General features: G+C 39.9%; 1 protein-coding gene across 1 annotated transcript; it reads right to left on the reverse strand.

Annotated features, from left to right (window-relative positions):
- Nucleotides 1-25918: 25918 nt before the first annotated feature.
- Nucleotides 25919-60355, reverse strand: SLC17A6 (solute carrier family 17 member 6). The gene is made up of 12 exons (XM_075094964.1): nucleotides 59729-60355; nucleotides 56565-56817; nucleotides 55360-55478; nucleotides 38657-38771; nucleotides 36720-36807; nucleotides 36532-36618; nucleotides 35505-35647; nucleotides 32926-33075; nucleotides 30785-30917; nucleotides 29955-30065; nucleotides 28388-28515; nucleotides 25919-28038 (listed from the first exon to the last, which is right to left on the reverse strand). The coding sequence occupies exons 1-12, from the start codon at nucleotides 59812-59814 to the stop codon at nucleotides 27706-27708; spliced, it is 1746 nt and encodes a 581-aa protein (XP_074951065.1). The 5' UTR covers nucleotides 59815-60355; the 3' UTR covers nucleotides 25919-27705.
- Between the last annotated feature and the right edge of the window lie 593 nt (nucleotides 60356-60948).

Below are 60948 nucleotides of genomic sequence, written 5' to 3' on the forward strand. Positions count from 1 at the left end.
GGACTCTGCTATTGGAAGCAAGCTGAAAAACCTTTGGCTCTGACTCCACAGAAAGGCTCCATGGAAGGTGTCTTCAATGGACAGCATTAATTTCTCTGTATTGTTTCTGCTTCCCAGCATACACAGAGCTGTAGTCCTGAAGCATCTGTGTATAACTCTTTGCAAATAGTGAGCTTTTCCTTTGTAAAAATATTTTACCAGTCCTAGCATTTTGGCAGATTACAGCATATCAGACATCCACACCGGTGGCAGACTTGATAGTACATTACAGGCTTTAGACTCAGCTCTATGAACAGCTGGGCTGGATGGGGTTCAGTTCTGTTCTCAGGGTAGCTAAAGAGGTGGAACCGTAATGTATGTAGTCAGTATGGCCTGAGCACGCCCTCCTTGGGAAACTGTAAAAGACACCACTGAGGTAACTACCTTTAACTGGGCTGTCAGCATTTTAGCAAAGGTGTAACCATGCTTGGCAGTTTTGCTCAAAAACTAGCCGCCTCATTCAGACAGTTCAGTGAGGATCACTTTCATTTGAAAAAAAAAGTCCAATTTCAAGTCCTCATACATATGGAAGAAAGCTGGTCAGCATAATGTAATGACACTGTTACAATCCAGAAAGGTAAAGGCAAAAAAAACCACAGCACAGGCGAACAGCTGATTAAACTAAAGTTTAACTCATGAAAATTATGATTTTTTTTTCCCCCTAAACCCTTAGGTTTTAAGGCCTGACTAATGCTTTGTGAATGTTAAAGACTAGATACTAAATTCTGGATCCTCAGACTACATATGCTCAAATGTTGCTCAAAAAGAGTGATCCTTAATTTGGTGAGGGTGCTCAAATGTAGTATTCCCTCATTTAGTAGAACTGCCCTGGTTTACTGCCAGGAGGCCTCTCCACCTTTGGAGCCAGAGGTAGACTTGGCCCATGTGAAAACTCTGCTGTGTTGCACAGAATATGCTAATACTATACATGTCATTACAGTAAAGTATGTTATAGCCTAAAAATTTTTACAATAGCTTTCTTTCTGTTTTGAACAATTTAAATAATGTTAAAATCAATGGGGACACATAGAAGGGCAGATTTTGGCCCCGTGTTACGGCGTGTACACAATGAATTGTACAATTCTGTAATATAAAATAATACTGTGAGCGATCAGGGCACTGTTTTCTTTTTATAATGCACATCAGATTTCTGTACTGCAGAAACATACTTAAAAGCTCCAGAACCCCCTAAAGAATTGATTACTTTTAGGTCTTTGGAGGGTTGGTGCCTTTTAAATCCAGCCATATTTCTTTAACTAAACCTGGTTGTGTGTAACTGTTAGCAATAATAAACTATTTTGCATACCCAAGAAAAGCTTTTAGCTTGAATTACAGCTTAGCACAGAATGCACAGCGTGTAGCTGAGCAAAAGTAGTTTTGCCACTAATGAAAACAATACTAAAAACTATAATCGGTAGATGTACCAATACAGGTAAATATGGAGATTAATCATGTATATTATTGCTGGGGAAAGAATTTCCTTTTTAGCTTTTTAGAGATTGTCATAAACCTTAAGATACAGTTTTCAGAGTTGCACGGAGTATTTGACTGTTTCCTTTTTATTTCAATGAGGAATGAATATATAAATCCCATAGACCTGGATTTTCAAAGCACCTTGAGGGACTGCTGCTTTTGTTCAGGTTTCTTCTTCACATTTAGGAAAGAAAATATTTGAAGTGAGTATGCCAGCAGTGGTGTCCACAAATACCACCATTTTGAGAGTATTTTTCTCTCTGTGAGAGAGAAAGGCATCATAAAAGTAGATAGTGGTGTTTAAGACGGCTCATATATAAATGAGACAGGTGGTGACTACATTACTGAAGTTACTCTAGGCCATAACTGTGATTAGGACCCCACTACATTAGGTACTCTACGTACAGTATAAAATAATCCGTATCCCCCAAAAAGTGTAAAATCCACATGGAAGTGAATCATGAATGAGAGCATTACCGTACTAACCTTACATGTGGGAAGCTGAATGAACTGATGTGGAGGCTCTTAAAGTGCTGTGTATTAAAGATACCTTATTATGGCTTCTTCCTTTGTTTCAATATCTTCTTCATTTGGGACTTTAAGTGTCATGTTAAAAAAATTATTTACTCCAAGATCTTAAAAAATAATTAGCCCTTTTATTTCTATTTAATAGGAGGCTAACAACTTTGAAGATCAGACTTCAGACTCTGATGAACCTAAATCCATTTGATTTTCAGCTAGACTTAGAGACTACAGTGGCAAGGGGACTTTGGGTCTCATAATGCCACACCTGGCAGATCCTAACTCATTTGCTTTGCCACTGCATGGAAACCACAGCCAAAGTCCCCTGGGCCCGGTGCAACCCAAGAGAAGTCAGGCTTAGTGATAATGCGCTGTGCAAAGGCTAGAGTACTGACCAAGGAACTGTAAAATGCCAAGAGGAAATCACAATGAGAAAGACATAGCTTGAACTCATCTCCTTTCCAGGAATTAGAAGTCTGTCAGGCACACTCATCAGCTGCTTTTCGCAGCTCAGTCCTGAGCTCTCTTCTGGGCTACAGACTTGAATTCACTACCCTCTCTTGTCTCACAAATGTTAACCTTTTCCCTCCTTCCTTCTCCCTCTCCCTTCTCTCTCTTTTCCCTCTCTCCCCACTTCCCCCTCCTTTTCCCCACTCTTCCTCCCATTTCTCTCTCCCTCCCTTCCTTCCGCTTTTAGTCATCAGCCAGTAATATACTATAGAATAATACGTTGTCAGTCCCTCCCGGCCGAAGCTGTCCCACACTGACTTCAACAATTAAATATTTATGGACGTCTGCAAGAGAGGGAAAGCATGTCTGAGACAAGGGAGAGGGCCTATAGCCTAGCGATGGGATTAAGTTAGGAAGGGTGAGATATGCTTCTTATTTCCAATCAATAAGTAATATAAAAATTAAATTATTTAGTGGAGTAGGTATTAGGAATCTGACCTCTCTTTTCCATGTGCCACTGACTGTGTTACTATTTCTGGTTCTCATCTCTGGAATAAATTATTTATATATAAACTATGTATGAGAACTGGGGTTTATTTATGAGCAAAGGGTTGCACATTGTGCAGGGAGAAGCACAAATGTTTGTGAAAAATAAACAACAAACAAACAAAAAACCAACAAAAAAGACCAAGAGCAAAGGGGAAGATTGTCCTACCTTCATATGTAATCCGATGGGCTCTGAGATGACCATTACTACTTAGGAACAAGGGATTGGAATCCTAGTATAGAGACGCATGCTATGCCCAGTGCTCAGCAAAGGTCAAAAAGAAAAGAAAACATTAGGAATTACTAGAACAGGAAAAGCTAATGAAAAGAAGCTGCATTAAACCATTGAATACATCCACGGTTTGCTGACACCAGAAATAGCATGGACAGTTATGGTCCTCTCACCTCACAAAATATATACTAGAACCAGAAGAGTTTCCGAGAAAAAGAATTCAAAAGAATGGAAAGACTTCCGCTCGGGGGATGACTGCAGGCTAGCGTAGGCTAGCAATCTTCAACGTGGAAAGACAACTTAGTCAAGACAGAAATCTTCAAACTCATGAGTAGCATGGTGAGCTGTCATTTGTCTTTTCCAGCACAAGAAATTAGGACCATCAAATTAGGGCAGTAGGGGCTAAAAATAAGAAAAAGAAAAAGAAAAACAAACAAAAAGAACAAAACCAAACCAGACAAAAAAAATTACCCCCAAAACAAGAAGCAACTTGTGTTAGACCTGTGAAAGCCTTTGCTTTAGGACATTTTGGATGACAAAATATATTCTGTCAAGAGGGGACTATTAAGTATTTGCAAGAGAAATTCATTGAGGATAACTTAGTAGACAAATACCAGCAGGCTTTGGGAATTTTCCACGCTGAAAATTTTTGGAGGCTGGGAGAGTTTAAACAGGGGAAATATTACATATGCCTGCCTTGTTTGTACTCTTCTGTAGGTGCTCGCTTTTGGTTATTGGTGGGGTCAAAGCAACAAGCTGTGGTCTGAAGAAGTATGGCTATCCTTGTGTTCTTCAGTAATCCTTCCTTGCATGTGTAACTGCTTCAGTGGTAAAGATGGCTTAAAAGATTGTGCCCAAACCAAACCTTGTTCCCTGCTGACCAGACAACTCTTCTGAGAGAACTGGAAACACGTCCCCTCACACAGAGGAGAAAGCATAGATTTTCTGCATCATGTTTCAATGACCTTAGTAACATGCGCGAGATCACACAGGAAGCCTGTATCCTAACACGGGGCTCAATTTAAATCTTCCAAATCTCAGAATAATTCTTTAGTCATCACCTGGCAGATTTTGTTAGTGAAGATTCTGTGGAATCAATGACATAATTTTGATACCTGATAATTTGGTAGCCTGAAAATTAACAGCAGTAAGGGTAAAACATTCTGGCATCCGCCCACATGTTCATTGAAATACGTGTGTGTCAAATGATTCATCTTGCTCCTCACAGACTTTCTGATATTCTTGAAAGTTAGAAGATGCATTTGGTTATTTAGAGAATAGAAACTTTTTTTCATGACCAGAAAACATATGGGGGGGGGGAGCGGAAAGAACAGATAATGTTGTATGGGAAACTGCCTGGTATTGCCGTACCTGATCTACACCCAACAGCCAGCTAGAGATGTATGTGTTAGCTCCAAAGCACTAGCAGGCCCAGTTACTGGCATTAATAATCACTAGTTCAGTAACATTTGGAGTAACCCTTATCCAGCCTAATGATCAGTTCTTAACAATTCTGCCTCAGGAATTCACTGAAAAAGAAAACCAAAGACTATTATCTCTATAACAGAATCCAGCTTGCTAAAAAAAAATTATGATAGCATCATGTTGTGGATGTGAGGTGACGTTGAGGGGCCTGAGTTAAGAATATTTCCCATAGGTACTTTCTGGTCCTTTAAAAACAATCCTACATGTTGCAAGAACTAGAGATAAACTTGTGAATCCTTGTATGTCCTCTGCTGCTATTCAGACAACCACACTGCATAAACACTTCCATAAAATGATCAAGCGTCATCTCAACAGTATTACGTTTTCTTCTCCTCAACATCTGTGAGAAAGGTGTTCCAGGATCTCCTTGGTCGGGTGGTTAGACAACTGGTATTCTAACTTCTATAAATTATAAATGAGTTTGTACTTTATCCCTTATCTTACACTGTTCCAGGCTTCAGCCACTCCCCAGATTCCTGTTACCACTGAAGGATAGTGAGCTAAGTCAGGTTTGCAGATTTCTACAACTATGGAATATATTCAAAGACATCATTAAACGATGAATGGAGTGTCCCATTTACCCTCGTTCTTAACAGAGATATTTCATCACCTTCTCCCCACAGCCATTCGTACCTTAATATTTGCTGTGGCTCATTTTAAAGACTCAGTAGGATAGTTATAATCTAAAGTGTCTTTGGAATCTCTGTGGAGATTCTTAGATATATCTAAGAATATCTATATCTAGTGAGACCACATTTGGAGTGCTGTGTCCAGTTTCAGGCCCCACAGTTCAAGAAGGACAGGGAACTGCTTGAGCAAGTCCAGCAGAGAGGTGCCAAGATGGTCAGGGGACTGGAGCATCTCCCTTATGAGGAAAGGCTGAGAGACCTGGGTTTGTTCAGCCTGGAGAAGACTGAGGGGGGATCTTGTCAATGCTTATAAATATCTAAAGGGTGGGTGTCAAGAGGATGGGACTGGACTCTTTTTGATAGTGCCCAACGACAGGCTGAGGGTCAACGGGCACAAGCTGGAACACAGGAAGTTCCACTTTAAATATCAGGAAAAAAGCCCTTCCCTGTGCGGGTGCCAGAGCAGGGGCACAGGCTGCCCAGGGAGGCTGTGGGGTCCCTTCCCTGGGGACATTCACACCCCGCCTGGACGCGGCCCTGTGCCCCCTGCTCTGGGTGTGCCTGCTCACGCAGGGGGGTTGGACGGGACGATCTCCAGAGGTACCTTCCAACCCCCACCATTCTGTGGTTCTGTGATCTGTGTAGGGGTCTGGCTGATAGGTGATTTTTTCCATTCTTCTAATAATTAATTTTGCTTTAGATGTAAACCAATTGCTGTCAATACACAGAATCAACAGGAAATTTAACAAAAAATATTTTAAACTTTCTGACATGCCTTCTGTTATTTTTTGTCACTTGCCCACTAGCTCCTAGTTTAATCATCACCTTAATTTTTGTTCTGGTAAGTTGTGGCTCTCTATCTTCCCAAGAGCTAGAACAAAGTCCATTGTACTGATTACATCTAACTGACAAATCAGAGGCATTTCCTCTTTCTTCAGGGTTCTCAGTGTTGGAGTTCATATTAGAAGACCTCAAAACCTTCTTTCCTAGACTCTACTCAGGTTTGGATCCATCATAAATTCTAATACTCTCAAAATTATCCTCGGACATCACATTATGATAATAAGTAGTTTATTTTTTCTTCATCGGCACCATTATACTCTGCTTCATTGTAAAGAAAGAAAAGGGAGAAACTCCAGTGGTTCATTTCTGGTGTTTTTCAAGAGTAAAGCTGTTTTTCCACCTTGTCAAGCAGCATTGACATTATGCAATGCTTTAGGAGGTGTTCTTTTTATGGACAATACCCTGGTGACCCAAACCAGAGCAGCAATGGCAGCAGCAGAAGCAGCTGAGGTGGTAGCATGTTTTTTAGTGGATGAAACAGAAGAACTTGCCGAACCTGTGAGAATGTGACCCATAGGAGAACTTGTTGCCAACTTTCTCTCTTTTATAAATTTTCCTCTTTCTTTTTCATTATATTTGACATTTTCCTGAGACTAAGTTTTGCTAACTGTAAGTAGCTTATGGCAATGAACAGGAGAAGTAGGGTCTGCTCTGATATGGAAAGTAGACAAAGAAAATATGAAAAAAACCCCAACCTTTCAGAAGTTGGAAAAAGCATTTGTGAAGTGCTTAGGACCCCTCCTTTTCTACAGATGTTAGTAGAAGCTGAAGTTCTCCATTCCTTGCACAGCTGCTTATAGGCAGAATTAAATGTAATTCATTTCTGTCCCTAATTAAAGCTGGTTCATTTTTCTCTCTCTGCCTTCACTTGACAAAGAGTACCAGTCTTAGCTTTCGAGGTAGAAACTATCCACGCTCTCTCAGCTGGACTCCCCTTCTATCTCTACAACCCATTTTGTATGTTTTTTCCTTAAAATTAACTAAAAATTGAGGAAAAGTGAAAAAATTAGTTACTCAGCACTGCTTTCACACTAAACCTATTACACCTGTGTTCACACTCGTGCTGGCTTAAATCCAGGTGCTAACCTTCATTTATGTGGCTTTGAAGACTTGAAAGCAGGGTGTCTAACAGTCTACTTATGTGATATTGGTTCCACTTAGGGAGAAAACTAAACTTTTCCTGGGCTTTTATGGTGATGGGATCTTATGGCTATTCTTCTTAAGCACATGATGTGGGGTAAGTACTGACAATAGCAGTAAATCCAGGTGGAATGCAGAAATGTAGTGTATAGGATTGTGATGGACTGTGTAAGATTTTTAGTAGCTTTTTGAACAATTTTCCTTTTTAAAATGCATTCAAAACTTTGTAGAGATGCTACTAGACCTTGAGAGGTCTAGGATGCAGATTTCAGGTGTGGAAACATGAGGTAAATTTTGGTTAATTTGGCTGAGGAGACAATGTCTTTGGGATTAAAAGGCAACCATGGCATCATCAGGAGAAATCTACTAGATTTCCATTTTCAGTACTTTTAAATTTGTGATAAATCCTGGTGGTAGATAGTAGCAGTCATATCACCTTAGCTTTTTTGTATTGAATGTGTCTGTATGGTTGGTAAGGGAGAAGAGGCCAGGCTTTTGTACCAAGCCCATCTTTCTGCTCTTTATCATATGTCTGGCCCAATGTGCAGAAAGATTCTGTGAAAAGTCACTGTCACAGGTTGTAATTGGTGTGAAATAGAAAGAGAAGCAGCCCTGTTTGCCTCTATTGTGCAGAGAACAGCAACAAAGCTGCCTAATGGGCTTCGCTGGTACGTGTCGTGAGCCACACAAAAACTCAGTGGTTGCATCAGTGAAACAGGAAAAGCGATGAGATGGATGGATACACTGCCTCCCCCACCTCTTCTCCTTGCTACCCCCATGTATGTAAGCAAACGCCTTTTAATGAAGCATTTTATATTTCGTCCATCCTTTCATGTCCTTCCCTAGCTGCATGCCAGGCGTTGCTTTAGAGCAACCTAAATGAGAACTTTAAAGAGAGAGTTTTCTGATAAGAGAGGGATTGCTTCACAGTTAAAGACAAGCTACTTCCAAAGCAGAGCGCTCTGTTCTCAGACATAGAAGCTAAGGCAAGGGCATACTCCTAAGCCTGAAATGTTTTTTTCTGTTTGAGGAACCGGGATATTTTCTTCAGGCACTGGTGTTTAGGTTGTGACCAAAGACTAAAACACATGCTTAACTAACGGGAGTTTTTTCTTCCATATTTGAAAAAAAACCTTAGAATTTCAAAATCAGATTTGTTCTGCTGTTTCTGTGTGTCAACATGAGTTTCATTTAACGCATACAGATGCCCTCTCAGCTTATCTATCAAGTGCTTTCAGGACTTTTACAAAGGGAAATAATCAGTTATTTTTGTCATGATTATTGATGAAGCGTATGCAATACTGTTTGCACTCCACAAGAAAGTAATGCAACTTCTGTCCTAAGGTTCTAAAATCTTATCACTCACTTGTGCCCACTGAGCGAGTTACAAGCAAAGGTGTCTTCACTGTTACAGTTGTCTAGCTTGGGATGTCCTGACACGATTTTTTTCTGCCTAATGTTTTCACACCTGAGGTAATTTAAGATGTACTCAACAAGGAAGTTGGTCTAAAATTTATTATCTGTTATCTATGTGCATCTATGCATACTTCTTTAAGAAGATGCTCTATATCTCTGCAACAGCTTATGATTATCACGTGATGCAAGAATTACCATGGTAACTACCTGTATGCATTTTTTTACGGAACGGCACAATGAGAGGGTAAGAAAAGCTGCATAAGTTGTTGGCAACACAAGTTACAGCTGCCCTTGGTTTGTGCAGCTCAGTCACTCTCTGTGATAAAAGCATTGTCATTGTCTTAGGATAGAATGCTTATATCTTGTATGCTACATCCAAAGGAGGCATGTTTTCTGGGAAAATTGGTTGGGCTTCTTGTATGGTTGTGATTTATGGCACAGAGGAATATACTTGCTTATGCTGAGGAATGAGAAAGAAAAGAGCTCTTCTGCTCATTTATCTCAATGATAAACTATTAGGCATTCTGCAGTCTCTGCAACATTTGTGAAGAAATGAATGTATTTCCCAAAGACAAGAATTCACAGACTGATATTCCTTGAGCGGAAAAAAATATAAGCAGTGTTTAAAGCTTTTCCCAAAATACGAAGGGAGAAAATTCAGTGAAATTGAATTTCCTCACATGGGATTACTGTTCTAGCTCATGCATTTTTCTTTGAAATGCTACATTTTGAAAGGTGTAGAACCTGAATTGCAGCTGTTGGTTTTTAGGAGATAATAGTTGTGTTCAGAAATGTATATACCCCTAGTAATACAATTCTAATATCTTCCTCTGGAGTTCCTATGTGCGAGTGCTGCCAGGACAGGCAGCAGCAGGATGTGGCATGTCATCTCATTCACTGGCAATTGCTCTGATCCTTCAAGGAGCATTTATTACTCATTCATTGCATGTCTGAAAAGCCAAGAAACTCCAAGTGGTTTATTGAAGTGCCCAGTAAAATTTTGTTTCGTCCAATTCACTGCATAAAGGAGAACAATAGAATTTTTATAAGTGGAAAATCAAATCTGTGCCCTTGAAGGGAGCCTCCAAATGGAGATAGAGAAATATTTTTTCCACTGAATTACTTAGAGCTCAACGTGATAGCTTAGTCTGAAATTCTGAGAGCTGCTGAACGTCTTCAGTGCCCCCAGCCTGATGTTACAGAAGTCAGAGTAAAGAATTTTTAAGTGTCATTCCCAGACTCTAATGCTCTGTTAGAATCAAGAATTAAATTGTGCTGAAATTAATTGAAGTCCAAGCCAAATAACCCAAGTATATCTGTATGTTTCTATCATTTTCTTCTTCCCCCCAAAAATTGGCGTAGTTCAATAGCGCTTTAGAGCTGAAAACTGGGTTCTGTTCCTAGCTCTGCCAGTAACCTACTGGGTAAACAGATCCTGGTCTTTGTTTGCTGTAGTTGGATTTTCCTACTTGTAGGAGAGCATAATGCTTTCTTTTCCCTGTGAAGATCTCCTTGTGATCACTCAGGTAGCATATAAACCATCAGTAGCTTTGCTGTCATTGCTGAGAAACAAAATATTAGATCAGTTGTAGCCACATCTTTCTCCTTTGCTGTCTGCTCTTCTTCCCACCATCATGGACCCAGACAAGCGAATCAGCCGTTCTGCATAGTCACAGAAATGAGGTCACTGGGCCAATACCTGTGCTGCTGCTCTCAGCCTGGCACATTCCATGCCCTGTCTCCAAAATGCGTGCCAAGTGACCGGCCATTTCACATAACAGAGCAACTTGCATAATGGAAAAAATGATGCCCAAGGAACACTTTCCAAAAGCAGTATAAAGAAATAAGGACTACTTACATTTTTTTTCAAATATTCCTTTGAGGAAAAACATTATGATAAATGCTGCATTCACAGTGATTTGTACTTGTATTAGTGTTTTGTGTCAAGAATATCACAATTTCGCATCTGCAGCTTGAAAGAAATTATAATAATAAAATCTAAATTGCCTGGGTTCCAGAGTTGCCACACCTGGAACCTAGAGCAATTGCCTCATGTAAATTCCAAACTGGCAGAAGGAAAAGAAAAAGAAAAAATATTAGATCTCACCCAGCTTTGAACAGAGAATTCTGATTTTTAAGAATAACATCGCTCTTGCTTCTAGTCTTTCTCCCTGTCAACGTCACAGTCTGCCAGCTGCCAGATTTGAAAGCCCCACAAGGCTGCGTTATTTTCCAGCACTGAGACATGGACTGACGTCACTCCTTATATAAGACCACAATTAACTGAGTTTTTATTTGAGTTCGTTCCAGTCTTTAAATTAGTTACGTTGACAGTGCCTGCAGTACACAGTAACTGGCTCTGCTCGAGTCTCTCTCATGCTTACCAATGTATATTTCTTTTTCCAAATTTGCCCTGAATTTTATTTGGAGAAAAATAAATTACTATTAATGTACTAATATTTATCTTCTCCTCCCACTCAAGTAGCCTTTCATATAGATTTTGAAAATTGCCAGATATGACACTGACTTGTCCGGGGTCATGACATTATGGGAAGTCTTTGAGCATCGGGTTACACATTCTACATGCTAACGCTTTCAGGAGAAAAAGGAAGTGGATGTGTCTGATATTTTCTACAGTATTGATCATTCTCAGAGTGCTGCAAGGACCTCTTGGCAGGTTCAGAGTGATAAAAGGATGTTTATCTGGGCATAAAAGCTTTTAGTCAATACAAATACAAAACACTGCAAAAACTCATGCAAAAAATGTATTTAAAAGATGCCATTTAAGTAACAGATATGTTAGAACTTCAAATATTTGAAAAAGCAAAATTTAAATTAGCTTCAGAGCTCATAGTGATGTTGTCCTTGTGTACACCATGTGTGCAAAATAAGTGCAAAATGTGTCAAATGATCCTTGAAAAATGTTATCTAACATCTTCATGAAGATGCACAAATTGAAATTTCAGAAGCATCTGTAACTGATGTATTTCCCTAATGTCGAGTGCTTTATTAAAATATTCTTTTAGTAATAATTTTGTATATTTTACTTAGTATCAGGTATCTTTAAAAGGAAAAAGAAAAACTGAATTATATTGTGTGAGATCTTAGCAGAGCTCTCCTTGTATGGTGCCAGTGGCGTGTAAATCCTTAGACAGTGTGTAGCTGCCACTAAAAATTATATGGTAGCATATAATAAATTTTGTCCTCCTAAAAGGGACTTGGCCCAAACAAAGAGGTGCTCAGCTTTCCTTTTCTCTTAGAAAAGGAACTGTGTTCTGCTAGGCTAGGTAAGAAATGGATTGCTTTGCATGTGTGCTACATCAGATGATGAAACAATAGAAATGTTTCTCGATGATCTCATATAGCATATCCTATTTCCCAGTCTTGATAGAACCTGTGGAAACTGTTGGGAGCAGCTACGTACAATATCTGATGCTGCTGGGATGATAATGCGGATCTATTCCCAGCTGTCCATGTAGTAAAATCAGTTGGCTCATTATTACTGGTAGTTGTCGGTATTCGTTCCTGAATAGCAAACGCTACAGCTGAAAAATTAAGATTGGGTAACTGTGCATGCTTTGACTAAATATGAAAATAATTCATGAACGAAAGAAAAAAAAATTGGTCCAAAGACTTTCCTCTTCATGTAATTAATGCACTGCCTAATTACAAATACATAATATGAATAAAGATTTCCTTATGATTATGATTCATAATATCTTCTAAAGATTGCTAAATGGTATTTCAGGCATATCATGTGTATAATGACTATGTAATCTATATTTTTATATGTATGGTATTTTACAGAACACCCAACGAAAGCAAAACAAGATGTAAATATAACAGCAAAGCTATGTGGTAAATGTCTGTAAGATAGGTTTTGGAGACACATGTCTCAAGCTAATAACCTTTCACCTCTCCCCATTTTATCTGCACTTTGGCCTCTAATCTGCCTCCACTGGGAGTAGCATTCATATTCCAAACCACGGAGCAGCTGTCAGAGAGGTCCCGTTAGTATAATTTTTATTTTTAAAAAGGCAACTTGCCATAAAACATGCCAAGTATTTTTGAATTCTCACGTGAAGGGAGTGATGAGTAGCAGACACATGGTTTGAAGGCACTTCTTTTGTAAGGAATCCTTAGTTCTCCCTTGCTGCTCCAGTGACTAATCCCTTCCCCTCCAAATGCTGAATTTGTCAGCAAAGCATATGACCGGGGGAGGGGGGGGAAGGCACGCGTGCGCACTTATTTTTGGTGGTGCAGATTAAAAATTAGGTTGCTATGGATTTGCAAGATCTTTTTATGCCAGAGCCCTGACAGTAAGATTTTGAAATGGAAAAAAGGGAGAAAGGTTTGGGCTAAAAATTTTTTAGGATAAAGGGGGAACATGTGCTTGTGAGAGAATACAAGTAAACCTCAACGCATTTGCCATATTTGATGTTGAATTGTGTTTAAAATTTTAGGTCAGGAAATTATTTCTCTTCATACCAACATAGTCTATTAGAAAATCTTGAAAGGAATTCAGCTTCCTGAAAGGAAAATCATGATAGTTGTCATACCAAGCTCCTGTCTTTAGAGTATATGATTCTATATCTCAATAGCTTGACATGGAGCAGGTAGACCGGCAGCTTCCAGGAATAAGAAGTGAAGGATGTGAGAGACACATGTCAGAAGTATGCAGAAGTAGGAGTAGCTAGAAGTATACAACTACGCTTTGAGAGTTTGACCTTTGGCACATCATGTTGCCAGCTCTTATTTGCTGTGATTTAATACAGTAGCCACACTGCTGGCTTTTGTATACTCAAAAAATGTAGCTAGTGGCAAATTTTTCTCTTTAAAAATAGCTGTTAAGAAACAGATTTTACTAACTAAAAGACAGGGAGGCAACTCAGAAATACCAGAGACAGATAGATGACATAACTGATGCCTCTAGCATTTCATTCTGTATGTAAATAAAGGACAACATCTTCAAACGATATAATTCACAATAAGATTGGCAGCTTTGAGATAGAAAAATGTTTTCATATTGTCAGTTGCTATTTATTTTATATTCAGTCTTTTTCTCAGTATTTGGATGCCAAGGTGTTCTTTGTCAGTTGTACAGCATGTACAGTTTTCTGCATTTGCTCAGACCCATTCATAATTCATTGTCTGTATTTGACTAACTATATTTCTCATGAATTTACAAATAAGTGAAATTTCTTATACTCTAGTGGCTCCTTGTGGAGTTGCCTTTTTCAGACTGAACCCTTGCACATGATTCACTGTTGAAGGGGTTTTTTTCTACATCTGCTTTAATGTACATACAGGTTTTGATTCTTGAGCAAATAACTATGAAAAGTAAGCTGGATATTTGAAGACAGAATTCCTTTATAAAGTAGTTCAGGGGTTTAATTATATTCACTTTCAAACATTTGGTTCTTGGAATTTTGCCTCTTTTTTTTGTTTAGTGTGTGTTAACTCATAAGTAAATGAATATACTGAAGTCCTCCAAAATTCAAATGGCAGATGTGTGTGGGGTGCTCTTGCTCTTATTGAACTGACCTGAATCATCTGAAGACAGCAGAGCTACTCTACCGAAGTCGAACTGTCTCTTTGCCACCCTGTTGCTTTGTTACTATCAACATATCCCACCTACTTCTGTCCATTTCTGCAATACGCATGACAAAATGAAAACCACCTTTCATAGGCCAAGAAGCAAACCTGCCAGAAATAGATAATTAATTACTTAGACAATTAAATCTGTATACGATACCTTAAACTCTGACATTTTTGAAAGCATGCTTTCAGATATTTGGGCTCCAGAGTAGCATGTGCAATCACTGTATTTGTCCACTGAAATTTAGCAAAAGATTCTCCACTTCACCCCCTTCAAATGCACAAATATTTACCTGTGTGCAATGAAATAAATTACATGTGGGATTCCAGCTCACGGAGAACCCCTGTGAAAAAGATTCGAGGGGTCATGTAGGCCATTATGGCCACGCTTATCAACTGCATGAAAGGGTTGGCATACAGGTAGATGAGGCACAACAATTTCCTGTGCCTCTGGACTAAGGAACCAAATGAAATTGAGAGTATGGATTGGGACTGGTAATTGCAGCTTGCAGATTTGGGCTGACGGAGGGTGAGGCAAGGAATGCAGGCAGGGATTGGGCACTGATGCTCTCACAAGAACATCAATTAATTCATTACGCAGAAAACAGTTTCTCTAGATGAGTGAGGTGGCTTGTCACGTTAGCTGAAAAATGTGTCGTGACTAAGGCAGACAACTGTTTTATTTGAGACGGTTGAATGCTGTCCCAATGAACTGATTTCCTTTTTTTTTGTTCTGAAAGGTCTAGATTGAAACTAAACAAGTTATTAAACAACACAAAAAACCCTCCTTATAGATATTTAATAATTGCTTTTCTTATTTCTGGGAGGATAGCATGAGATGATACAGTCTGGTTATGATCTGCTGATACATCTGACTGACAGCATTAGAGTGTTTCAAACTGCAGCCAATATGGGAGGCTGTATTCTCTACGTCCTGTAGTTTTATTTATCATCAACTGTTCTGAAAAATCAAGGTTAAAAGCACTCAAATTAGTGCCCTATAAGTTTTAATTTTTATTTTTAATCTAGCTCTCTACCTAAGCATGCAATCAAGGCCCTCTCGTATTACAGAGGTGCTGAGGAAATGTGGATCAATGCCTGAAGCACTGGGACACCGTAGCAATGAGTATTACTGAAGAGTAAATAAGGAAATTAATCATTCTGTCTTCCAATCAGGATTTAAATGGGGTGATAACATTGAACAAGGAGGAGAAAACAACATATTGAATAGCTGCTCATTAGTTTGTTATTCATTTGTGTACTGAGTGACACAGAGGTCTCGTGGAAAAATACATTAGTTCATCGTGTATTGTTTCAGAATATATGTGGAAAAGGAGCCGTTAGGGTTGTACATGCAAATTTTAATTAGGATGTCTCCTGACTGTTAATACTTGCCTTGGCAATCTAAAATCTTTACACACACACATGTATTTACATATAAACCTACAGTGTAGCAACCAGAATTTTTAGCAAGTGTTTGTTGCACATGCTCAGTTTGATGTCTGAGCATCATCTGGAGGAGGTAAAAGGCAGGAGGGATTACAAGGAGTGCTCGTTCTTCTGTCTGTGGACCTAAACCTGCTTTTAAGCCTCGAGAGAAAAAGGAGAGATGACTCTCTGATTTTTTTTTTCCTGTTCTTTATGGTATAATAATTCTAAAAATACAAAGTAATGAGGTAATTGTCAATGCAAAAACCATTATGTGAATTTAATTAGCGTAATAGAGTTTTTAAAGTAACAAACGGATTAGAACCGTTATAGTTTCTCCCATTTCATAGACAGATTAAGATGTCTACATGAAATGTCACATTTTTTGTGTCATATCAAAACGGAAGGTTATCTAAAACATGCTGCCTTTAAAACCAACATAAAAATGAATTAGTAAGAGAGGATCCTGCTGAAAGATGATGCTTGGTAAAGTCTGGTTTTGCTTACCTGGAAGTGATACCTAACGCTGAAGTGTGACATGAAATTTGTACTGGCGGCACAGGTAGTCGGGGTCCTTATTTTAAACTGTCTGTGGCCAAAACTCTTCTCTGAAACTGTTGTTTCTCATGCTAAAGAGGAGAAAGGAGCAGTACTGCAGCAGCGCTGCCCCCACAGCTAACAACGGCACAGTCTCACAGGAAGCTTTCAATGGAGATTCAGCTTTGCTGCCTTATGATAGTAAATGTCATACCAGAGGCTCAGAGAGGTGAGGGAGGAGAAAGGAAGAGGAGAAAGACATTGGCAGTATGTAATCATAGACTAAATTACTATTTTACTACTATAAAATGTCAGGGTTTTTTATTTATACTGTATTTTCTCAGTAAAGCATTTTATCTGCTGCAAATCAAATACCAGCATACAGCTATATTTACCCCAAGCCTGCCTTCTGTCAAAGTTGTTGCTGACCATCTCTGGTCTTTCTACATATGTAGAATAAGGAGAATGATGTCTGCAAACCAAAATGTTCATTCACAAATGCTTTATTAGGAATATAATGCTGTCTTAGTCTCACAGATTCAGTTAATCACAAGAATAACACAAGACAAATTAAATTTGTTTTTCTCTCTATTGCATACAAGATAGAGAGCTTTAGAGATTAACTGTAAACCCATTCTAATTAGTGCCCAAAAGCAGATCAATAATTCATCTGTCTATATCTTCCTGTGCTTTGCTAGCAAACACAAAATAAATTAATGGCCACACACATCAAATGAGATGCCAGACTTCAGCATTTTATCCCTGGGAGATCAACACCATTCCACTACAGACGACCCAGAATCTCAGTGGGTCCTACACCATTTATTCAGGCAACAGAAGTAAAGTCACACTTACCGGGATGTCAGGCTTCAAGATACTCTATAAACACTTTTTGTCCATATAAACTCTAACATATGCACATCAAAAATATTTTTAAAAGGAACTTTAGCTCCTAATGAAAATTACATAGACCTCTTATTTTGGAAGCGATCAAGGTTTCCCAAAAGTGTTTGAACACATAACACATCTATACTCTGTTATTAAGACAATTAGCTTTCAAGCATCAACAATACAATTTTGCTAATTGATTTTTATTGCTTTTCTGACGTTTGGTTTTGCAGCCTGTTTTGATGGTGACCTTTAAATCTCTCCCCTTAGTCAGCTGGAGGATCCTTTTCTGTCTCATTCTTTCTCACGCTTTCCCTTCTGTATGCCTTTTTGATTTTTTTCTTTTTTTTTTTTAACGAGATTATTCCCGGATGAATCCCCTGATTTGTGATTTCATTGCAGAAAAGGAAAGCCAAAGTTGCTTGAAATGAAAGAAACAAGCAAGGAGATAGTAATCCCACAGGGAATGATTAAGTCATGCTGCCAACAGGTTGCTGTTAATCAACTTATGTATGATCCACTGTTTCATTTTTATAATGTAATTGAAAGTGATAGATTCACAAGATCAAACGGATCAATAGCAAAAGAGAAAAGAAGCATTTCCAAGCAGTGCCTCCAAGTTCAGTCGTTAGTCAAATAAGGGTTCTTTCCTGATGACATGAAGCCTCTAGGTTGTTTCATTTGTCATTTTATGGGATTGTCTTTCTTGTGTGACTTACCGTTGTCACGACTGACAGAAATCTAGGTGTGCGTTAAGGTGTGTTACCTACCCGATGCTGGAACATCTGGAACATCTGCTGTCTGGGCACCGTGGCAGCGGGCACAGATACTGCGCTCATGACCAGGAGCCGTACCTTCCCCACTTCTCTGTGTCACAAAGACATCACTTCTCTTTGCTTCAAATGCTCCTACCAACTCATGCTAAGTAAACAGAAGAGATCAGGAGATTTCAGAAGGTCAGTTCAGTGGCAGAAGGATTTGAACATTTGCCTGGAATATGAGGGGCTTACACTGGAGGCTGTGATTCACTGCAGCAGCAGCCATAGCTCGGGAGCGCGCTGGAGCTGATCTGCTTTCGCTGCAAAGACCAGTGAAGACAAAGCTTTCATTCTGACAGAGAACTAACAAATGCCAGGAGCTTTGAATTTGAGGAAAATATAGTTAGGGCTTTCTCTCTCCTTTGGTTCTTCCATTCTGTTAAAAGGGAATATAGGCTGAAATCTAGCGAGAAGCACTGCAGATAATCTCCCAACTGTTCTGGAATAGCCACCACCACAGTTTCAGTGCTTGCAGTGTGGCTGTTGCACAGGGCAGTGTTCGGTCACAGGTACAAAACTGCAATTTTGAGAAACTTGGTTTATCTTCCTTGTATTGAAGTCAATGTCTTCAAAAACACATTGCTTCCATAGGGATCAGAACTGGGCATTTTAATAGACGAAATGGCCCAATACTCCACAGTTCCATTTCCACAGTCTGTGCGTTAAAGTATCAGTTAAGGACAAGATCTTAAGAGTGCCAATAGTTAAATGCTAAATAGTGCTGGTATTCCACCTCCACAGCAATTTTTCAGCTTGTATATTTTCTGCTAAGTAGCTTATGTATCCTCGTACAGCAAATTAATGCACAAGAACAAATAAACCACTGATGGCCCAAAGGATTTTATTCTAAATAAAACATGGAGTATTTCCATTTAGTAATATAAACAGCAAATGATGGTTGCAGTAAGGCTGGCATTGTATGAACAAGTTTCTAGGCTAGTAAAGATATTCTAAGACAAGAAAATAACTAGAAAATGCTTTTTAAACCTAGGCCTGTTCTTGTTATTCTTATGAAACACGGGCAAAATAAATCAGGTCTTGGAAATAATTGGCCTAAAGAAGTAATTCTGGTTTCCTACATTTTCATTTCTGTCTCATTCATTACTGAAAAGTGTTCAGTGTATAAAAATGATTATTTGATTTGACAAGAAAGGTGTATTGATTTATGAAAAAGTCAAGTTTTAAGCTTTTCAGCATGACGCAGACCATATCTGAAAAAGAAAGAGATCTGGTTGTAAATGGGTAGATATAATTGAGATATAAAAGAAATGGGGGATGGGGTGACAAAATTATGTTTCCTGGAACAAAATTACTTTAAAAAAGTTAATGTATTTAATTTTCAGGATGCTAAAAATTAGCTGAAAAGGCTTTGAGGGATGTATACATACATGTATGAACTAGCCCTTCTTTTATACTTCAGGCTGAGGTTATTATATTTTTAATATTAAATGGCGTATGTCAATGGTAATTGGGATTTGCGTGTTCACACAATGCAGAACACTGACTCAGAAAGCATGGTCAGTCCCCTGCTTCATAGTCCCACCCTATTATGTACCATCACGCCACCCGTCAAGAAATAACTGTGGACCTTTGTCTTCAGGAGTCCTAAGGTAGAGCTACATGGTCAGTCTTCACCTTCCAGTGCTGCCTTGTGATTTTCTGTGTATGACTTGGACATGCTGACAAGCGTCTTTTCATACATCACATTTAATTTGGTCCTTCATCTATACAGGGTGAACAGTCTGTGCTTTATTGATCCTGTGATCAGTCATAACTGCACAGAAAAACAGCTGAGAAAAAGGTTGAGGTTTGGTCGACCTTGTCTTTGTTTGATAAAATTTTAATTCCACAAAGCGATATTTACAAGAAAGAGAATAACATTGTCATTTTCCCGATTAAAACTGAAAGCAGTTCTGTTGATTGTTATTATATTTATCCTGAAGAAAATTATCATACCCTTCCCACAAACTTACTTAGTTCATGGCCACCTATGGAGATTATCCAGTGTTGATGCATTTAATTGATTTTAAAAGACAAACTCTAATTAAATGGCAACCTTCCAATTTTAGCAATGCTATCCTTTATTTTTGAAATGTTTTCTTATCTAGTTCATTTTCTGCTTTCAAGCATCTTTCTGCTTTTTTTTCACATCTGTTTTTGGTGAAATAGTAGCCATTCCCTTTGATTTGCTGACCTTCCCAGGTGCTACAGGAACATGGAGAGAAATAAAGGAGTAAGTAGGGCTATCATACATGTATCTGGATTCTTCTAGATATGACTTCTTGTATCACAGAAATATTTCTCAAAATATGAGGAATTTTTTCCTCTCTCTGGTTTCTTGGGCGTCCAGCCATCCACTCGCATCTTCTGAACACTGATGTAAACCACACGATGTTCGTGTGGACCTTGACACACTTTTACAGTGCATGTGCTATTCATCTGCATGGCATGGAAATAGTAAGGCCAACATTTCCTGGTGTCGATTTTACTGTGCACATCTGTCTTCATCAGCTTAAATTTTCAGTAAGTGTGATGTACAGGAAGCTTGAAAATACTGGCAGGAGGAGTGCAACCATTTGAATAAGTGAAAGAAATTCCATTCTTCAAGGAAAGCTCTTTTTCATATTTCTTTTTCAAGAGAGAACAGAGGTGCTCTGAAAAAGTACATTCTGAATTCAAGGAGATCTCTTAAATTAAGGAATATTATTATGTTATTAATAACTCTAGAAATACTTCAGTTGATATAATTGTTTGTAATAAGTACTAAATACCAAGTTCCCTGCTACGCGCAAAACAAGTAATACATTAGTCAACGTTTGTGACCTGGAAAATGTAATGATGGAAGTGTCAAGAAAAGCAATACGCCACCAAGTGTTCCTTGCCAGCATCCCCACCCAGTTTTATGCACCTTTTTTAGGTTGCTGTTCTGAACTTCCCTCAAGCTGTCAGACTTCGAGATCATCTCAGAGAGAACAAAACCAACCATACTTCTTATGTATGATTTAAAACTTTTGTTACTTATTGCTGATGCCCATGTTTATTCTAAGTCGTTATGGTTTTGAGAGGAGACTTATGTAAGTGCTATTTGCACTTGCTGAGGATACATTAGGAGTTTGATCTGGCCAAAAGAGAACTAAAATCTTTCTGTGTGCACCAAGATTTCTCTCCTACTGCTGCTCCAAATATCTGTATGTTAGGTACATATGTATGTACACGTATGTATATACAAACCTAGAAGAATATGCTGTTCATGTTAAATTTTAGGTGAAGTTTTGCAATTAGATTAAATATTAATAACTATCTCTTTTGTGGATGGCTGCTATCTTTCTCATAAGATATGTTTACTATTTGAAATAAAATTCTTCCTGTTGTTGATTGAGTTAACCAGTTTATTTTGTTAGGTTGCTAATGACACGTGTAATCTCTGTACTTCCTGAAAGAAAAGCAGTAGAGGAAGTAAATTTGCACATGTATAAATTAGATATTGGGTGTTCAAGGTGTCACAGTCAGAGTAGATGTGAATGAATTCATATTACATAGTGTGAATTGGGATCTTGCTAAACCAAATATAGCTGTACTGTTTGTCCACGTCAGATGTTCATCTTTTTCACTGTTCTTTGTGCTCAGGACCTGCCATTTGATCCTCAGGGTACAAGCAACACCTCCTCATCAACTCCTCGTCAGTCATACAAGGTTGCCTTACTCTCTATAATGCCTTGAGAGCCACTTTTGCAAGCCATCAGTTTTAACTGCTGACCCTGGTTAGTGCAATGACCAAGAACATATTTGCTTGCATACTTCTGTGAGCAGACAGTATGCTGTCATGCAACAGAGCCAGAAGTAGTATAAAGCTATATCAGTTTTGAAAAGCTAGTTAAGGTGCAAGCAAATGCTGATCATCTTCAGCAGAAGGACTGAGGGTAGCAATAGCAGTTTCCTGTACACAGTGGAGGAATCCTGTAGTGGGTACAAGGATGAAAGCTTGATCCAGTTCCATCCAGATGCACTGATGAACGAAACGTAACTCCTCCTAGAAAAGGAAACTGGCACCACGAGTATATCCATGATGGCAGACTACATCTGTGAGACAGAGAGACTTCAAGCAGGAATCTAAAACCTACCAATAATGATGCAGTGGGCTCTGGTATCTAACAGGTTAAATTTCCTGACCAACGCATCAGTATGTTTCATTGCATCTTAAGAAAATAGTGATGGGATCATTATGCACAGTTCTGCTGCTTCAGGGACTGACAAAGTTGCTTCATTTCAAGATTGTGAATTGACCATGTGTGAAGTTTAGTAAGTCTCCTCAGACTATCACTGGGGCAACACGGAAAGCATCTAATGGGGAGCAGGAAGGGCAGCTCACTAGGAAAATGAGCTGCGAGCTGAGGGTGACCCAGCTGCTGGCTGTGCCCTTATCGACCCGGGTGCAGTCCTACAGGGTCTAAGCAGCACGGGCAGAGCCAAGTGCTCATTCCACCGATGGTCCCAGAGACATCGAGGAATGAATTGGGTCCAGGGTCCATCCAGAGCCCCTCCTCAGGAGCAACAGGAGGTGCGCCACAGCAGGGCTGGAGACAGGACGCAACATGGATGTAACTTCCATTCAGGAGACAGACCAGAGACAGGGAAGCCCAGGCCTAAGCTGAAATGGGGCTCCTGGGTCATGGATCGGAGTGCAAGTGGGGGTTCCAGGGCAGGATGCTCCGGGCAACTAAGGCCTATAAGTTCCCTCATGGACCTGACAGAAAATTGTGTTAGAAATTATGAGGACAAGGTAGGGTGCTGCCAGAACACAGTAATGAGATTCTGGGCCAACTTATGATCATATCTTAGACTCAGGATAGGGTGGACCAGATATTAAGGACCTCATATTATTTTTTTCCTTCTCACAACTGCCATGAGCAAAACTGAGGAAATTTGGCAGCTCTTCTATAAGCTTTTCTTTAATTTTCCTACAGCACTTTATTACCTGTAATTTCTAACTTATCCTTATGTTTTATCTTTGACATTACATCTGCCTCTTATACTTATTCTCTACTTACTTTCTTATAGATAAGATCCAGCCAGAGGTTGGACTCGCTCAGAGTCCTATTTTGTATTGTTTTCTAATGCCTCACGCATGGCATTTGAGAGAACACAGCTTCGCCTAATGCAAAAATTGCAGGGATTCTGTTTCTAATGTTAAAAGCCTTACCAAGGAGGCATTTGCCAGCAATGATTTTGCAACATTAGTTCCAAACATGGAAGATACCGTCTAAGCACTTAACCTCAGTATAACTAAGTACACAGGCTTCGGTAGTTGTACATGTGTAAATACATAATACATTTCATTCTTTGCCGTGCTTTGGGTTACAACAGAGTGAAAAAGTGTTAAGCGAAGCTAGAACAGCAACATCAGACATTTTATCTGGATCAGAGAGGATATACGTAGATATCTAACTAAAATAGCTGACTGTAATTCTAGGTCCTTTGATTATTTACTGTTGAATCTCCCAGTGCAATGAAAATTATTCAAGCAAAACCAGAGAGAAATTCAAAATAAGAACAAAAGCAGCTGCTCTTAAGTAGTTAATCCAGACTTAGACTAGCCTTCAAACTCCTTCATAGCTTATCCTGAAAGGAGCAAAACATTTCATCTTTCAGAGGCAGCAACTAAGACTGTGATGTTATCTTTCTAACAGTACGGCTTTGAACTGTGACATTTATTCTGACTTCCGCATATATTCCTATTCCTAGCTTCGTGCTGAAAGAGGACTTCATTCATATTTACAGATATTCTTTTGTCACTGTTATTCAACCTTTACCTTGAGGCTTTCTTTTCCCCCATAGAAAAGTGTTCTTATGAAATTTGGTCCATTGAATTTCATGATCACTTCTGAAAGCAAAGAGCACACTTTATGATAGCTTTATCTCTGCAACAAAGAGTACGTGTTAACAGAAGGGATCTCACTAATGCAGATTCAAATATTTTAAAAACTGTTGCTGATTGAGTGGTACTATCTATACCAAATCATTTGAGGACATAAAGGTGAATGTTTGAGGTGATATTCTAGCCCATCTAAACTCAAAGTTTTTCTAATGATTTTGATGGATCTTGGATCCTGCCCTGGCCTTTTATTTATTGTTCTTCACTGAAAAGATAACTAGCTGATAAATAAAAATGTGAGTAACAATTCCTTTCTTTTTTTTTTTCCAACATAGTACATAAGCAGAGTGTATTGGGAGAACAGAACAGAAGTAGGTGACAGGACAAAATGATCAAGTGACTGTGAACACAGTCTGACTGATAAACAGGGATGGTTTCAGCTGCTAAGAGTTCCAGAAGAGGAACACAGGGCCACACAAGTGCAACACATCTGCAGAGCTAGTCTTTGAGTGCAGAGAGAAATCTCTGGGCAGAAAGGGCACGGTTCAGAAGAGGCTGAAGAGGTATATTTTAGCAATGCTAGTTTAGAAAAATGAAGTAGCAAGGGAGAAACATAATCGTATTTACTGAGAAGAAATACAGGAGTTTAGATGAAGGGTCATGTCCCTCGACTCTTCTTTTCCCTGAAACAGATCCAGCTGTTGTTGCTTGTCTTCACTTAATTATCCTTTGCAAGAACCCAATTCAATTAGTTTCTCCCTTTCCCCTTCTTTCTCAGTCATGTTCCTGATGATTCGTTCCTGTGAAGTCTGTGAAGAAGTAAAAATCTTAAAAACGGTCATGCTCCTTTTCCTTCCCGGAAGAACAGATTCCTCTGCGCTGCCATTTAAAAAGGAAGCAAAGGAGTCAAAGCAGAGAGCTAGAAAGAGAATTGTGGAGGTTCTTAGAGTGGTGTAGTGTTTAAAGGCAGTTGTTGAGTTCCCACTGAGTTTTGCATGGCTGAATTAAAGTCTCTCCTTTGTTCTAAGTAATTAAAGCATGTCAAGCTAATAAGAAAAACAAAATTGCCTGTATTTAATGAAAGAAAATTATTGAAATGATTTTGAAAGCTAGAGAACCTGTAAGATTAGACTGAAAACTAAGAAGGATTGTTTTTGATTTTGTTAATTAGTTTTCATTTTCTGAGCTGTCCACTTACCATGATAAACACAACCGTACTTTTACAGCCCCTATTTATCCCACTTTTGAATCTTTCAGGAAGTTTCCATGGCAACATCACACCAGTCCATCAAAACGGTTAGCAGTAACTTTGTGCGTTACCTGACTCAGCACCTCATGACAACTCGTCTGTTGGTGAGAAACACTGGGCCCATTCGTGTCCTGCCTAGTGTTTTGCAGCCTTTTGTTCAGTTTGGTGTTTCTACATTCTTCTTGGTGCAAGAAAATCATTGAAGAGTAAAAATTTTTTTTAGAAAAAGGCATACTTTTATAATAGGATTTGTTGAACTTACTGATTCCTCTGGGGTCTATCCAAAGACAGACAGAAAGTAACATTATGTTTCAGTTAAGGAGTCTTGTTGCATGAGCTAGAAGGGAAACAAATTCCAAGAACAGCAGCCTGTGATGCTTTGCTTTTCCTTTATAGACTGCTGATCCATGCCAGCTCTTTAGCTAACACAGATTATTCCATCTTTCCCAGTTTCACTGCATTGGATGGTACATTGATGCCCTGCTCCTTTCTTTTCCACACCTACTCCAGCCATCCTTATGAGAGGAGGAACGGCACTTGAGAGCTAGGGGCATCTCCCACCACACATCTGTGCACAGTCAGAGGAGAGAGTAGACAGTGCAGGATGGTGGGTATTCAGCACACCTCCCAGCTGGGACATCAGAGATTATCTCCACGTCGGGAGCCGAAGTTGTTCTGCAGTGCCTATGATTTTAGTCATCTATACTAAAGTGCATCTAAAAAAATGACAAGAAGCTACAATGGTCCTTTTTTATATAAAAGGATAAATAGAGCATTTTATTAACACTTTTTGCAGCAACAAAAGTGACACGGTCCACATCTTTTTCATTAAACACAGCAAAAGCTATGGTCACATTTTACATCACTTTGAGGCACAAAGCAAAATATTTTTTTCTTAAGGTCAAGGTATGATTTGCATTAAAAAAAAAGGAGAAGAAACAATCCTCAAGTTGTATATTGCGGTAGCAGGGTTTCCAATCACTAGCACAATACAATGAACAGACCAAGAATCCAGAATGGATTATTACATACAATAATAATCATTTGATTGAATTAAGAAATGGATCTTTGTTGTCATTTTAGAGTATTAAGAAGTGGTCTGGTGTTGCTAACTTCGGTTTGGTTCAGTTTGGTTTAATCCCAACAACCCCAAATACATACAACAAGCTAAATGAAGGTTAATATATAGTCTAGAAGATTATGCACTTCATAATGCATTGCACTTATTGCTTGGTACACTAATGTTGCAGTCACCGTTGAGTTATGCTAAAAAGACAAGCGTGATGCTTGTTGGCTTCTTTCAACCCAACACTGGTTATTTGCCACTTTGGTTTGTTGTGAGTTTATATGTTACTCATATTCAGTGTCCATTATTAGGTTTAATTGAAAGACAAATACATTTTTTATTTTAGGGATTTCTAAAATAGCAACATTTTCTATAATTACAGTATCTTCAATAAACATATCTATGTATACAACTGTGGCACGATGTGTAAAAATATGAAAGCTATTAAGGGAAGAATAAGGGTTAAATTATTCTCTGTTTCCTCTATTGGCTTCAAAATATTCTGCAAAACAAATACATCCTTTTCATAGGGCTACTTGCTCATAGGAAATTTCTCTTTGGAATTTTGTAAAAGACTATATCTTTTTCTAGGTTATATCAGTATGTTTTTTCTCTCTCTCTAAAGACACCAGTACAAAGTTGGAGTCTACTGCAAAGAAAAGAATAAAGCTTGTTTTTTCATAAAGGGATTTGACAGTCTGCATGAAAAGTCAGACGTAACATTATATATTGTTTTTATATTAGTTGACAAATGCAGGGAAGAACATGACAATAACTATAATTTCATAAGATTCTGTAAAGAATAGAAATAAGAATTTGTGCCCAAACATTCAGTATAAAACTCCTAAATAATTCCTTTATTCATCACAGAGTAGCCTGCAGCATGTAATCACGATAAACATACAATATGCCCTATTTGTTCTTTAGGCTTGATACAATTACCATTAAAGGAACTGAATCAATCCTCTGTAAATGCCTAGGACTCGACCTTTCCTCTTTAAGAAAGCCCTTGTCTTAGACTAAACACACAATTCCTACATTGCACTGAGTAAACGTGTGTATTTAACACAATCTCTTTCAATACAGTGTAACAAATATATAAGTGCATTTTTAATGATCAAGTAATTTTGGCTTTCTAAAAAGAGCATTAGATGTGCCAACTTGGTTGCTTAGTTGTGCTTTAATCCTTAGTTATGAGTTTTAGCTCTTGTATACTGTAAGTATCTAATTGCCTCTATAGTTTTGACCAGTAAACCCTTAAAACTCTAATGTTTATAGAACAAATATAACCTAATGAAAGTGATGACATGTCACAACTCATACAGATTGCACTTTAATGGATTTTTTTTTTTACAGTAAGACCTTCCTTTTTGATATGTGTTTACATGTTTATACCACATTTTATTTCTGTGTGCAAACAATCACAATGAATTTAATCACAAACACTACAAAATATACCCAATATTTAGGTTTGTTATGAATAATCTCCTTCCTTGTAGTTGTATGAGTCTTGTACTTCCTCTTGTACGAATTCCTCTTTTTTCTCCCAACCATTAGGCCAGCCACCGTTGACCTGGGTTGTAGCACCATAAGACTTGGTGGTACCATAATTTACATAATTCTGAGTAATGTCCCCTGTCTCTTCAGCAAGTTCATCTTCATGAATAAAGCCACATTTCTCTTCACTTGTCTGTTCAGGGTCTGCCCAGGGTTGTTTCTCTCCTGAAGCAAATATGCCATAGAATATAACACCTCCATAATGAACTAAAGCAGCAATGAGGAAGACATACTGCCACTCTTCACGTGTCTGTAAAGAAGAAATTTGCTAAATCAGACTAGTGCATAGACTTACCTAACTTCTCTGAGTGGAAAGATTTAGATTAGGGATTGAGGCAGTGACAGCACACCTAAAACCTTCAAGCGTCCGGTTTCTGTTTATTTCTTCCTTTGAAAAATCACTTTTCATTAGCCTACAAAAGCATTGACCTAGTGAACATATACTGAAGCATGCTTCAAATTCACAAGTTCCCAGATGCGATCCCCTCGAGGTCCCAGACTCTAATATGGATATTCTGGCAAGTTGTACTACGGAAAGGTCTTTTTCTTGAAACCAATGGTATTAAACTGGAAGATTTGAAAACTGTATTGCCATTTACCTTGTTCTTTGTCATTGCTCCGACAATTATAGGGCAAACCATTCCAGACAAGGTCCCGACTCCATTAGAAATCCCCATTAAGATGCTGGCATACCTCGGGGCAATGTCTAAATGGTTGACATTGAATCCTGCAATGCAAAGGTCAGCAAACATTCATACCAAAAGCAGAGCATTACTTCAGTTCTGAAAAGTAATGCTATCACTTGACAATTTTACTCTGACATATCTGGGCTGTTTAATTGCATTTCTTTTTCTCTAAAAGGCTTATAATGGTTAAATATTCCTAGAGAGACTCTGGGTTTTAATTTTCTTTTAAAAATATATTATAAGAGGTTACCAAATATATTTTTTTTCCCAAAATTGCAGTTTAAAAAAAAAATCCCAGTAGTGACTGTGTGGAGTAGAGAACCCAGAAGATATTTAGGCAGGGAGAAAGTTCATATTTCACACTGTGATTCATGACCACTTCATGCTGTAAATAACATGTCATTTCTTCTTCCAGCTTGTACCGCTCTCCTTTCCTATTGCCCACATTTTTCTTTTTGTCACACAGAGCAGCAGAAGGGAGTTCCCTTCTGTTCTTGAGTGGTAAAATGAAGGGACTAAAAAGACAGTATGTATAAATCATTTAATTATTACTTTTTTATAAATCTTTGTTTGCTCTTTTGCATTTCCAGCAGCTTAATTCTGTTCAAATTTATGCAGCAACTATCTAAATAATCTTAGAAAAAGCACATGCTTCTCTGAAGTGACAGAACTCATTGTCCCCAAAATAAACACTTAAGTAAATGAAAACAGAAACTAAATCTTTGGATACAGAAAGATAATAAAAGGGAAAAGGCAGGCAGTATGATATGGATAACTGTTAGAGAAAGCGCAAGATGCTTTTCAAGTTGTACGAAACAGGCATGATACCTTGCAGAATATGTGGGATTAAGGACAGGTTTGGTTAAGGAGAGTTCAGATGTTTGGCACAAAAGAAAAGAAAGCCTGTTTTAGACATAAGGAACCAGCATGGGAGAGGATACAAAGATCACAGTGGGAAAACAAGGGAAGGCCAGGTGACTTGTGTTTGGGAAAGGCAAAGGGTTATATATCAGTAGGAAAGCGGAAAAGCTGAATTTTACATCAGACAAAAGTTGCTAGTAATTAGGCCCCAACATAATGAAAAAATGCAACACTAACAAAACATTAACTAATATACAGTGGAAAAAAAACAGTAAAAGGCTTATATTTAAAAAAGCCATGGAAATGTAAGTATCATTGTATAGTATCAGTCCATTTGTGTTGTATGCTTGATTTCAAGAAAAATCTATGGTGTGCATTAGCACCTCACTGTAAAGAAAGCCTAGTCTGCTGCAATGATTATGGGAAAGAATGAAGTATTTCAACAAACAATCTGATATAGAAGATGTGGTACTGATTGTATTTTCCTTTGTAACTATCATAAATAATGTCATTTGGAACTCTGAGGTTTGTTTAAATTACTGTCAATGAATAAAAACCAAAAGAGATGTTCTATCTCTGAAGATAAAATAATTTACTAATAACAGTAATATAATCTTACCAGATATGGCAAATCCACTAAAGCCTACAGCAAGCACTAAGAATGAAATAGCCACTCCTTTACTGTGAGAATACCCCACCACGAGAAGAAGAGTTGCTTCCATACCAAAACCTGGGGAAATCATAAAGAAAACCAGGCATCAAATTTAATTCCACCCCAAATATTGCAGGCCTGAGGATATGGTAATATTTCATAGGAAGGCAGAGGCAAACCATTAACCTCAGAGTGGAATATAATCAGGTATTTCTTTCATCCCTAAAAAACACATGTTCTGGCTATCTCAAATAATCCTTGTTTTATTCTTTGTATGCTAATTTATCGTTACTTCCTGTGAGTTTTAAGATAAAAAGAAATACTTGTGATTTGATTAGATCTTTCCAGCCAACCCTAATGGGAATATACATTTAACCTGCTTATGAATTTTGCAGCCCTTATCACAGCCAGGATTCTGCTCGTGTGACTTTAACCTCTCAGAAGTCAGATAAGTAATCTCAGGTGGTTGCCTGGGCTTTCTTAGTGCAGAGGGTGCTCAGAGAGGGAGCTAAGATTCAGTAAGTAGCTACAGGTAGGCAAATTACCCCCGAAAAGCTCATCTGTTTCTTTAACAGCCTAAATGCTTTTTCAAATACCAAACATCTGCATTGGAACTGGGACTAGGAACAACTGCGTTTACTTGTCTTTAGTAACCACATCTGTAATACACCAAAAATGCACAAAGTATTGATTCATAAGTACATAAAACCATGCAGTTTGTTTGTTTATGGTATACAGCATACTATATGGACATTGAATCTGTACAGGAAGCTTGTTAATAAAATAGGAAGGCTTACCTCCGCAGTTCATTATCTTTCTCACAGTAGTGGTTGAAAGAATCTGCCTGCTTCTTAAAAAGTCTGCAATTTGTCCCCCAATAGGAACAATAATTGTCATCACTAAATGCGGCACAGCAGATAAGATACCCACCTAAAATAATCATTAGAAGTAGCAGAGTATAAACCATAAGAAAATATTGATTCTTCCTTTTCTGAAGTATTCAGCAAGTAATCAATTGTTTCTCTTCAGTTTCAGGCAGCGTGCTAAAACTAAAAATCTTAACTTGGCTTATTAAATGAACAAAACTGGTGATCTTAAGTTGGCTTTGTATTCTATGAAGGACAGCCAGAGTTTTTAAGAGTCTGTGATGTCCTGACACTTTCTGTTTTCACAGCTTATATTTAAGCTAATGGCTTTTTTTCCCCGACTTATAGTCCCTCTGCCCTTTCTTTTCTGAAAATTTACGTTTGAATGTGTCGAACTGAATCGCTCCATTTCTGTTGGTGATATGTTTAGCGTAGCACTGCCCAGCAAACCTAACATGTCTAGACAGATTCCCTGTGGATCATCCTCATGTGCACAATGGCCATTTGCCTTTGATTTCTGACCGTCCCTCAAGCAGGCAAAGGATATGTCTGGGAATCTCTGTACATAGTGAAAGATAACATACTAAATATCCATTGACAATATTCCAAATCCTGTACATACTAGCAAAGTGAGACACAGTAATTTTGTGATGTCTGTCCCAAAATATAATATATTTGAAGACCATTCCTTCAAAGTGAGTGTGGATGGACTGCCACCAGCTACCTCCTGTCTGACTTGAGTCACATCAGCATGCAGAGCAGACAGACTCCATGACAACAAAAAGGAGACAAGTTTTCTCTCCCTTCAATTAAAATCGTGAAATTTTGAATTTCACTGTACTTTATATATGTGGCAACTATGTCGTGACAGTTAGCTTCATGGTAATAGCTGTTTCTCCCAGTAAGCCAGATATTAACTATGAGATGACTATGGTATTGCAGCCACCTCTCCGAGGTATTCCTGACTAAATGATGACTATTCATTACGAGCATCCGTAGCCACAGCAGGTGATAACTGACTTTTCAGTCATTGTTTACAAAGCTCCACATTTCTTTGAACACACTCTAAGAAAAATCTTCTAGAACAAAATGATCAGCTTAATTCCATAGGATGTTACCATTCTTACTGCATGAATACCAGAGGATGTTTCAAGCATAGCAAAGCTTCTTAAAATAACTCCGGCTAAAGATGGAAGCCCGTATTTAAATGCAGGATGGTATTACATAATTTTGACAATACTCCATAATATGGCAACACTTTGGAAGCTGCTCGCCTAGTTGTCACTTACACCACAATTTAGGGTGACAATACCTCATGGAACAATAGCAAAAGAATACAGGTCTCTCAAAAGCACAAGCCCCCGTCATCTTTCACAAGAGGAAATCTGTACTAGTAGAAAGCTTACTATACACCCTGAAGGGCGTACCAAACACCCTGAAGGCTTGTTTGCATGTATCCATACTAACAGTACAGGTCTGATCCAAAATTCATACGAATTATGTGGAACCTTAGATCATCCCTATGTCCCATATTTTGTCACCATCTCTTTCACTTCCTAAGTGAAAAAGGGGGAGAAATTCTCACCACATTAAAGGGAGGTATAGAAAGGTGATAAATTGTACCATCCTTCCTAAAACTAGGTGGTCCTGATTTGTAAAATGCACCTGGAAAAATAGAACTTCTTGTCAATGTTTTCTTTGGAGCTTCAGTGGGATCCTGCGTCCCGTGGGATGGCAGGGACAGACGTGTAATGGGTCTCTCAATACCTTTCTAATACCATGCATGATCTTGTTGCAAGCACGTAACTGAAGGTCTTTTTGCAATATGGCCCCGAGTAGCTCATCACCAAATCTCATCCTTCTTTCACCTTCCCCTGTGCAATCCCTTGTCATTGTTGCTTCCCTTACGTGTGCTAGTCAAGGGAACTGTAACTGGGAGGGATAAGTTTTAAGCCTTGTAAACCCATGATAAAGACACAGAACACTTTTCTTTCCTCCTCCTAATGCATACCGCAAATGTAGCTCTGACATTTACTTGGCTAAGATAGAAGCTTTACATTGTTTTTACATACCTTGCTTATTTCAAATCCAAACACCTCCTCAAAGTAAGCAGGCTGACTAATAAGCAGCAAGTAAAAAGTCCAGCTTCTACAGAAGTTTGCAACAATTATTGCATAGACTGGCATAGATGTAAAAAATTTTCTCCATGGAGTTTTGTATTTCTGAAACATAGAAAGGGGGATCCAGTCACTATTTTGATCATTATCAACTAGCTATCTTCCCCTTTCCTGTCTTGTTACTTTTACCTGTACTCCAACAAGCTCATATATGCACAGCTTTACGTATCTGAATTCCAGTGACTTCGATTAGCATAAAGAACATGCCTCCACGTTTGGATGATCAAGATTAGATTTAAAAACACAAGCAAGTAAAAATTACTGCAAAATGCACAAGTGGAGAAACTCAGTAGTACTTTGGTGTATAGCCACACTCGTGTACAGGTGCCATTATCTCAGTGATGTAAACATGAACCCAACAAGTCCAAAATAATATCTCTTTAAAAGACAATGTTGCTGTGTCTAAGGCAACAGCCAGATTTTACACTGTAAGTACACAATTTCATCCAGATTTATTTTAAGCGTGTGTTTTAGCATTTAAATATTAATCACAGCATTCAGAACAGGTTTTTTTATCAAGCCTCAGCTGAAACTGCTTGGTCAATATATTTTTGTTTGGTTTATTGTATTTTTAAAAAGAATTGCATAATTAAAACAGAGTGACAGATGGACAGAACTACAATCCTGCTGAGTCCCAGCACCTCTCTATGAGCCCAGGATTCTGCCCATCTGTGTCGATCCAAGAACAGGACCCAGACTCAGATGAGTGTTTGAAAATCACTTCATCAAGGTTCCAGGCTGAATTTAGTCCGACTGTTGTCTTTGAAGAAAAACAGTCCATAGATGGGTATATGCAACACCTTGTATACCAATTAAATTACTCTTAAGTGAAAGGTAAGGATTACGTGTGACTTAATTAATGAGAAGCCAGCCAGAAAAACTAACTTGATACTATGGGAAGAATTTCAGCCTAAATATTTTAGAAGCAACTGACCTATTGATACAAACTAATGACTTCCAAAAAACGTTTAATTAAAAAGCAACAATAAAAAGGATACAGCAATTATTCAACCCATTAGTATTATACAGACATCCTTTGGAGTATCTCATTTCACATCAGATTTTCAAAAGCACTGATAGGTATAAGAAACCATGAACACTGCTGAAAGCTATTTAATATCAACCCGGACACTCCATCAAGAGCACCTAAAAATGTCAGCTATGAGGGAAATGACTCTGTCATATTTCCAGTTCCCTATTTAATCTGGATCAAAGGGCTTTTTAACTAAGAGAGAAATGGTTTCTTTCTGAGTTCAATCCAGAACCAATGTTCTGATCAATTAGAGAACATACTGAAGAGTGGTAGTGAGGGTCTGCTGGGAATGGATGGTGTCAAAATCTGAGCAGATGAAGTGAGGTTTAAGAACTAAGATTTTTTTACTTTCTTAAGTTAATAAGCATGGTGATAGTTTCTCTAAAGCTTTTCATTTGTTACAGAAATAAGAAAATTATTATTTAACATGATAGGATTATTAAGTCGCTAGAAAATTCTCTGAGTTCATAGCTGTTTTTTTAGGAGTACTTGAGAACGAATCCAGTACAGAACTAAGTCAGATTATGAGAGGCATGATAGCAGGTTTCCAGCAGTTGCCACAATAACAGGGAATGTTCCTATGGCTCTCCTAGCGTGCTCTGTTGCAACTTGCAGTCTTTCTTGCAAATGAAACATAGAATAGTCAGGGTTTGCTTTTTTCCTGATGTTCTGAGGACCTCAAGAGACACTGACTACTGCTTTTCCTCCAGTTTACTTTTAGGAAAAGGAAAACCTTCCAGAAGGGATTATGTAGGAAGGGAGTTAACCACGTGAACTCAAGGTACTATGAAAGTTTAAGAAAGCTGCAATTTCAACTGTAGCTGTAGGAGTTTTTTATATACTTTGGAGTAGAAAAAGAGGCATAAATTCCATGAGTGGTCTGCTAAAAGAACTGGAGACCTTATTATGGCCTTTCAGTACTTAAAGGGGGCTTATAAGAAGGATGGGGACAGACTTTTTAGCAGGGTCTGCTGCGATAGGACAAGGGGTAATGGTTTTAAACTGAAAGAGGGTAGATTCAGACTAGACTTAAGGAAGACATTTTTTACAGTGAGGGTGGTGAAACACTGGCCCAGGTTGCCCAGAGGGGTGGTCGATGCCCCATCCCTGGAAACATTCAAGGTCGGGTTGGACGGGGCTCTGAGCAGCCTGATCTAGTTGGGGATGTCCCTGCTCACTGCAGGGGGGGTTGGGCTGGATGGGCTCTAAAGCCCAACCGTTCTGTGATTCTATGATTCTCTTGATGCAGAAGCAATATCCACTCAGAAATCCATCAGCAGATTTCAGACCTCCCCACCCCCCAAAAAAAATTCAATTGTTTGAAACATGCTTTTCTGTCTTAAAGAAGAAGGAAGTTTGATTTTTTTGTTGTTGTTTCTATTTGGGCTTTTGAGTTTTATTACTATCTCACAGGAAACAAGTGTAAGAGTAATATTCTTACTTCCATTGCACCTAGGAGGTTGGCACTCTCTCCAATGCTTTCTTCTATGTATCTTCTTTCTTCATCTGTGATCGTAGGATGCTTCGCAGGACTCTCATATGAAACCAAAAGCCAAAACATGTACCAGACTATACCAAAGCTCCCTTTGGAATGGAAAGAAAGACTTTAAAAAGATGCACAGTAAAGCAGCAAACAGGAAAAAATCTGTGAATAATTATAACTAATCTAAATGGCAGTTGTCACTGCTCTTCTACTGAGTCATTCTAACAGAGTTGGATCCTGCAGACAATATTTGTGCAAAATGCATGCAGAACTGGACCACACTGAAGTCCTCTTTGTTTCATTTGCAGAATGATTTCTCTATAAGTGAGTATTCACTGATATTTTAACATCAGTTTGTACAATGCAGTACAATGAAACAGTTTCCATTTCATTTCACCAGACTGTAAATGAAGTTCCATTCTGCTTTAAGCCACTGTTGTTTGATAACAGCACTAAATATTTTACCTGCAAAATACAAAATTGCGGCATTGTTTTCAACATAGCATGCAATTCCCAAGTAGTTTATTACAGTTCAATCAGGTTTCCCCCTAATTCACACAGAATGAACCACTTTGGGACATTTTTTCGATCATGTAAGTTAAGGTAGCACAACTAGTGTGAATGAAGTTATGTAGCTCTTCAGGTAAAAATCAGGACATCTTCATTAGGGCAGGTGCTCTAAACTTACAGTTGTATAAAAGAAAGAGCGACGTTACATGATGTGAGGTGCTATAGATCTGCATAGCACTTTGCACTACTTGTACTAGAAGAGATTAAGGTTTCACCATGAACTAGCTTCTCTTCATAATAGTGTTGCTTTCCTACTCTCTCCTTTTCCTGCTCTTTCATTGTCCTTTTCTCTAGACTGTATTTTTAGTTTGACAGGCCCACTTCTCTGGTATTTGGGCCTCTTACAGTAGCTTTTACATTTTTAGAAAGGGTAGAGTAAGGTCATACAATATTGGAGATGAGCAAAAATGCATACCATACACATAGAACACAGAAGACCACCCAGTATATTGCACTAGAATTCCAGCTAAAGGCATTGCAATAACAGCTCCTGCATAGGAACCTACAAAACAAGATATGTGTGGATGAAAAGAGAGGATAAATCTGCCTCAAAAGACTTTTACATTACAAGTGAAAGAAAGACAAAAATAGAAAGTCACTTACCACAAAAGGAAGTGGTTGCTAACCTACTTCTTTCTAATGGGGGGGCCCACTTGCTCCAAATACCGTGGCAGGCAGGGTAGGTGACCCCCTGGGGAATGGGGGTGCCACAAGTTAGCTAATGCTGATTAATCACTCAGTTCATTGTCTTTGCATGATTCATTTGTTTTTTAAATTGCAAGAAACAAGAAGTTGAGAATGTTTTGCATTCCTATAGACAAGCCTGAGCACAGCCATACAAAAACTTCAGTTACTATTAAAGTTGAAATGGGTTTTATATATCATTCCAAATCGTTAACCGTGACAAACCCTTATGAAACAGATATAAGCCATATTTATTTCCTTTTGCTCCCCCTCCCCCTTCCAGGAAAGAATTGCAAAGAATTAAAAAGAAAGAATCTTAATGCACAAGTACCAGTGTCAAAGGAAGGATGAAAAAACAGAACCTTTGCAGTCTTTCTAATGCTGGGCTCGTTTCTCCAACCCTCAGTTTTTGTGACCTTCTAACATTTTTTGATCTAACACTTAAAGTATAATTTAGGAAATACAGATTACCGTTCCACTGCTCTAAGACTAGAAAATAAGATTAATAAGAGCTTAAAAATACAATGTTCAGAGAGAAGTTTTTCGCTACCTTTGTCTTTGATGAACCTTCCTGAGCACTTAAAACAAAGAATCAGCTGATATTAGTTGGTTTGATTTTAAACCTGTTATTTTTAGGTCGCTCTTCAAAACCAGCCTCTAATTAGTGACAGGAAAATCACACAGAAGTCAGGGCATCTTGCAGTGTTGAAATTTTAGAAAATTTTATATTAAATATACAATAATTTTTTTGCAAAATCATGCCTAAAAATTATGATATATGCATGGTTATACAGAGTTGCTTTTCACTTAATTTGATGTTTTGTTTCCTATGCAAGAAATGGGAAAAATTAATAACTTTTGGCAAATGTTGAGATTATCGTAAGCGTTGAGATTATCAGTCTCAATATATAAAAAATGTTGTAAAATACATTCTTCTGTTTGGAAAGAAGATCCTATAACCAATTTCATGTTCATTTCAGTCTTTTGTTAATTTCTCTAAAAAATCTAAAGACTTAATCTGAAGATTGTCATGATTTATTGTAAACCTTCTTCAGACAGTCCTGTTTGAGAAGTTTTGCGTTCGCCATTTCTTTGAACAGTATCACAGAAATAAGTGGATCTAAAAGACCTATTTGATTTTGTAATCACCCACTTGCTTCTGTTCCTCTCCTCCCTGCAGTCAAGCACACCTCTGTACATGCAGGTCACTTTTCAGGGATGGATCCATATTTATGCATGTATACTTTAAGAACTTGACTGACGGTTACCTAACTTTCAGGCACGTTCTGCACCCTCTTTTGGAGTCTTTTTATACAATAAAGCGCATGAGTTAAAATCAGCTCACACAACAGAAGTGTTTAGCCCTGAGGAACAAAGAACCAATGATCACAGGCTTAAAAAATCTGTCTTTCGGTAAAGAAACAAACAAATTTAGGAAACAGACTCATGTTTTTTTCTCTCTCAAATCACAGTAAACCTCTCATTCGTACCAACAAGAGCATGGTCAGGACCTGTGACAGAAGCTTAATTCTTTATTATAGATTTCATCCGTGAGGCTGGACAGTAAATAACTCTTGAGAACAGCACCAGTACAAGCCCTATGCCATACAGAACTTCAGTGAAACTTCAGTGTTAAACAGGTATCTCACTGGCTTCTCAGCAAGGGAAAACTTTGCTGTGTAATTTCATAGATGGAGGAAAAACAAATGGCTGTAATTCATACACTGAAATCCATTACACTGAAAATCAGTAATAAGCCAAAACAATTTTTATTTTGCCCTGAAAAGTTACAATTGCTAAATAAAAGTGAACAAACATCTGTCACGTTTACTGGTTATTTTGTAGTTTTTCCATACCTCTACAAGGCCCTGCAAGATCCTAACAAAGATGACACACCCATAGTGCACCCTGGCTGCAGACGGTATTAACATGTTGAGGGAGGATGTCAGCAGTATAGCAGCACCAAATACTCTGCAAAGATGGAAAAAAGAAAAAGGAAAGGAAGTAACTTCATTGTTCTTCCAACTGACTTACTCCACATATGCTCAAATATCGATATAGATGTATTTAAACATATGGTATTTATGTAGGGAATATACTAACTGCTGGACTGGATTAATGTCTACTTCCATCCTGTGTAATGACCCGTCTGATAAGACCCAGACCAAACGTGGACTTATACATCTATTTAGAATCATTTCCTAAGGAAATACATCTTAGGCAATCACAGGTATAGAAATTACTCTCCCTATAAATCCCCACTCTGATTTTCACATTTGTTTTAACCAAATCTGATTGAATTCACCACCCTTTAGAGAAATCAGAAATTACGTCTCCAAATGGTTGGCTAAAACAGGTGGCCAAGTAAAAGAGAGATTGTCATTAGTGCTTTAATTGTAAGACAGTGGCACCATGCATTCACTGCTTATAAAGCAGAAGAGAATCCTCTTTTATAAATGCCAAAGCAACAGGAAGAATTTCAGAGAGCTGGGATTTTCTTAGACACAAGAGTTAATCAATCTGGAAATACATATCCATAGATCATTCTTTCTGCTGGATTTTCAGAGGCTACGTACTGAATATGGCTGATTTTTACTCCAGCAGCATCCTAGGAATTGCTTCAAATAAGGCACATTACAAGGTCTAAATAAATGGGTGAAGTGATAATACATTTTCAAAATTCCACTACTTTGACTGAATTTTAATTTGATTCAATTAATATCTGCCCCTTGTAGGAGGAAGCCTTTTCTCCAGCATTATTATACCTTTTTTCCATATTAATTCATTCCTTTATTGTGGAAATAATCCTCCCCCCCCCCCCCCCCCTTTTCCTTTCAGTAGAACTATGCAAAGGGATGAAGCCAGTAGCAATGACTGGCCACTTTCTTTATACAAAACTATGTAATGCTAAGATAAATCCTGGAGATGTCTTAACATATGACATCACGGTATCTGATGTGGAACTGATTTGACAGAAACCTTTAACCTTAGCATGTGTTCTTCAGAAATTGGTACAGTGCCATAAGTTAGTGAGAAACAGACCTTGGGCTAAAGAAGCAGGAAGCAGTGGTGAGTTTCAAGATGAAAATTCTTCCCAAAGACATCTATGGTTCACATTCTCTATTTAGAATTACAGCCCAGTACAGATCTTTAAATAGCAAACTGAGCATACTCCACTTCTATCTGACAAATATTAAAGGGCAGCAGTAAAAAAGCTTCTGGCAGGGTAAGGAAGCTTTGTTAAATAGCTCTAAATCTGGTCTCCTCATTGTGTTCCCTGTGATCCTCATCTCGTGTTAAACAAGATCTAGCTGGCTGTGCAGCACATTTCTGGCTTTGTTTGGCAGCGTGTTCAACACATTTACTGGGACAGACCGGTGCATGTGTTTTTGTTGCACTGTGTGAATTATTTTGGCCTGAATTCTGTCTTTAATTTTAATTTCTTTATGTGTAAGTTTCTACTCCGAAGTAAGTGCTGTTCATTTCCTTACATTTTAACACCCCCCATACGTTCACATAAAGCATAACGGTGCCTTGGGTTTCATTTGCTTTTTTCTTTATTTATTATTGAGAAGACTGCTAGGAGTTTTGCTTGTGATTTTTACTAATTCTTTTAAAAAGTTAGGTGTTCCTGTTAGCAATTGTTGAAGAGCAATAGACTGTAACTGTTCTACAGGTTTGTCAAGAAAATCCTTATTTGCTTGTAAGCAGGAAGGAAGGACAGTTTGGTTTGCAGCCTTCCCTGTTTCTTTTCTGAATAGATAGTTAGCTAAATGCCTAATGCAGCAATACGGTTTTCAATTTGTGATTGTGCGTAGACTTACTGGAGCAGATCCTTAGCTAGTGTGAATCAGTGCAACTCTTTCTAAATCACTATTCCTCTTAAAATCATGCTAAGGTAGAATATTAAAAAATGCCGCTTCTTTCTAAGAGTGAGATTTGAAAAATTGTTGTGGTATGTAACTGCTTCTTCAAGGAAATTTGCTCTAGTTTTTCAATTCTGTATCTGAAACCAGCTTCTGTTTGCCACAACTGAAAGCTGTGCTTCCCAGAATTGCCTTTGTTCTCGTGTTCACTAAAGAGAAGCTGTTTCCTTGAGTCTGTTCCTTCTAGAAGAGAAAGGAAAATGTAATTTAAGGAATGATCAGAGATGTGCATCTCCCAAATGAAAATCTTGCCTGTATTTAGACACACAAGTACCAGCGAATATTTAGTTGCATCGAGGAGCAGGTAATTAAATAATTCCACAATGTCACTTGTACGTCAATTCTCTCTCAGAACTATGCTTTATCGGAACAGCCTTCTTAAAAACAGATCAATTTTTCACCCCAAAATCTATGGATTTAAGGGTATAATAAATTAAATTACGATTCTTGTCAGAAATGGCTTTTTTATGCTTTTTCTTGAATGCATATTAAAAGTGGTACCATGAATTTAGTGCATGTCTATTTTAGTGAGTCTGTTTCCTCTGTAACTCTTAGTCAAGACCAAATACATCTTCCTACATTTGCTTTGCACCTCTCAATGCACAGCCATAAATATAATCAGAATTTCTCCTTTGTGCTCTTTTTTCTTGTTACATTTATTTCACCTCCATAAATATAAATTCTTCCTAACAGAATATTGCGATATAGTTCTGGTATTTGTACAAACTCACTGTTTTATTGTTTTAAATATCCCAGCTAACTAAATTTATGATAATTTAGATCAAATAAGACTGTTTTGCAGCTACAATAAATCTAAATATATTTGAATGCTGCTCACATTCTGATATATTTAATTTGGAAATGGAACATTCTGATTGTTCCTAAGGCATTTCTAAGGCATTTTACTGACCCACACGTCAAACCTCAAGATTGTGTTGTCTTGTTTTGTGCTTACCTTTCAGTTATGTTTGTTAAGCTAGTTATTCTATGATCTGTTATGCTTTTTAGTGTCATTTCTGCTTCTCAGACAATTCTGATTTGCTCAATTTTGCTGCAACGTCAACTTCAAACATGGGTTAGAAACCATGTTTTTCTTCAAGTTCCTTGTGTTTCCATGGCAAATTGACAGTACGTGGGCTTCCACAGTTTTATTTATTGCGATTGAAGATAGATTATGTTCCTTCTCAGACAGACATGGTTCCCTGTTTAAAATAAGACTTTCAGCCTGTTCAGGGGTGTTCATTCCTACCCCACACCCCACTGCAAACAGACATGTATCTGTTTGTCCTCTTGATATTTCGATATCATCTTGAACGGGCAGGTGTGGCCCTTATGGGACACGCAGTCTTAAAGCTGCTGTACCCTGTTGTGCATTTCTTTGGTCATTCCTGCTGTAGTGGCATGGGCTTGTGAAGAAGGCTTTATTCCTCAAGCACAAATACCACTAGAATTCATGTCTCTTACAGAGCCAGACAATTCTTGCTGCATGGCGCCCTTTGGGTTGAGCCCAGCCTAGGAATGCCATGTAGCTGTGCTGTTGAATTTTCATTCAGATGTATCCCTGAACATCCATTTCATGCTGGGCACACTCCAAACCCCCCAAACATATTTTAATGCCATGGCAAAAATGATGAGCTTTAGCAGATCGAAGGTAAACTCTGGGAAAACTACAGTATGCCACAGAGACAGAGCAGGGGAGGCCAATGACAGTGCCATCATTCTCAGCCCTGGCATTAGGAGGGAATTAAAATGCTCTGACATGCCTTCAGCAGTCCCTAGACTTAGAGGAAGACTCCTATCTGACACAAAATCAGCAACTGTGTAACTATATGTAGAAGAAAATAACCATATACAGGAGACAAATGCATAAACACAGTAGTAGTATGTCAAGGAGAGGAAAAAAGGTAAATCCTCCTCCTCATGAGTGACCAGAATAAGCCCTGAAACAAAGAATTATGCTTTGCTTATCTGTTTCTGTTTCTAGACTCAGTAGACTCAGTCCCAAAAGACACAATCTAACATTGCTCCTCAGTGTTTTACTGACATTGGCATTATATGAAGGTCATGAGCTGTGACTTAGTCCTCCTGTAATACAAGTAGTAATAATAGCAAAATCATATTTGACTAAGAGACGTTTGGGATGGGAGCAGAGGAAGGAAATAACTCTGACAATTCAGGAAAAATGCTTAGAATGGAATGAGGTTGCAGGGGGAATTAATCTTTTTGGATTTCAAGCCAATTGGCTCCTTTTTCTCTTTGGGGAGAAACTAAAGAGAAAGAAACGTATTTATTTTCATGTCTGGATTTCTAATTTCTGCATCTGTGCAGCCCCACTATTCTCATCTACCTTTTCCAGGCAATTCGCATTACATGAGCGTTCTGCATGGAAGTGCGTTATAGATATTGTTACTCGGCTGGAAGAAGTGTCAGCTCAGAAACTGAGCTGAGCACAGTGGGAGCACAGATGTACGCCAAATGCTGAATGCCAGATGGGTGACATACTGGGGTACACATATGATATCTGAAAGCAAGGGGTCCTGGTTGGAAGCGTCCTTTTACCCCAATGACTGGGACTGGAAATTGCTACGACGACGACTCTATAAAGCTAAAATCGCTTTCACAAGTGTATGGGGAGGAGTCAATGCCTCAGCTGTCTGAAGCCCTTGTATTTCTATTTATTACATTTTTAATATAATTGACAAATTCCACAACTACCTGTGTCTCTTTATTATCTGAATAAATGGTCAAGCTTTGTGAAAATGAAACTGGTATGGAAACCAAATAACATGTCTGTTCTAAAGCATGTGAAGCACCTTAACTAAAGTTTATCCTTTAAAAAAATAAAAATCAGAGTAACTCTCTATGTTCAAAACAGCACTTTTTATATATCTATTTAAAAGAGAAAATACTGTAGGTTTAAGATGCTTAAATGTGTGCTGTGTCAATGAATTATGAGTGCCATTTCATTAAAATCCAAAATAATTAAAGAACAGTAAATGCTGGTCACTGACAGCTACAAAACAAGAGTGCAGATATTTTAGTGGATTTACACTGAGAACTATGAAGGCACAGAAAGTTTCACGTCGCTCTTTGTGATAACTTAAAGAAGTTTTTAATGGCTTCAGGAGAAAATTCATTCAGGACTGTAGCTAAATAGTTTTCATCTCCAAAAAGCCACTGATCATCACTTCATGTGAGACCTATCTACAGAATAGGAAAGTTTGATAATTTTGTTTTCCGTGGAATCAGGGCTGGGGTGGGATGTGAAAGCATTTCACAGTGCTATAATAGATTAAGTGAAAATATTGTAAGGTGGTTTATTCTGACTGTAAAGAGGAACCTATGGAAAATGTAGCCTATGTTCTTTTCTGAGACATAAAACCTCTGCACCTGACAATTTTACAGTAATACTGACCATATTATAGAGGACATATTTTCATCGTGTAAAGTATCTGTGAAAACATGAGTTTTCCTTGCAAAGTTTTCCCAACCCAGTTTAAAGGTAAGATGAAAATTCTGGCATTAAAAAAAAAAAAAAAAGACATTTATTTGGATTCAAGTTGGTGAGCTGGTAATTGCCATTCCTTTTCCTTAGAGAAAACACATAAAATACTTTGAACAAAGACTTATTTTATCAAACACATTAAAAAACTAAACTGGGTCTTGACTATCCTTTGGTGTTCTTTCTTGAACAGTGCTTGTTTGGGAGAGCCGCAGAGCAGCAGCAGCAGCTTTAAGCAGCTGAGCACGTAGCATGCAAAGTGACTTTTTAGACTATTCTGACAGCTCAAGATTTCTAAAATTTATTATCTTGTACTCTGACTCTGCCTACTATCACTCACCTTTGACATACCTCCTGCAAAAGGCCAACAACATAACATAGAACTGATTATGTTATAGTTTTATAGAACCCAAAGAATTCCTTGTCTGAGAGGAACTTCAAGCTAAATGCTGGATTAAATGCACAATTTTTTGAGTAGAACATAATGCCTAGGGAGAAACAGGATTGGAGCTAGCTGGAATGCCTGTAGTCGTGCAGCATTCTTCAGAATCCTTCCTTCTGCAAATGTTGCTAGCAATGACAATTTGTGATTATCCTTTTTAACTTAGTTTCTCTTGTTGAGCAATGACTGAATATATAGAAATTTCAGGGGTTTGGCTGCCAGTTAACACTTCCCTTCTTACAAAGTATATCTCTACCCATGTCAGCTTGTGATGAGGGCCTTCTAAGACTTTGATAGAGAACATAACATTTTGATGACCTGAATTTGTTGTGGTTTGATCTGCCAGCTTTGAAGGTAAACAAATCCCAAAATATTCACAAGTCTTTTAGCAAAGCAGACCCTACAAGGACTGGATCAAGCTCCAGAGTGAAATGCCATGCAGAGACTAAATCAATGTGTATCAGTAACACAGAGTCCCTTTAGCCTTCTGCCTGCTCCAAGCCCCACTAATGCTACTGCCTTGTACAGGTCAAACCAAGACCCTGAAAACTTTTCAGGCTGTGCCTTCCTTTGCCTGTTCCCAGACCTATTTTTGGTATGTCACTCTGTGTTACGAAGAACCTGGGCACTGTTGGATGACAGCATCATTGCAATTGATGTTGAATGTAAAAGACTCCTGGGTCATTAAATTCTGATTGTTGCTCTTACCAGCAAGTACATTACATCATCCTTTCATAAGTAGATCAGGTTCCATCTCAGAAGCAATTAGCATTTGCCCTACTTATTTTGGAGGACTTTCCAGCTTCTACTTCCTACATCCAGTAGATGCCTTGTACCTCTGCTGTTTTATTTTAGCAGTTTTAACCTCTGCAGTTTACCCCAATAGCAATCCTACCTTCTTTCTTTTGCATCGCAAAGCAAGCCAGGCCCCCTTCACCTCGTCTTCTTTATTCTTCATTCATTTCATCTCCCTATCAACCCTCTCTCCTGTTTGAATTCAGCTGGGGAATCTCTCAAACCTGCGGTTTCATTTTACAACTCATTATATCCCTATATGTCTAGATAAAACTCTGACTCATTCCTCTAGCTCATTAGCTTTGGGATGGCTTGCTCTTTAAATATCTAATCTGCTAGATCATGTTTCAAACCAAGACCATCTCATTCAAATTACCTTACCAAGTTCCAGGGCTTAGGCTGTGATTCAACTGTCTTTGTTGATTTGGAGAGATATAATACACTTATCACAGAAATCGTCAGTGGTTTTAACTTTAAAATGTTTTGTGGAGCTGGTTGGGAGGATAACAGCTATGCGTTGGACTCAAAAGCTACATCTGTACTGCTTTGTGGAGGGTTTTCTGATATGTGGGCCACGTGTTACAGCTGATCGTATCAGGACTGCTAATGCAGATTCCTTCAGAGCAAAGCGACTGTGACATTAGTATTTTTATGCAAACAACCTAAACAGCATTTTGTTGCATGAAATCAGGTGTACAGATTGTGTGGGGTCAAGTATGAAAGCAAGTAGAGGTGTTTAACTCTCCCTGTTAATCTCTACCTTTTGGGTAGAGTGCCTGGAATTAACTATGTCAGAGGCATATGTAGGTTTTGTTTCAGGTAGGATTAGTCTTTTCCTCTCTGAAGGGACCCTGGTTATGAGGTGTCATACATGCAGTAGGGATTCATGGAGGTTTGGGAACCAGGAGAGAACTGGAAGCAAAGTTATTTGACCTATCTGGATGATATAATCCCGATAAATAAGTTTCTTTATCAGCTGGGTCTGAAAGCATCTGATGTAATTTCATGTAAACTGTGTAGCAAATTTTCTACAGGTACGGATTTCAAAAGATTTAGACCAATGGAGGATGGAGTGCAAAAATAAATCAAAATTTCAGACCTAATCCTACTCTTGTTAGTTATATCTGAACAATCAGGGCCAAATTCTGAAATTTTTGTATTTAGGCCTGAAATAACTGGTCAAGAATAAATGCAGTTCTCTGCATTCGGTATCTTGAGGATCACTGCCATTCTATATCCAAATAGTTCCAAAAGTCCACGTTTGCCAACGGAGGGTTATACAGGTGCTTCTCAGTAACTGAGAAAATACTATTTTAGCCTATAATGTTCTTCCTTGAGGGTCACTTGGAAGCTAAAATTTTAACACCATTAATGATGGTTTACTTGCTTCCAATTTATGTAAATACAAACAGTGCTCTTACTGGCTTCTGAAAATATTATTTTTCCTCGGTAACCCAGTCTGACAATTTTTTGCGTTTTTTTCAGCCGTTCCCCTGTGCATCGATGGTTACCTCCTTGCCTGAGAACTGTGAGTAGCCATATTTGTTTACCAAATATTTACATTGCCTATACGAATGCTTATATAGTACGTACCTATCATGTTGTTTGTTGATCTCCTTTGTAACCTAAGTACTCCTGACAATATTTCTCTTACTCTAGTTGTCTGTTCAGTCTGTAATCATGCAGTTTACCCTTCTTGGGACAACTTCTACTTACGTTTATGTATTTAAAATGGACTAAGTGAAAATCCAGTATGTGGAGACACCATTTAGCTATTCTGCGACATATATCACCATTCTGACTTTTCTCTAGTATAGGCTGATTTCCTGATGACCCTGTTGACCCCTCTACTGTAGACATATTCCTGTGAAATGCCCACCCTGACAGTTTATGGCTTCATAAATGATAGACAGAATGTAGTGGTTTTTTCTGAATCAGGCCTTTAATTTGCATAAAATGGCATAGGGCTAACAAAGCTAGGATTCTGCCATGAATATTAGAGCGGTTGATGAACTCAACTGCCCAACAAAACAGATAGAATAAGCTACCTTTGACATTAGAGAGGAACACTTATTCCCAAGTGCCAGTCTTAGGATGACCGTGCTTCATGAGAGAATTGCTTAAAACTGATCCCCTTTAATAATAGTCTGGCCAGAAGCTGTAGTATAGCAGCTTTATTTGGCTTTTTAAAAATGTGATAAAACAGGTTATTTTCATTCATATGTGTACAAGGGAGGAGGGGGAAGTGTCTGTGTGCCCTTCATACTAAATCCTATTATAAGCCCTTCATGAAGCATTAATATGGAAAAGCCGACCTCCCGCCATCTAATCTAGTATAATAAGGGCTTGGATACATTATTAATTTTTGTCACACATCTGAGGCCCCCTTTTATCAACCAAAACCCCCATCCAAATCCCTTGTTGCATCATTAAATTGTGAAAACAGCTTCATCATTCATGACAGAAAAATGGAAGGACCCTGAGCCATATGGCAGAGGAGGCAGCGGTACCAGCCACCCGTAGATGTTTCCCCAGTCCCCTTCTTGCAATGACTGGTGCTTAAAAGACCCTGCAATACAGTAGGGTGACAAAATCTTCTCAGGTTTTTTTGTGCAAGGTTGGCTTCTTTGCCTGGAAGCACACAAACCCAACACCAGTGCCTGGGATTGGAACCCAGTTTAATCTGCAGGATTTTGAACTGAACGTGACAGGTGGGGTTGGCAAGTACAGCTTTGGGGGTCCTCTCTTACAGTGCAAGGTCAGTTTACATCTTCAGAAGTTGGGGAGTTAGCTCTTGTCTAACCATCCACAACTCCCCTGGCCATGCTGTGAGTTATACATTGTTTGCCAATCAGAAAAACACACAATACGTCTACTTGCTAAAGGAGAGGGAATAATTTCTCTCTTTAAACCAGTAAACTGTAAATATGTAAGGTTCTAGGAAATCTTTGGACTTGCATTTCTAAACCAATACTTTGCCTTACATGTTTTATGCTCGTTGTCATCATGGCTGAGTTAGGGAGAAATATTCTGATTTCACTTACACTCTAATGACACAGTTTCAGTGAAAATCTTTGGGACTCTGAGCTGAGATGCACTGACATGCAGTTGTCTGAAATATCATTCAGTGTATTCATGCAAATAATCCTGTCGGATTACTTGCTGGGAAGAAGGATTTAGCCCTCAATAACAAGATGAATGGCATTTTAAAAACAAAGATTAATTTGAAGTGAAAGGTTGATTTATATATTTTCATTCAGGTTAGAATGCGACAGTGATGAGGAGTTCAACATAGATGAGAGATAATTGCATTGTAGAGAAATTTAGTATAGTCATGTAGTGACAATACTTAATATGAATAGTGCCAGGACTTGCTGTTTAACAGGTAAGGAGAAATAGATGTCAGTAACATAGAATTATAAGGTGACCTTAATTTTTAAAAAATTTTCACTCTATTCTGCTGTTTGTGTTTCTTTGGGAAAGAGTTCTAATGTCTGAGTGTACACAAATGAGCTAAAATGGTCACCCAGCTTCGTTTTACCAAAAAAAATCTGTGATTATTGCAGGTTTATTTTTGAAGCAGTACTTGGCATATACAGTCAAAACCTGCGTTTCTATTTTAAAGATATAACTGCAAACTCGTGAATTAATTCCCTATCCTGTGTAGTCCAAAAATGACCCATTCATTTCAGAGAAGCTTTCCTGATTTACAGTGAGTGCTTAAACTATTCACTTAGGAAATCAGTGACGAAATACTGCTATAGCATTTTGGTAATGCTTTCGAAAGGGCAAGGGCCTTATTATAGATTTCCAGCATATTTTTTAAAGAATTTTTAAGGAGTTTATCAGAAGCTAAAATGTAACAATATTTAAATTAACCTGAGATGAGGTGGTGAAAACCAGTAGAGTTTCACACCTTTCCATATGCGTGTGACAGCACAGCAGGTAGTTTATTCACAGGCAGCTACAGCTTTGCAATAGCATGGATGTGGAATAGGAAATATTAATTTAAATAAAATTATTATATTTCTAGATTAAAGACAAAACAAGTGCTTAGTTTTAAGGCCATCTAGCCTGACATTCACTATGGCATTAATCCTTATGTTTCACTTAATTATCCCTTATAGTTTGCTTAATCTTCCCTGTACTGAAAACATTTGTTTATAACAGCTAAAATATAACTTCCAATATAGGAATTTAACACCCAAAAAAGAAGAATCTAGCATATAATTTCTCTGGCTGGACCAGTGGTGGCTAGTCATTACTGCTAATATTTATGCTTTTTTCATTTACGTGGCTGTCATTTAGTGATTCTTGTTATACCTTTCCACAGGACTAAAGCACACATTTATACCCAGCAATTTTTTTTCTAGTGGAGTTATATGCATGCTTTGGAACCAGGTTACCTCCTAGTATACTTTGTTACATACTGACATAGTGAATACATAGTTCTTGCTCTTTCTTCCACTGTATGACATTATATACCATCACCTTTTAGGTAATTAAAGACCTCAAAGTAAATCTCTAATTTTTTACCACTCATTTTAATATGCAAGTACCCAAATTACCTGAAACACTCCAAGGTCAGTGGCATTGACCTAAATACACCCACTGCACTAAATACAGAAAAATAAATATCCCAGGATTACATCGACTTCCTTATTAGAACATCATGTTGGAAGCTCATGATGTGTTTCTAGTCCAGCATGGCTTAAGATCCTGCTCATCATGACTGCTTTCCAGGGTGGTTCCCTACTCCCAGATGTTACTTTGCACTTAAGTGTCGTATATACTGAACAGAACCGAGTTTACCAAACGGCATTTAACATATTATCTGATTGACTGGTCTTTCCTGAACCCGCAAGTTTATCAGTATTTATACATATTTCCAAAATGGCCAATGAAATGTGGAGATCACAGGAGATCTTGTTTAAGGACTATTCAGCAGTATCATAGTGGCATTTAAGTCTTTGAAAGGTTCATAAACACTAGCCAGTTAATCATCCATCTCCCGGAGTGATAAATATCACTAGTCCGGTTACAGGCACACACTTGGTTGTGCAAAACACAAAAGAAGAGGTTTCATCACACCACGTGTTGACCTGGGCCAATACCCCGAGTAACCTGGGGTCCCTATACCGCAGACAGGCAGCGAAACACATATTCAGGGAACGACAAAATACACCTGAGGTCTGAAGTGCTTGTTAACTCACTTAGTTAAACAGTCTAAATCTTCCTGGAGGAGTTCAAAGTCAAGAATAACTGCACCAGTTTCCAGCTGTCTGTTTTCAAAGCATCAGGACAGCAAAATCTGTTTATAATGCAGTTGTTAAGATACTACAAAAGAATGTGATTATTAAATGTCATTTCTGAATTTCATATCAGAATATTGCATTGGCTCAAAACATTTAAACATCTTGGCCATCAACGTTTAAATGCATTCCTTTTAAATCAATTTTGAATGATAGAGTTGAAGAACCACCAAACCACAATTTTTTTTTAAATTTCTTTTAATAAGATTTCAGTCCCTGGGAATTATGATTGTTTTTAAAAATTTGTCAAGATGAAGTGAGTTCTGATTAGCCCTAGCCAAAGCTCTTTTCATGAACTAGGTAGAAATTAAGACTAGGTGGGGCTGGAGGACTGTCAGCATTTCGTACCCTTTCTGCTCACATCGCATTGTAATCATATAGTGACAGCCTCTCCGGTGGGAGCCTCTGTAATGCTGACACTGAAACCTATAGTTTAAAAGCATTCAAATCAGATTTTACATGCTTTTAAATGGCATTAACTGCCATTATGAGTAATAGCTCAGCCAATTAAAGAGTGCGGATACATGTTATTAGGGCATGGTGCTTGATTTTTCCTGTTTTCCTGTATTTTTCAAGGAGAAATAGTTTTAAACAATGCAAAAGCATCTCAGTTACTTCCTCCTGAAACCTCTGCTCATGCTAGTCAAAATCCACTGAGATTTAGTGAAAAACATAGCATTGAATCTCCGACAATCTCAAAAAAAAATATCACACTTTTTGGAGAGCAAGCTTTGCCATTACTAATCAGGAAGGGTTGTAACCAATAAACATTAATATTATTTTGGATTTGTTTCTGGAATCTGCTTGTCTATTCTTGGTCCTACAGTCTCAAAAGCTCTGAATCATAGCAGATTTTCTCCCAGTAAAGATAGTTACGTAAGCATCTCTGCGGGGACTATGAATTCTACTCCTGGTGTACTGCAGCCTGGGGAGAAGGATGCTTTTTTTAGTGTACACCTCTATATATGTTCAAATAGGGGAAGTAACCTAGATTAGTCGCAAACCTGGACATCCATGTGACAAGATGCCTTCCCTGAACTACTAGAGCCAGCTCAATACTCTCTGCTGTCCTCGTGTCATGCGTAATCGATGGCAAGGTTAATTTTTCATTGTTCATTGAGAACTTAACCCTGAGAAAAGGCACAGCTGTAACAAACCCTGCCCATGGCACTCCACATTGCGCTTCCTTTGTCCCTCCAGTCTCCTGCGGTTGGTTGCATAGTGGTTTCATACCAGCATCTTCCAGAGGTGGATCCTCCTCTGGGAGAAGAGGTCTCTAGCCTTGTAGCAAAAGGGAACCCTCTTCTATTTTCACACACTACTCAAGGGATGCAAGTTTAAAGCTTCACTGATTGCAAATGAGGGGACACCTGAGGCCCGATCCATGTCTTCTGAAAAATTATGTTGTCTTGCAACATACTGAAGGTTCTGTACGTTCCTATTCCTACAGAGGGTGACAGTGTTCAGCAGCACTGACCTTTGTAACATATAGCCCAACTTCTATTGACAGCCTGAGAGGTAAGTGCTCAGCAGATGTGTTGATTCTGAATGTTCTCTGGAATTTTCAAACACATTTTTTTCTGACCTTGTTGGTACTACAGCAGCGTAAATACACCGCTTTTAACTAACGCATTTTTCTTAGTGCAGGGCTGAAAATGCTCTATAACAGAAAGTTCTCAGTGATGCAATATGAGATAAATTGAGACCCAAGCTATCAAGTGCAAATTCCTGACAAACTCCATTTACTACTTGCAAATCTGTAAACCACTAAAGCTGATCTGTCAGAAGTAATGGGGAGCTCGGCAGGGTAAAAGCAGTGGGTCAAGGCAGAACAGAATAACTATGCAGCAGCAGCCTTGAGTTCTACAATTAGCAATGGATCTCAGTAAAATGCTACCCATTGACAGATTCAGTTGAAGGAAGTATTTTAGAGAGCTTAGAGCTCAGGGCTGCTAATCCTTGATTGGCACTGAGCATTTTAATACAGGGTCAGAATCAAAATAAAGGGGTTCAGCTCAGCTTGAAATTCACCCACTGTGTGTAGAAAGGTTTTCTTGATACCACAGGAGGGTCATTTCTTCCATGTGTTGTACCTTAGAGAAACTTTTTAATTATGTCAACCCAATCTCTATAATTGGTTGCTAGACTGAATCTTGATGTCAGGCAAACTCAGCAACTTCCTGTCGATAACAAATGGAGCTCACAAAGCACACCTTAACCTTCCTTCCAGTTTCCTTCCTCTCAGGATCTTGGAGTCAGTTTTTCACTCATGCTTTTTTCCTTGTAACAGTTATCTCCTTCCCTTCCAGGGAAAGAATCTCTTGAATATCTCCCTTTCTCTTGAGCTCAAGACTGAGTTTCTCACCAATCATCTTGAATCTGGTGATGCTATTTGAGAGTCTATTATTTTTTACATAGAGCACATCTGAACTTCTGTTTTCCATATAAATTCATACTTATTCCAAATGCAAAGGACACCACAAAAATATTTGCTGAGGTTTGTTTAAAAAAAAAAAGAAATTTCCTTGGCTGTCATCCACCACAGCGTGAAGGGACCAGTTGTGGCTGTAGCACAAGATGTGTAAATCAGCAGAGACTTTCATAGTATAGCTCGTATTCTGTTGGTGCTGTAGGCCTCCAGGCCTGAGTACTCACTTGTCTGACTTTTTCTAATGCAGCTTCTTGGAAAGGGTATGGACATCAAGGCTTGCCCCCTAGTTTGGGGGCTGCTTTACCCTACAGGCATCCTGTTCATTTCAAGTCGAATGTGTAGATGTCAAAATCTCTTTGTAGCATTCAGGAACTAACCTGTATTTTCACCTCCTCAATACCCTGTTATTTCCAACGACTACATCTAACCACCCAGCACTCTATTCTCTACCATTTTTATCTCCAGACTAAATATAAAACACAGCCACTATCCATATTTTACTATTTGCAATACTGGCATGTATGTCGTAGCTAGTTCCTTAATTAAATGTGATCTACATAGTCATGTGCCTTGTGTTGGAGTTGTCTCAGAGGCTTCCACTGTAGCAATAACTAACCACTGGTCTGTGAAAATTGCTGGGTTAAAATACAACCAGGTTAATAACTGGAACTAGTCTTCACTCACTGTCATAAATGTAAATGTTTGTGAAAAGGAGGAAAAATTCATTCACATGTACCAGGTTGTGTCTTTCTACTACTGAGTCTTCCTGGGAATGTCCCTGCCATTGTCTTGCAGATCTTGGTAGTTGCACCACTTTAGATCTGGATTGATTCAAATGACTTTACTGATGTTGCTCAGATGAAGCAAGACAGATTTTTGACACTCTCAGCCGAATTCTGTAGTTTTTCCTCAAGGAAATCTCCAATTAATCCTGAGGAGCTACAGACTGTGCAAAGCTGTAAAAATGCTCAAAGGCGGAAGAAAAGGAAAAGAGTCCTTTAACTGGCTGTTAAGTGTTGTTTGAAATGGCCCTTTACATTTCTGAGCCGTTGTCAGAAAGACGGCACTTGTAAACAGACAGGCAATGTTCATTGCCTATTAAGCCCCAGTTTAATAAATGTTGTATTTTGTTTTATTTGCCTTAAAAGGAGGGACATTAGAGTTATCTCAGTTACAGAGCATCTCTCCATTAGTAAATACTCATTAGTTTTAATGTAGGTCTCTGTCTAAAAGGTATTTCCCTTGGAGAGAGCATTTTGCCATAGGTCCCCTCTCTCCTCCCCTCTTTCTCAAGCAAACACAAGCTCGCTTCCAGGCAAAGCTCTCCGCCTATCCAGGCCTACCTTTGATGTTGCCCACTCCTGAGAAGAGTTAAAGGTATGTATTGCTGATTTTAGTATCCATTTGCCCATAGTTTGTTATTGTTTTGAAGAGCGGCACTAGGACCGTCGCTACTTCTGCAAACGATGAGCCTATGGCATTAAGCACGGATGTGAGAGCCTCATGTGTCTTGAATACTCAGTGGATCTAATTAACAGGTAGAATCGCACCCTGGGTGCTTGAAAGATTGCCAGACACCATAGAAACGAGTCCTTAAGTCCCCGCACCATCTGCACTTTCTTTTCATTGCGGAAATCTCATTGAAACATGTTTTTTCGACCATTCTAAATTCATTTGTGCGTTAATGGAAAATTCCTGCTGATGGTTTTCCTTTTCATTAAACCAAAAATCATAAAATTCTTTCGTTCAATCGTGGGGGGGGGGGGGGGGGAGGGAAACAATCTCAAGCTTTGATGAAATAATGAAGCTTTGAATTTGCTTCTGGCTACGGGTTGTTTGAATATCATCGCCACGACCTCCTTAGATGACTTTTTAAAGGAAAAAGAAACCAAACCGAGACATCCCCCGCAAAACCAGGAGGCTGTTTGAAGGCAGGCGGCCGATGCCTCACCCCACCCGCGCTCCCAGCGTTCATACAAGCGTTCCCTCCTTCTTTTTTAACGCGACTGCCTTGGTAGGAGGGCCGGGTTGGTGCCGGGGGGACCCCCCGGGCTCGGGGGATCAGTGCCTGGGCTGGGGGGGGTCCCCGTCGCCCCGCGCCCCCCGGAGCCCCCCGCCCGGACTCCTACAGGCCCCTGGGGCCGTGGTTACCTGTTAGCTGCCAGCCGGGAGGAGATATACCCGCCGGGGATTTGGGTGATTATGTACCCCCAGAAAAAAGAGCCGTGGATCATGCCAACTGTTTCAGGATCCCAATTAAACTTCGCTTTCTTCCAGTGCAAGGGACCAGGAGAGAGGGAGAGAAAGAGAAGAGGAAGGCTGTAATCGTGCCAGGTTAAAGCATTCACGGGCAGTAACTTCACACCGGGCAAGAGAGGGGGGTTCCAGCGCAGGGGCAGGGACAGGGACACGGGGCGCCCAGGCTGCTCCCCCCGCCTCTGCCCGCCGCAGCAAACGCGGCACGGCTGCCCGCCGGCTGAACCAGCAGCGAAACGATTTCGTTGCTAGCAATAAAAATAGCATCCTCCGTGCCTCTGTGAGACACGGGAGGGGCAGGGTCGCTCATGAGTGACCCCCGCATGTGCCGGGGGCTGGGGAGAGCCGCTGGGACCCCCGTGAGAGCCGCTGGGACCCCCGGAGGGAGCCGTCGGCTCCTGCCCGCCTCGGGGCCGGGTGCGCGGAGGTGGCCCCTGCCCTCCCTGTCCGCACGGCCGCGGCAGGAAGCACCCGCCTCTCGCCTGTGCAAGGGGTGAGCCACACGGGTTTGCCTGTCCCCGACTTGGATATTTAACCCTCGTCTGTAGTTAGCACTCACCTCTTTGTCACTCACTATAACCCGCTTTAAAACGGGTCTTAGCACTTCACGCCTTTTCTCGTTAATGTAAACTCTCTCACGCGGGTGCTTTCAAACCCTCCTGCACAGCCTCCCCGGCTCCGTGGCGGCACATCTCCCCTCCTTCCCCCAGCCCCTACATTTATTTTACGAGATTTCTGCGTTTTTCAAGGTTGTGTGCAAAAGGGGGGAGGGGGGGGAACCAAAACAAAAACCCAACAAACAAGTCTGCTCGCAAATTAATGCCGCAAAACGGCTTTGGGCTGGGAAGTGAAAGGGAAAAATGGGAAGAATTGGTGGAAATAGTTTCTCCTTCAAGAGCAGGGTTCCCGCCCTACGAAGTGCGGCGGCGGGGCCGGGCGGTGCGGGGGGCCGGGCGGACGGACGGACAGAGTCCGGGGCCGGCGGGGTCATCGCGGGCTGGGGCGGGGAGACACACGCCGCGGAGCCGCCGGAGCCCTCGGGGGCTTGAGCCGGGAGTTGTGCTGGGAGGACGTGGGATTTACGAGGGAAGGGTTCCCACCTCTTTAATAATTTTTCCTCCTCGGTGTATGGTGCTGTTATTGACCATATCCACGATGGCCACTCCCAAGTTACATCGGATCCCGAAGGAAATGCAGAATCCCAGTCCGCTCATGATGGCAATGATGTACCTCCGGGGCAGCCCGAAGCAGGTACAGTCGCACAGCGGAGCTTTCTTCTCGGGCATTTCCATGGGCTTTCCATCTTCCGTCAGCTCGATGGTGTCCCCGGGCTTCTGCCTCTTCTCTAGGACTCTGCCCGACAGAAGAAGGGAAAGTCAAGCCCCGGCCGCCTGCACGCCCAGCCACCTGGGGTAGCTCAAGGCTTAAGTTCACCGCTCCCCCCGCCCCTTCGGTTCGGTTTGGATTGATTTGAGGATTTATTCCTTGTTTTCCATTCACCTTCAGCTGTTCTTTAGCAGTGACCTGTGGGAGTCACGATTAGTCATCCCCAGCTCCCCCCGCCGCAGAAGCCCAGGGAGGAGCTCTAGCTGAGAATTGCTCATCTATCATTAAAGACTTCTGCTTAAATATGTAGGACGCATTAAGAAGACATCATCTGTAACCACTGCAGAGGCGCCATGTTGGGCAGCCCAAGAGGCATAGTATGGACACCGAAACAGCCTTTAGGAGAAGGTTTTAGTCCCTCCTTGCTGTATGCGAAACACCAAGGGGGGGATCTCGGTGTGCACCTCGCTTCGGGTCTGGGAACAAAAGGAATATTAGAAGAAGGGGGGAGGGCGGGGGGCGATATTGCTACTTATTTTAGATTTGCAAAATGGCTGTCACATGCAGTGGAAGAAAACATGACCGTCTTTAGAGAACGGGCATCTCCAGAGAAGTCTTTCCAAAGGATGGCGTCTGCTCAGCCGCACGTTGTAAGCGTGCGATCGCTTAGCGGGTTGAACCTTCCCAGACCGACTTTAAGCCCGATCTCATTGCCCCCACTCCCGTGTTTGTACGTAAGAGCCCTACCTCCTAGAAAACAAGGGGCGGGAATCTGAAGGGGAACCGTTATTTGCAGCTATTTCGAACTGACAGAAAAATACCGGGGTGAAAAGCCCCTGCCATCCACGAAAGGTGACTTAAAGCATTTCATTTTATTTCTTCTTTGGTGGAAAGCTTTAAAAATGCCGGCTCGGCAGCGAGAAAGATCGGGTTTATCGAACAAGTGTCCCGTGCTCCATCTCTCAATCTTCTTTTGTAGCCACCGAGACATTTAAAAGACAGAAAATGTAACGGCGTCCATCCCAGCTCCAGCGTCTTGAGGAGCGAATGTGTGACCACCTCGGGGCTCTCCCACCGCTGCCCTCACCCCTGTTCTGGAAGTGTTTTCTCACGTCAGAAATTCTCCTCGGAGGAGCATCTCTTTGAGGTTAACTCAGCCGGCTAATGGGGCAGTAACAATTAGCAGAATAAGGCTCAAAAGGTCCTCCGTGTTTTGAAGAAAACACGGAGATTTTCTCCAACAGTTACTCAGTTGAAATCCTCCCGATTTTTCTTTGCTGGGAGAATTATTCCCATGCTTAAAGACCGCAGCAGTAAGAAATGCCTTAAAGTTGTGAATAAAATAAACCACTGCGGTTTTTCGTTCGAAATTCGTTGGTGCGAATAAAGAATGATGTCGAAGTGTCTTCTCCCTGAAAGAGCCTCTCGTCTTCGGGAATACACTGAGGTGTAAGGGAGAGGAGAACTATTTGAATTCTGAGAATCGGAAACGAAATAGTTCAGTCCCGTGCGTCGAAAAAGATAAGTAAATCAGGCATTTGCTAATCAAGGGGGGAGTTCAAACGGAGTTGGGCTGGAAAATGCAAACACCGTTTCTCCATTATTCGGTGTGTGACTGTATAAAAAGCAGCAGACATGACTGTTTTATTTACACATTTTCGAGTCTTTCATGGCGAGGAAGAGGTTTATTTCCTTAATTATGCTTTAAGCAGTTATTCTGGGTTATCAGTATTTCTTTTTTTGACCATTGAAAATTACTTAAATATGACCAAAAACTGTAGGATATTCACTGCCTCGTGGATGGCTTTGGCTTTGCTTTTGGGTTTGCAAAATTGTACCCTTCCTACTCACATGGAAATCTTAATTTTGTCTTTATCACTTCGCTGAAAATCTTTGTCTTTATCACTTCGCCCTTTCCTGAAAATGGCAGCAGAAGTTGTGACTCATGCTGTGGAACAGCCTTGTGCCTGTGCCCAACACTGCCGCATAGGTATGGAAAAAAAGGCTTTTACGTGACCTGTCCTCGGCAGATAAATCCGCAGTTACCTTTAATCTGTAATTCGGGGGGGAGGGGGGGAGAGGAAAAAAGAAACCAAATTCGGGGTACTTTCTAGCAGAGGGGTAATCGAAAACACATTGGTATTTCACAGACTGTTCTCACACGTCCTGGAGGTCACTAAAGTCGCCGGATCAGATGGAGCACGATGTGACAACTTTAGGGCACACACTTTTTAGGTATGCAAGAATTTGGGCTTGTTTCATCATGCGAACAGGGCTCGAAGAGGGTACAAATGTCCTGTACACACAGAAACATACTGTTGAGTGATGCTTTTGAGTTCAGCGGTTGCAGTTGTGTGTTACTTATAAGACAAGTGGATGCTTCTCAAGGCAGACGGATGAATTATTAAACACATCCCTCTATATGTTTCAGCTTCAGGAGGAAAAAAAATCGTTCGGATATCAATTATTTATACATCTCCATGTTTATCTTCCTCTGACGACGAATTACACAAGGGGCAAGACTAATCGAAACCAGGAAAGATTATTATTATTATTTTTTAATGATCGGTAAGGGCAGGGGGAAGGATCCTGCGACTGCATTGCAAAATTAACACAGAACAAAAATCCAGGGAGCTGCTCTCTCCTGATTAAGATTTCAAGATGGGATCCTGTTTTGTGGGGGGAAAATGGTGTAATCTTTTCGCTACACATTTACTGACACCATCTACGGATCAGATAGAGAAGTTACGAGGGTGCCATATTGAGCAGCTTCAGCACTAGTTTCCAGGATCCAGCCTGTATCAGCAGTATCTCAGCAGCTCCCAGCCCCTCTACCACCAACCTCCCCAAAGCGTTCGACCTCCTTCAGCAGCTGCCGGCTAGGAAAAGCTTCCGATTATTTCTAGAAAGTACAGTCCTTAAGAGATCTCAGTCTTACCTGTAGAGTTGACCAAGCGATTTTCCAGCAAAATTCTTCAATCCCTCCTTGCCAGGGGTCAAAATCCTTTGTTTTACCGACTCCATTCCTGCAGAGGTGCTCGCTGGATTCTGCTCTGCTCTGGATAGGGCACTGCTACGGGCAACGATGGTTCATATTGGTTTAATCTCTTAACTTTTCCCCCTCATTAAATGGCTATCAGTGCACCTCCGGGTACAGGGAGAGTAAGAGCAAGCGTGCGCGCGTGTGAGTGTGAGAGAGAGGGAGAGAGACGGCGTGCGGAGCCGGGGGGGGAGGGGGGGGCGAGGGCGAGGGCGAGGGAGCGCGCCTGTGTGCGGCGGCGAGCGGGGAGGCTGAGAGCGCTGCAGGCAGCCCCCGGCTTTCCCGGCAGCGCGGAGTTGCCAGGCACGGTCAGAAAGTCTTCTCGGCCTCGCAAGGTTCACTGGTGGCGGCTGGAGGCAGTGCCATGCCCGGCTGGGAGGGAGACGGAGATCCCTTTGCGGGAGCGTTTCAAAGCAATGTCGCTTTGGCGCTGGCGGCTTCCCCGGCTGTAGGGCTGGAAGGGGGAGGGGTGTGCTTCGCCGCCGTAGGCAGACAGCTGCGAGGCACCCCGCGCCCGGGAGCCGCTGGCTAAATCCCTCGGAGAGCGAGAAGCCCTGGCGTGGAGGCGCTGCCCGCGCCCGCCCACCCGCGCCGCGCTGCTCCGCTCCCGGGTCGCGCCCCGAGGCGGCGGCGGATGCGAGCGGCACCCTCGGGGCTCCCGGGGCCCTGCCTTCCCTCAGCACCGCGGACAGCGCCGCGCCCCGCCTTCAGCACCGCGGACAGCGGCCGCGCCGCGCCTCTCCGCGGGGGCGTTCCGAGCTCCGCAGCCCACGGGGAACCCGCAAAAGGTGGGGCCGTGGGGGGCCCATCGCCGATCCCCGCTTCGGGGACAGCGCCAGGCGGCCGGCAGCGGTGTGCCGCACGTCGGGGTGAGCACCACTGATCCCTTCGTGCAGAGAAAGGACGTGGCCTTCGTGCAGCCGGTTGCACTTTGGCAGAAACAGGGCATTAACTGCAAACAAAACTGCTCTTGCTATAACTAGATAACATCTATTCTAAAGGTATATTTATCTCTGCGTCCATATTTACCCAAACATCTTATTTTGTATCGTATCAGGCATCCATTAGCAACTGCTTTCTCTTAAGCATTTAATATTTCCCTTCTCCTTTGCATCCTC

The sequence above is a fragment of the Phalacrocorax aristotelis genome, chromosome 5 (assembly GCF_949628215.1).
Source record: "Phalacrocorax aristotelis chromosome 5, bGulAri2.1, whole genome shotgun sequence".
Classification (NCBI taxonomy): domain Eukaryota; kingdom Metazoa; phylum Chordata; class Aves; order Suliformes; family Phalacrocoracidae; genus Phalacrocorax; species Phalacrocorax aristotelis.

Bases quoted from the DNA above. Each gene is read 5' to 3' on its own strand.
- SLC17A6 (XM_075094964.1), bottom strand. From the start codon at position 59,814: ATGGAGTCGGTAAAACAAAGGATTTTGACCCCTGGCAAGGAGGGATTG. The intron at 56,818-59,728 runs GTAAGACTGAGA...TCTGTCGGGCAG, and splicing joins TCGCTTGGTCAACTCTACAG to AGTCCTAGAGAAGAGGCAGA. The intron at 28,516-29,954 runs GTAAGATTATAT...TTTGCATTGCAG, and splicing joins TAGTGGATTTGCCATATCTG to GATTCAATGTCAACCATTTA.